Raw genomic sequence first — 72,089 nt, 5'->3', positions numbered from 1 at the left:
GGTCCAGTGGCTAAGACTGTACTCCCAACACAGGGGCACAGGTTTGATCCCTGGTCAGGGAACTACATGGCATAGCCAAAATTTTTTTTTTTTTAATATACAGTTCAATGGACATTTACATATGTATGCATCCAGGTAACACCACCAAGAAGGCAGTATAGTACATCTCCAGTACCCCAGAAGGCTCCTTCTCTTACGCCCCTTCCTTGATGATACCCAACCCCCAGAAGTTACAACCACTCTGACTTCTGCTGCCATAGAGTGTTTCTATCTTGTTTCAAATATAATTGAATCAAACAGTATGTACTCTTTAGCATGCAGTTTCTCTCAACTGTTCAACAAAGGGCAGTGAAATTAGTCCACTGTGGCATGTAATAGCAATTTACTCATATTTTTGTGTGGTATTTATGAACAGATCACACTTTGGTAATCCAGCCCTCTGAAGTTCAGCTAGTATGAGTAAAACTGCTGGAAATGCTCTTGCACTTGTCCTCTGGTGGACTCGTTTTCCTTGGAGACACTATAGAAAGTACTCACACCCACTCACACCCAAGCTGTTTCCCCCTGTTAAAACTAAGAAACCAATATTGGTGTGTTACTGTTAAACTTCAGATTCACATTTTACCAGATTTTTTTCATTAATGAATGACCTTTGTTTCAGTATCTGTCCCAGGATACTATATTGCGTTTAGTTATTAGTTTCTTAGTCTTTCCTTGTTTTTCATGGCCATGATAGTTTTGAAGAGTACTGGTCAAGTATTTTGTAGAAAGTCCCTCGAGTTTGGCTTGTTTTTTTGTTTTTTTCTTATGATTAGAGTGAGATTATGGGTTTTTGAAAAGAATACCACGAGGCAATGTATCCATCTCATCACATCATATCAGGAGTGCACAATATTCACATGACATCTCTGGTGATGTTAACTTTGATTGCCTGGTTCAAGTAACATCTGCAGGGTCTGTATATTGTAAAACTGCTCTTTCCCACTCATACTCAATTTCCTGGAAGCTAGTCACTAAGCCCAGCCCATGCCCCAAAGCAAGGGTAATGGGAGGAGGCTAAGCCTCACCTCCTAGAGTGGGGAGCGTCTACATGCATTATTTGGACTTCTGCATTTGTCTCTTCTCCCTTATTTACTTAACTATTTCTTTATATTAGTGTGGACAGATGCAGAACGAAACAGGGAATGATAAAAAGAATGAAATAATTCCATTTGCAGCAACATGGATGGACCTACAGAGTGTCATACTGAGCGAGATAAGCCAGACAGAGAAGGAGAAATAGTGTGTGACATCCCTTATACGTGGGAAATGATACAAACAAACTTACTTACAAAACAGAAACAGACTCACAGACTTCGAGAATGAGCTTATGGTTGCTGGGGGAAGGTAAGGGGGAAAGGGGTTGTTAGGGAATTTGGGATGGGCACGTACACCTTGCTGTGTTTAAAATGTGTAACCAACAAAGACCTATCTTACAGCACATGGAACGCTGCTCAATGTTATGTGGCAGCCTGGATGGGCAGGAAGTTGGGGAGAATGGATACATGTATTTGTATGACTGAGTCCCTTTGCTGCTTACCTGTAACTATTAGGACATGGTTTGTTAATCGGCTATACCACAATACAATAAAAAAGGTTTTTTTTTTAAATGAAAAAAAAAAAAAAGAATGGATTTTAAAGTAAACAACAGCTGACTGGCCCTAGAGCTCAAGCCAATATTACTTAACTTGATCGCTAGTTTCTCTGAGATTCTGAGGCTCAAAGCCTAAATTGAAGTGGGTTTTTTTTTTAATCAATTAATTAATTTGGCTTCACTGGGCCTTAGCTGTGGCAGGTGGGATCTTTGATCTTTGTTGTGGCATGAGAACTCTTTTGAGGCATATGAGATCTAGTTCCCTGACCAAGGATCAAACCTGGGCCTCCTGCACTGGGAATGTGGAGTCTTAGGCACAGGACCACCCGGGAAGTCCCCTGAAGTGTCTTTGGGGTCACTGGATCTGTGATGGATTGGTGTTCTGTGACACCCAGCTTTGAGATCAAGAATAGAAAGAGCCACTGTGTAGATTTGTACTATGTGACAAATGCTTGGTTGACACAGGAACAGACACTGCTCTCCCAGGAGCACATTAAATTAAGAAAACTGAAGACACAGAAAAGAGCTTCTATTACACATGTGCCGCACTCTTTCATAAATGCCCAAAGGAGCAGGGAGTACCTCAGCCCTATTTTCATCAGAGGAGTTCAGTACTCAGCTTTCCAGTATACTGGAAGTATACTGGAGGCGAGTCAGAAACAGTGGAGAGTCTAGGAATGGAAAAGAAGAAAAGTAATTGCAAGAGAAACCAAGGAGAAGAAAAATAGCTTTATCTGTATTCCTGGGGGCTTCTGGTAAAGAATCTGTCTAGAGACCTACGTTTGATCCCTGGGTCAGGTAGATTTCCTTGGAGAAGGGAATGGCTACCCTCTTCAGCATTCCTGCCTGGAGAATTCCGTGGACAAGAAGCCTGGTGGGCTACAGTCCATGGGCTCGCAAAGAGTTAGACACAACTGACACTTTACAGGGACAAGTAGTGCCCGGTACATGGAAGGGGCTCAGTAAATATTTGCTGAATGAATGAATGTCTTAGGGCTGTGGGCTTGTTCTCTCATCATAGAACACTGGAGGACATGGAACAAAAAGCAAGGTGTTTCTGTGCATTTGGGCTTGAAATAAACCCCAAGCAACCGAGTAAATGTTCTTAAAAGTTAACAAACCTGAAAGGTCTACAATGTTGAAATCATAGGGAAGACACTGAGCTGTAATTTGCTGATTAGGACATCAGATTTGAGGATGTAGGGTTGGGATGATGCAGCTGGTTTTTTTTTTAAGCTCTAGTTGACTGATACCAAGAAACCCGTGGGCAGTTCACCAGCAAAGCACCGCTTGTCATGCTCAGTAACTTCTAACCTTCCCCTTGCCCTGTCCTTCTGTTACTGTCAGTCGGTTTGTGGCAGAGGGGAATTTTAGGGGCATTTCCGGCCCATTTTAGGGGCATTAAGAGGGAGGTTCCTGACTTCCATCCCATAGGTGCATCCTGGGACTCTGATGAAATAGTGGATCTGAAATTCTCCAGTCTCAGAGGGTTACTGACTCAAGAATGGCTATGAGCTGGCTAAAACCTTTGCAGACAACAGACAAAAAAATCCATGTATGTGTTCTCACAAGTCTGGAAGCTCACAGTTATACACAACAGGATCACGGTGATTGATCATCATCTTCGGGCTATCGGCAAGCCAGGCACCTCCATGTTGCTCTGTTTCTTAACAAGGCTGACCCCTCCCCTATTCTTTAGAATTTTATCAATTAATGTTTCATTTATAAATATTTATAATACCTGCCTACTTCACCCAGAATGATGAACAGAAAGCTCCTGAGAATCATGAAATGCTAGATTTGTAAGTCACTGAAGAAATTACCTAGTTCAGCCTCCTTAGTTTGTTGGTGGGGAAGGTGAAATCCAAGAGGGAAATGTGTGCCTTAAGGGTGAGCATCCAGTTAGAAGTCAAGTATAACCTCCCAGTTTAAGGCTCTTTGTTCCTTCAAAGCTGCTCTTCTACCTTGGGCAACCTCAGAGTAGATTCTATAACCAAACCTAAGACTGTCCTACCCTCCTACCTAACAAAGCTCAGGAACTGACAGTGGAAAGATTTATCATCAAACGGTAGTTTAAAAAAAAGAATCTATGCAGAAAAGAGCATTTTGCGATTGGGAAAAAGCAGATGGCCCATGAAAGATAGAAATTGTTAGCCAATGAGGACTCAAAGGAGTAGGACCAGTCAACTGGCAACACTCCCTCATTTGATGCAAGCTTCCAAAAAAAGCTCTACTCAAAGGTGCTGAGCACTGCCATCTGGCACCAGAAATTAAGCAGAATCTCGACTTTAATATTGAAACCAAGTCATATGAGAACCTACTAGTTTCTACTAGCAACTCAAACTTAAATTGTCCTCTGAAAATGAACAAACCTCATGGACATGAAAGTTCAGACATCAGTTAAGTCTTAACAGACAAGGCATGCACCGTCTTGGTTACCATGCAACAGGATCATAACTCCCTGAATGATTCAGTGACTAGAACTACGAACAAAATACAAAACTAAACAGTAAGTTCAACGTTTTGCAAGGGCACAGAGATTTCCATTTGTGAGGCAACGAATCCACGTTGGAAAACTAAGCCCCCCAAAGGAAGTAAAATTTGGTCATGAACTCACAAAAATACATCCAAGAAAAGCACCTGAAAATGAAAGAAATGGAGAAGGATGAGTAGGTGCAAACTGGAGAGAAAAATATTAAATAAATCAGGAAGGGAAGAGATGATAAATTCAGACAACCAGAATTCAATGTCAGCCACCAGAGGCTGAGCTTCTCACATAATTAAACAAGCATCAGTCATAGTCTTCCTTTGAAGCCTGAGAAGCAAATTGTACCTATTTACGAGAACTTAAATGCCAAAAAGGGGAGAGTACTCAAGTTAAGAGCTATCAAACTCTATCAAGCTCTTAAGAGCTCAGTTAAGAGCTATCAAATAAGGGGAAAAAAAACCTACAACTGTTCCAAAAGTTTTCACCAATGGTCTGAATAAACTAAAAAAGTTCAAGGAAAGCTGTTCTGCCTCTGGAAAGAGGGAGAGCTAAAATACCAAGAGAAAATTCAATAGTTGTGGAAACCCCTCTCCAACTAGAAAGCCTCAGTAAAATTACCTGTAGCCTAAAGTAAATAAAGCGCATTTTTAATAGATTTTCATTCTCTTCACAACACAGGATTATATTGCAGAGACTGACTTCGTAAGGGCTAATTTCTTTTTAATAGTATTTTTAAAAATATGTTGATCCAGTTTATTTATTTTTACTCTTTTTTTTTTTTTTTGGCTGTAGGACATGTGGGACCCCAGTTCCTTAACCAGGGATTGACTTCATATTGGAAGCACGGTGTCTTTTTTTTTTTTTTTTAATTATTTATCTATTTAATTATTTGGGGCTATGCTGAATCCTTGTCGCTGCTCTGGCTCTTTTCCAGTTGGGACGAGTCGGGGCTACCCTCTAGTTGCAGTGAGGGCTTCTCGTTAATGTGGCTTCTCCTGTTGCAGAGCATGGGCCCTAGGGCACGTGGACTCAGTATTGTGGCTCCCAGGCTCAACAGTTGTGGCCCACAGGCTTCTGTTGCTTATGTTGCTCCGAGGCATGTGGGATCTCGGATCAGGGATCCAACCCATATCTCTTGCACTGGGAGGTGGATTCTTTACTACTGAGCCATCAGGGAAGCCCAGCACAGTGTCTTAACCACTGGACCACCAGATAAGTCCCCCCAGTTCTTTCTTTGTAAATACATTCTCTATGCAAACAGTTCTTTCATCACAGAATGCAATTGTTTTTACAAATTCAAATATTTTATTCTTCCTCTTTTAATCTTTTTTCTGTAATTAATTTGTTCTATCAACAATATTTCCACTTAACTATCTTATACTTTTGTACATGTTGAATTTTTACTGTTGTAACTAAGCTTTTTTTAATTCCTTTAATATTTACAAAATTGTGATATCTCATTCTTTTTCCATTTTTGGACTCTCTTTTTTTCCTATGTGTAATTTCTTTATTCATTTATCCCCACATACATATTCAAATGGCATTACAACTCATGTGAAACTGGAACTCAGGTAAAGACTCGTGTCTCTTTGCCTTATCTTGGGTAATTAGTTTCTCTAGATTCATTAAACAGATGATTTTCAAAACTACAATAAGGTATTACCTCTCACTGGTCAGAATGGCCATCGTCAGAAAGTTTACAAATAATAAATGCTGGAGAGGGCGTGGAGTAAAGGGAACCATCCTATACTGTTGGTGGGAATGTAAATTGGTACAGCCTCTGTGGAAACCAGTATGGAGATTCCTTAAAAAACTAAAACTAGAATTACCATATGATCCAGCTATCCCTCTCCTTGGAAAATAAATACCTGGACAAAACTATAATTCAAAAAGATACATTCATCTCAGTGTTCAGTGAGGCACTGTCTACAATAGCTTAGACATGAAAACAACCTAAATGTTCCTCGGCAGGTGACTGGATGAAGAAGATGTGTTGTATACACGCAATGGAAAGTTACTCGGCATAGAAAGAGTGAAATAATGCCATCTGCAAGCTCATGGGTGGAGATGATCAAACTGAGTGAAATAAGTCATACAAAGACAAATATCATATGATATCACTTGTATGGATCTAAAAAATTATACAAATGAATTTAATTTACAAAACAGAAACAGACTCACAGACTTAGAAAACAAATTTCTGGTTACCGAAGGGGAAACGTAGAGGGAGAGGGGTAAACTAGGAGGTTGGGATTAACATATGCACACCACTACACACAGCAGATAATCCACAAGGGCTTAGTGTAGAGCACACGGAACTCTACTCGATATTCTGTAAGAACCTGTGCGGGGAAAGAATCTGAAAAAGAATAGACACATGCATACATACAACTGAGTCACTTTGTTGCACACCTGAAACTAACACAATGTTGTAAATCAACTGTCATGCCTCATATGCTGCATTATACTTTCATTTTTATCCAAACCATATTATATTCAATCTCTTTTACACCATGATCACAAACTACAAATTCCCTTGTTATATTTGTACCATCTTCCTATTCACAATGAACACTTGTATTTGTTCTGATGAGTGCTTTAGTAGAATTTGTAACCATTTTTGCAATTAATGATAGTTTTTATTTCAAAACTGAAAAAGGAAAGAAAGCTTAATTCAACCTGTCACAATACTCCTCACTCCCAGCGGAGCCAGCTGACAGAGCTGGGGACATCTCCTTCTGCAAACCTACTGCACTAGTTTGTTACTTAATACATGTGTAAAGTTTTTTCTGTGGGATATGATGCATATCCCAAGAATATTTGATAGTCTTCCATAAAAATTTGCGAAGAAGATAATTCAAATACTGTTGGAACTTCCGGTAAAGAAAAATGAAGTAAGAACACAGTATCTTTAGAAACACAGCTGGATGTAGCAAAAAAAAAAAAAAAAAGAACCTAGGCTGATGCTGGCAACAAAGATGTCTGTGCCTCTTGACTTTGTCTCCACCTGCCAGGTAGTCTATATTTGCCTGCTAAGAAAACTATAGGAAATGGAGTTGGGGATGCAAAACTTACTTTTCTTTCAAGGGGAGAAAGCATAGCCTGTTGGAAAAGTTAGAAAACTGGAGGGAGTTTCCCTTTCTAATCGACTGTTATGATCAAAGTGGAGTTTTTGTTGTTGTTATCTCTCTTTTGAAGGAAGGATGTACTCTGATGCGAAACACAGCAACAGAGGAAGATATTATTGCTAAAGAAATCTAGTTCAAGAAAGTTAGGGTTGGCTTGAAAAGTATGAGAGAAGTTTCTTACGGATTCTCAAAATCTTAGGAGCGGTGACAGATTGCAGTTTGACAACAGTCTTTGCCACAGATCTCCTGAAAATATCATCTAAGAAGAAGGCATGGGGAAGGTACATGCCAAACCAAATTTCAAAGGGGATAAAATTGGCCTTTCGAAGAATAGAAGACAAAAGTTGGCCACTGAAAAGTAAGGCAAGGGTAGGCTATTTAATTAAGTGGTAAGTTATGTGGTGATATAAATAAATATTTACATTGATTATGGTCCTATAAATAGACAAATATGTAAATATATGGCAGCCTGTTGGCACCACCTGTGTGTTTCACCCCAGGGACCAGGACGTTATTTCAGCTAAATCTCATCAAGTATTTCATAGACAGTTAAGAGCTCATAGTAGCAAAATAAATCAGAATCTGATATTTAAATGATTCTTTCCAACCCTGCAAAACTTTGGGATAGAGCCTCACAAATAGAAGGATTTTAAGGGCATTAGGCAAGGGTAAGTACGTTACTTACGCTCTTTTTTGGGGCTCCAAAATCACTGCAGATGGTGATTGCAGCAATGAAATTAAAAGACACTTACACCTTGGAAGGAAAGTTATGACCAACCTAGACAGCATATTAAAAAGCAGAGACATTACTTTGCCAACAAAAGTCCATCTAGTCAAGGCTATAGTTTTTCCAGTAGTTATGTATGAATGTGAGAGTTGGACTATAAAGAAAGCTGAGTGCCAAAGAATTGATGCTTTTGAACTGTGGTGTTGGAGAAGACTCTTGAGAGTCCCTTGGACTGCAAGGAGATCCAACCATTCCATTCTAAAGATCAGTCCTGGGTGTTCATTGGAAGGACTGATGATGAAGCTGAAACTCCAATACTTTGGCCATCTGATGCAAAGAGCTGACTCATTGAAAAAGACCCTGATGCTGGGGAAAATTGAGGGCAGGAGGAGAAGGGGACGACAGAGGACAAGATGGTTGCATGGCATCACCGACTCAATGGACATGAGTTTGGGTGGGCTCCGGGAGTTGGTGATGGACAGGGAGGCCTGGCGTACTGCAGTTCATGGGGTCGCAAAGAGTTGGACACGACTGAGCGAATGAACTGAACTGAACTGAACTGAAGTACGTTACTATGGCAGTATTCTTCTGTACAGATGTCCTTATCCTCCCTTTTAGGATTTCCTTTGTTGTCTACTCTGTTGTTTTTCAAAAATGTCCTTTTTCTGGAGAGAGATTATTTCCTGGATCTGCATTGACTTGAGAAGCAGCTGAGGATGTGACCTGACTGCAACATGTCAAGAAAAAAGTGAGCTGTGTTCCCTCCCAGAGGCTGGCATTCCTGACCGACCCAGAGGAGCTCCCCAGTACCCCCCCGACCCTTCCCCTTTTTCTTTATTTCTTACTTGCATTTTGCCACACTGGTAAGACAACAGGAAGCACTGGGCTTCCTCCCAGGGCATTCAACTGAAGGGATGTGCTCACCACATTGATAACAGTAGCCGGAAAAGAAAGAAACACACCCACCCTCCAGAAAGCATGACCCTCCCCCTCACTCTCTGTTCCCCGCCTCATGTGGCTCCACTTCCCCTCGGAGCCTCACAGGCTCCATCAGGGTTGCACTACGGAGGCCACTCCGGTGTTCAAGCCAATTTTATCCCCATGAAAATGTGGTTTGGCCGTGCACCTGCCCTATCTATGCCCACCTTTCTGGTAGTGTTTTTTGGGAGCTCTGCGGCAAAGACAATCTTCAAACTGGCTTCTGCTAATGCCACTTCTCCAAAGGTTTTGAAACTTCTTCTCTCAGTTTCAGAAACGCGTGTGATACTGTCGTCTAAACTTATTAAGCATGAATCATTGTCGCACTGACTCAACTGGTATCAGTATTGCTATGCATGTTCTTATATGAAAAATTGTTTGTTGTGTTGCCCTTTATAAGCCAACATCCACGAAATAAGAAGGGGGGTGGGTTTTTAGTTACAAACTTGGTGCGTCCAGTGATATGTTACATACACTGAAGTTTGGAGTCTAGTTTCCATATTTTCCATATGAAGGGTTCTGAAGTTAGGGAGAGTGGGAGACTGAGTGCCCGAGGAATGACCACAGGACCAAGAAGACCCAAAAAGATGCTGAGGACGGTCATTGCACTCACATGAAGATGGAGCAATTGAAACAATAGCCGTGGCTAGGATATGAGTGAAAGACACAAGCAGATCTTAGGAGCAGTCCCTGAAGACAGTTTTTAAGGAGTATAATTTGATCAGAGGCTTTATCTGGAATGTGGAGTCTGTGCATTGCAGTCTTTCCTGGGATTTCGCTGGCCCTCGTCTACCACTCCTGGTAACTAACACTAAGACCAAGAATTGCCTGAGCTCTCAGATGTCCCGAGTGAATGGGTCCGTGTCTTAAGAATTCGTAAGTCTCTAACTGAGTACTATGTCCACTGATGTTTCACCTAATCTTTCTTACCAGAGAAAATGCATCTATAGATGTTGGACTCTGCATCTGAAAAACTTGGTTATCCCAGAAACAGTCTCTGCCCTGGACCAGGTAGTTTCCCTGGTCAGTCCCCTCAGCCACCATGAATCCTGAAAATCATGGTGAAAACTAGAATCCTTTTGCATCAGCCTTTTGTCTTGATTGTTGAGTGGGAAGACGCTGCATGAGTGAAAGAGGAAGGAATTGAAAGAGATTCCTTTGCTGTAAGTCACCTCCAAGCTCTCACCAAACCATGCTGCTGCCTTCAGAACACCCTCAGATGGATAGGTGACCTTCAACTACTCTGGACTTTCTCACCTCTGTACCATATGAACCTTTCCACATTTGCCATTTTATCAGCAAACGTGCTATTCAGTAACCACTAGCTGCCTACCGATTGCTATTAGGTTGGCAGTTAAATGTCTCTGTGCTATGCTTTGCTTAGTCGCTCAGTCATGCCCAACTCTTTGCAATCCTATGGACTATAGCCTGCCAGGCTCCTCCGTCCATGGGATTCTTCAGGCAAGAATACTGGAGTGGGTTACCATGCCCTCCTCCAGGAGATCTTTCCAACTCAGGGATTGAACCCAGGTCTCCTGCATTGCAGGCGGAGTCTTTACCAGTTGAGCTACCAGAGAAGTTCAAAGTGTCTCTAAACTTCCCACAGCCTAGGGTTTTCCCAAATTAAATGAAATATTCCTTATAAAGCACTTAGAACAAAATAAAGGCTTGGTACTTGTTGATGAGATGGAGTAGAAGACAAGGCTGGTTAGTGATGAGTATTTTTTTCTTTTCCTTATAATACTTTCCCCCTACCTATTGTCTGTTTCCTTTGGCCTCATGCCATTATATCCTCCACACTGTTTTAGAGAAGGTCTCCAAGGGAGGAATCTTCTCTCCAATTTGGGCTACATTTGAATATGCGTGCTCAGTCGTGTCCTACTTTTTGTGACCCCATGGACTGTAGCCCACCAGGCTCCTCTGTCCATGGGATTTCCCAGCAAGAATACTGGAGTAGGTTGCCATTTCTTCCTCCAGGGGATCTTCCTAACCCAGGGATTGAACTCACATCTCCTGTATCTCCTGCATTGGCAGGTGGATTCTTTACCACTGAACCACCTGGGAATCCCACATTTGAATGTACTATTTGTAATATGATGAAATGTGGCATCTTACTCATGTCCAGCCTCTTGCGATGTCTACTCATGATGAATTAGAGGTACAATCATTGCTGGAGGATTTGCCTTTATACCTCTGACTGCATTCTTAGCTGTCTGTGGTTCCCTGATACACCCGAGGACCAGAATTTCTCAGGCTCAGTATTACTGAATAAACAACCAATGCACTCAGGGTCCCAGAAGGAACCAGATGGGTGAATGTAGGAATTGCATTCAGACAAGGATAACTCTAGAAGGATTTACAAAGGGACTGTTTACAAAGGGGTGGGAAGGGAAAGGCAAACCACAAGAGATAATGCAATTACACAGGCCTGGTAATACCAGAGCTGTCTCCTGTTCCTAGGCCCAGAAAAGAGGAACCCATGACGTGAGTGGCTCCAAGAACCCCAAGGCAGAGGTCTGTGTGGAAAGGACCACCTTGAGAGGAATGTGATCTCTGATTGTGAGTACAGCCAGTTTGAGACAAATCCAGAGGAAGGAGTCAGGAGAATGAACACTCTGACCTCTCTTGCCTCCTTTTCTCTGATCTACCAAGGCTTCTTCTCAGCCAAAGATAATCAGATATGCCCTCCCAGAGGACAAGGGAGCCCACTGAGGTCTTCCTCCTGAGGCAGGATAGAGAAGTGTGGAGGATGATTCTGGAGGGAGCAATGGAAGAAACAGGGCATATTACAGAGATAAAAGTGGGCCATGCATGTATCAACAGTGACCAAAGACGATCAGTGGTATGAACCAAGGATTAGAGTTTATCCAATTTATTTCAACTGGGGTCCTTGAAAAAAATCAGTGGACCCCAAACAACTTGTTTTGGGCTTCTAGAAAAATCTTAAATTTGTTTTGTGAATGGATTTTCAAAATCTGAATTACTGTTACTTATATTAACAGTCCAAATTCTGACATTATTTATCTTTGATTCTGAATATACTTTGTCTGAATATTCCAGCCTGTGGCATCTGGGGGTGGCCTCCCATCTCTACCCACTGAGGAAGCATCACTGGGTGATCCATCTGGCTGTGCAGGAGGCTTTAGGCAGACATCATGCTGGTCTCCCCAGGGAACTCTGGGAACAGGCTCTGTGGATCCCCACCTCTGGCACCCACAGAGAGGACATCAGTATACTCTTCTTCTGCAGGTGGAGGATGGGCAAAGCAGGACAAAGGTACAGAATTAGCTGGAGAAACAGCTCAGGACTGGAGGCAGAAATCCCCCTGCTCTTACCACTCTTCTTCTTTTTTATTATTGGTGTATAATTGCTTTGAAATGTGTTTGTTTTCTGCTGCACAACAAAGTGAATCCGCTATAAGTATATATATCTCCTCCCTCTTGAGTTTCCGTCCCACCCCTACCCTCCCTTACCATTCTTCTTAACATAAGGAAAAATAAATTTGGAAAATAGCCTTTGGACCCTAGTGATGGACTAACAGACTAAGAAAAGTTTACAGCCTTCTGAAGTTCTGCCACAGGCAGAGGTAGGGCTCTGTCCTAATGTCTTCTCAGGTTGCTATTCCACGAGGCTGGCCCCTGAGAACAGGTAGAGGGGGTGCTGAGTGACATGGTGTGACCGGAGGGACTTCAAAAGGCCTGCCTGATCCCAAACTACCTCCCTTGCTGGCATGAGGGTCTGTCTGGAGTTTTCATCATTAGAGTCATTTCTTTATGCAAAGAATTTGCTTCGAGAAGTCCTCTGCTAAAGTGTACACCCTGCTTAAAAGGGTATGGAACACATCTGTCTTTCTCTTTGGTCTTCTCAAGATCTAACTTCCCTTCCTGTTCTGAGAATTTCACCCCTTATGATTGCCAGGGCAGGCGCATGGGAGCTAAGGTCAACCAAGCAGGTCCAGTTGCTCCAGACTATGTATCTGGAACTAGTGACCTGGGATAGCAGAATATGGGAGAGCATTTGTTTTGGCAGTAGGGGGCAGTGGTGGCGGTGAGCCTTGTGCCAGGGGCCCTGTTGCGAGCTGTCAGTGGCAGCAGCACAAACTCTGGTGTCCAGAGGTAGGGAGAGGCTGCAGTCATGTCCTCACAACTAGTTTACAGCATGATTTGGGCTGTGGTCCTCACTGCTGTGTAGCATCCCCTGTTCCTGCCCATTTTAAAGTCTGTTCTGCAGCCTTCCCAGAGTCTAGAGCTTCCCAGGATCCTTTTACTAAATCCTCTTGTGGCTTAAATCACACAGAGCCATCCTTAGTTGCAGGAAAGTAAGAATACTGGCTGGTACAAGGGGTGACACATTAACGCGAGAATCCTTATAGGTACCAGCCCCAGATAGATTCGTGTGTCTCATTAGCTAACTGCCACCTTGCGAAACAGCAGGATGGCAGGAAAGAGTTTTTATTGGTGGGGGAAGAGTCTGGTCTTAGGGGCATCAGCTGATGGGTCTTGCCCAGAAGAACACTTGGGCAGACAGTTCAAGGCAAACTGAGGGACAGCTATCCATGGGGCTAGGCTAGAGCAGTGCAGGATGGAGAGAGGTATGATGACAGGAAGGATGAAGGCACAACGAGGGCAATAGCTAACACAGGCTGACATGAATGCTACCGAGTGTGAAGCTTGCTGAAATGGCCTTGTTTATACTTGTAGAGCATCCAAGGGAAGTTTCAGCTTTGTCAAAGTAAGACCACTGTCTTTTATCGCTTTGATTTTCCTCAACATTTCTGCTGACATTTAGCCTTCACGGTAATAGTAATCAACTTGTGGGATTTCTATCCTCTCCCCACCTCCACACCTTCACCACCCTTTATTTAATAAGCGGGGATAACAAGGCAAGGACAGCTCTCTCTCAACTACTGAAAGGGCTCTGTCTTTATGAACTTTTCCCCAGAGAGGAGCAGAGAAACTGTTCACCGTGGGGAGGAAGGGGGAAAGTAAACTAGGAATGTGGTGAGTCCAGATACCGAACATCTGCTAAGAAGTCTTCGTGGGTTTTGTGGAGAGTACGAGTGTTCACAAGCTGATAGAATTCCCTCCTTTCTGCATTCCTGTCTACTTTCCCTCAGAACAAGGACTGTGCCAGGTATTCAGGTACTACCTGAAGAAACCCAGGGCCCCCCAGTCACTGTTCTCTTAACTTTTCCAGGGAACGGTCATGTTTGCCTGCTGGAGACTCTGGGCATGAATCCAGGGCACCCAGAGAGGACCCTGTTACAGGCCCACTCTGGCTGCAGTGGCAACGCAAATGAAGACAGGAGGTGAGAGGTCCTATCTCAGAGTCCCCAGTTTGGCTCTGAAAGACTCATCCTTGAGGAACTCTCAGCACACTGACTGTCTCCATCCACAGGACAAGATTGGAGCTCTTGGAGGTGTTTTTGCTGCAGGGAAGCAAAGAATCCCTTCCCTTTCTCACCAGCCCCTGGGATGTCACCAAAGGAAGGGCACAAACATAACCTGTGTGAAACTACCAAAAAAAAAAAAATTAAGATAAGAAAAAAACACAAGGTGAATTTGATTTTTAAAATATTTATAAGACACATTTTTTTATTTTCACAGAATATCACTTAATAAATATTTTACCAAGATGGTTGAGGATATACCACAGTGAAGGAAGAAGAACCTGGGACAACCAAGGGATGGAAACACTTTAAACTTTAATTTAAACCTCAGTTAATCAGATTTGTCTTCTCCATCAGATCTTGAAACTCAGCAGAGAAGGTGTCCTTACATGCACAGACCAAAGTTCTAACACGGGCATGTTAGAACAGAGTCGGGGTCAGTATATGGAGGACCAGTGGCAGCGGCTCTTGATGACCTGAAGCAGAGGCTTCTTGAACGTGAGGAAGGTGATGGTGCAGGCCACCAGCAGGGTGAGACAGCTGGGAAGGATCAGCACGAGGTACAGCAGGCCCATGTCTACCCGCTCCCACTTACAAACCTGAGGAACGCCTGCAGGCAGCTCCGTCAGGCGAATGACTTTGGAGGAGAGGTTGCAAGTGACCATGCCCAAGTCAGCGACAATGTGCAGGCGCTGCAGGGCCCCCCAGTCCTCCACCCCACAGCAGTCATATGGGTTCTGACTGAGGTAGACAGTCCGCAGGCTTTCTGCGAGCTGCTCAGACACCGCCCTCTGAGGAAGGGCTGTGAGCAAGTTTCTGCGGAGATCCAGGGTCTGCAGGGCCAGGCTGCCCCCGAACCTTGGGAACCTGGTCAAGGCATTTCCTGACAGGTCCAAGCTCCTCAGATTCTCAAACACAGAGAAGTCCAACTCTGTGAAGCTGGAAGTGAGGCCCACGTTCCTGAGAGACAGGACCTGTAATGTGGGGGCAACATCCCAGAGAGGGGCAATGCTTCCATTCAGAACCCCCCAGTTTCCAGACAGGTCTAAGTGGGTGAGAGCAGTGCCCTGAAACGAGCAGTCTTGTAGTGCCTCCAGCCCACAGTCCTCCAGGGACAGGCTCTGCAAAGATGCCACATTTCTGAAATCCACACAGCCAGGGGTGCCCCCGGGGTCCAAGCCTGTGGGCAAGGGACAAAGTGAGATCTGATTATGGCTCATGTCAACTGTAGCGAGGTTCCTGGCATTGGCAAAAAGGCCAGTGGGGACACCCAGGAGCTGGTTGGAGCTCAGGTTGAAGGACCGGAGGCTCCTCAGGCAGTCAGGGAGCCCCGGAGCCAAGTGCAGCTCTGACAGCTGGTTCTGACTCAGGTCCAGCTCCACGAGTGCCCCTGGCGGCTCATGCTCCCGGATGTGGAGCGTCACCAGGCAGTTCTGCTTGAGGTTCAAGTGGGAGAGGGAAGGCATTTTCTTAAGGAAGCCATCTGGCAGGTACTGGAACTGGTTCTGGCTCATATCCAGGAAGCGGAGACCAGAGAGGTCGCTGGACGCGAACTCCTCCCAGAGGTTGACGGTGGTGATGTTGGTCACGTTGCCATCCACCAGGAGGAATTGGGCCACCATCTCCTGTGGTGAGGAGGTGTTGTACAGGTCCCTGTAGAAGCCCATGTTGTTGTCCCGCAGCAGTAGCGTGTGCAACTTGCTGCACTGGGGCAGGAGAGGGAAGAACAGCAGCTGATTGTGAGAGAGGTCCAGGGTCTCCAGTTCAAAGGCGGCCTCTCCCCCAGACGCTAGGAACCACTCCAGGACGTTGTAGCTGACATTGAGGGACCGCAGCTGGGTGAGGCCGAAATCCACAAGGCATGGGAGGTTGTTATAGGCCAGGTTGAGCTGCCTCAGCTCTGTCAGGCCATCGAAAGCACCACCCTCAATCTCAAAAATGTAGTTCCTCTGCAAGTCCAGCTCCCTGAGGCGGCCCAGGCCCTCAAAGACGGACTCATCAAGCCTCATGATGATGTTCCTCGCCAGGGACACGGACTCCAGTGAAGACAGGTTCTGGAGCATAAGAGCCGCCATGTCTTCCGTCAGGGAGTTCCCGGAGAGGTCCAGCATGCGCAGACCGCGCAGGCCGTGGAGGGCGGCCGCCGTCTCCTTGTAGCTCTCGGAGAGGGCGTTGTCAGGCAGTGCCAGGCTGCGCAGGCGGGCCTGCTCCTGAAAGGCGACGTGGCAGATGCGCTCCAGGTAGCAGTCGTGCAGACTGAGGCTCTCCAAGAAAGGGTAACGCTGCAGCGAGTTGTTCCCCAGGGTCCTGAGAGGGTTGGCATCCAGGAGGAGCGTCCGGGAGGAGGGCGGGAGATCGCTGGGCACTGAAGCGAGGTTCCGCCCTCGACAGTCGGCCACTCCATCCAGCTAGGTCCAGAAACACACTGGTCAGGGGGGCAGGGGGCCTCTGAGGTGGGGGCGTATGTACAGAAATAGAGTTCACTCATCTGGCTCACTTAATGCTCCAGGCCTCACTCAGAACACACAGTGTTTGAGAAGATTGGAGCTCCTGTCCTCAAGTGCTGAGGGCTGACATTTGCTCTTATAGTTTGGTTTTAACTACAGAAAGGGACGGAGGATCAGGTCTCTACCTGAGTTTGAATCCCTCCTCTGCCCTTTGTTCCCTATGTGACCTTGAGCAAGTAATTTAGCCTAAATCTGGTATGTCTTCGGGAAAATGGAGATAAAGTTATTTAGCTCCGTTGGTAAAGAATCTAACTGCAATGCAGGAGACCAGGGTTTGATCCCTGGATCGGGAAGATCCCCTGGAGATGGAGATGGCAACCCACTCCAGTATTCTTGTCTGGAGAATCCCATGGGCAGAGGAGCCTGGTGGGCTACAGTCCATGGGGTCGCAAGAATAGGACATGACTCAGCGACGAAACCACAGTACCTACTTCAGAGGACTGTAGTGAGATTAGGCAAAGGTTACACAGAGCCTGGCACTCAGTGGAGCTATTAACGCAAACAGTGCCTATTGCATTATTAATGCTATGATCTTAAGATCTGTGTGTTTGACAGGGACGCTGCTCAAGAACTAGCAGTGCTGTGGCACCCTGATTTCACCCAAGGAAATTTTGCCCAGGAGGCTCCTCTACATTCCTAGCTGATAAATATTACAGCTCAAGAGGACTTGAGAGCTCATCACCCTGAATCCTACAGAGAAGTAAAGGGGTTTCTGGAAAGGACAAGTGAAGAGCCAATGGCAGCACTGAGACTGGAGCCCGGTGCTCTCACTGCCAGATTCAGTGCTTTTCCTGAGTGCAGTGGCATTCCTTTCCATAGACTGGTCAGTAGGACAAGGTTTGCGATTGTCTACAATTGTGGACCCAGTCCCAGGGGGGAAGAATCTGAGAGAGAGGGAAAAGCACCACTTTGAAGAGATGACAGACTCAGGTCTGAATCTTGGCTGTGCTACTTACTAGCTTTGGACTCTGGGCAAGGAATTAACCTCTTGGAGCCCCAAGTTCTTTATCTGATTATTAAAGCAAACCTTCTCATAATTAAAAGTGGATACACTATAGAAATGTACAAAATTATTCAGTAACCTCAGTCTCTCCTTCAAAGAAATGCTGTTATCCTTCTGTTACATCTCCTCTGGACTCTTTCCAAAGATATTATCTAACTTAAAAAAAAATTTTTTTTTTGGCAACATGGATGGACCTAGATATTATCATACTAAGTGAAGTAAGTCAGAAAGAGAAAAACAAATATCACATGATATTGCTTTTATGTGGAATCTTTAAAAAAGAAAAGGATACAAATGAACTTATATACAAAACAGAAATAGACCTGCAGACATAGAAAACAAACTTACAGTTATCAAGGAAAGGTGTAGGGACAGATAAATTTAAAGTTTTGGATTAACATAAGCACACTGCTGTATGCAAAATAAATAACCAACAAGGACTTACTATAGTCAACATTTTATAATAATCTACAAGAGAAAAGAATCTGAAAAAGAATATATATATACGAATCATTTTCTGTACACCTAAAACTAACACAACATTGTAAATCAGCTATACTTCAATTTAAAAAATAAATTAAAAAATAAATTAAAAAAAATTTCAATGAGACTGCATTCTACAAACTATTAAGTAATTAACTTCCCCTGCCCCCATTAATAAAATGTGATAGACATATTGCCTTGGCAATAAAAACAAATTTGATCACATTCTTTTTGGCAACTGTATGTTACTTCATTGCATGAAGAGCACAGTAGTTGAGAGCCAGATCGCTAGGATCAGCCCACTGATTCTGCTTTTTATCAAACGTGTGACCTTAGCCTGGTTAACCAGTCAAGACCTTCATTACATCACCTGTAAAACGGAAATTATACTTGTAATTTTCTCATAGGTTTGTTTTGAGGATTCAGTGTGATTGTCAATGTAAATCACTTAACACAGAACCTGTCACATAAATGCTTAATAAATGTTAGCTAGACCGATTATTAGCATGCTCTAATTAATTAACCTCTGGTTGTTGAGCATTTATTTGTAATTTCCAAATGAACATTAGGATGAATTTGTCTAGTTCCCTCTATATCTCACACCCCAAAAAGTTTCCGGAGTTTTGATTGGGACTGCATTATAATAACAGAGTAATCTGGGAGGAAACTGACATTTTTACAAAATTGAATCTCCCCATGCAAAAACAAGATGTATTTCTTTATTTGAGTAAGTGTTGGTTTTTCCCCCTGTGGGGACTAAAGAATACTGTGATTAGGGGCTTTCCTCAAGCTCTGAGACCCTGTTTTACCAGAGTTGCTGCAGTTGTGGGGGACCCATCTCTGCAATTCCTGCAGCCCCACTGACGTGTTGCAAAAAGACCACGTGGCCATCAGAGCCCAAGAAAGCTTTCTATGTCAACTTCGCGATAATGTCACATAGCTAATGCAAAGAGGGGCTTTGGAGGGTGCCTGCACTTTCAAACCCTCAACCTTCAATTCAAAAGAGCATAGGAAATCCACTCTTTGATCTCACTGGTAACTGAGTCCCTACCAGGCTGCAGGGGGTCAGGGAGGGAGTCTCCTGCTTTATTCCCTCCTCCTATGCCTGGTAACTCCTGAATTCGCTATTGTGATGTTGACCTTTCATTGCTTCTGTAAGAGAATAATGGAAGTCTGTATAGCAGAGACTAACAACAACAATAACAGCAGATAAAACACATAGCACTTAGCCCATACGAGGCACAGTTCTGAGTGCTTTACATACAGTAACTAATTTAGTCATCACTGAAGTCCAGTGTTATGGTATTACTGGTTGGTACTATTATTACCTACATGTCTTACAGATGAGGAAACTGAAGCACAGATTGGCTCGATGTCACCAGCTAGTAGTGGTGGGGCTGGGGTTTAAACCTCTTCTGACTCATAACCCCTACCCTCTGCGTGCGTGCGTACTAAGTCGCTTCAGTCGTGTCTGACTCTTTGCAACCCTATGGACTGTAGCCTGCCAGGTTTCTGTGTCTATGGGCTTCTCCAGGCAAGAATACTGGAGTGGGTTGCCATGTCCTCCTCCAGGGGATCTTCCAGACTCAGGGATCGAACCCTCACCTCTTACATCTCCTGCATTGGCAGGCGAGTTCTTTTAGCGCAAGAGCCACCTGGGAAGCCCAGGTTTAAACCTGATCTGGCTCATAAGCCCTACCCTCTACTGAAGTCTCTTTCAGCGTAGTGGTTAGAGGTTACTAAAAGTGGTTAAGAATCATGACCAGCTAGGTTTTTAAGATTCATCAGCTTGAAGAACACATTTTTGAATGTATTAACTCTGACAACTTCCCAGGTGGCGCTAGCAGTAAAAGAACTTGCCTGCTAAGGCAGGAGACATAAGAGATGCAGGTTCCATCCCTGGGTTGGGAAGATCCCCTGGAGGAGGCCACAGCAACCCACTCCAGTATTCTAGCCTAGAGAATCCCAAGGACAGAGGAGCCTGGAGGACCACGGTCCATAGTGTTGCAAAGAGTTGGACACAACTAAAGCAATTTAGCATGCCGGCACACATTAATCCTGGAATCCAATTTGTCTTCCCAGTGCCTAGTACATAACGTGTGTGTGTGTGTGTGTGTGTGTGTGTTAGTTGCATAGTCGTGTCTGACTCTTTGCAACCCCATAGACTGCAGCCCACCAGGCCCCTGGCTCAAGGAACATTCATTAACTGTATGTTTCTCAAGCAAACTTTTGACACCACTGAGTTATAGGCAAAGGAGAAACTTTCTAGAGTGTGCTCAGTTGTTAGGATTCAAGTCTGCTTCCATATATAGGCTGAAAGCCCAGGAAAGGGTGAACCACAGAAGCTCAGGTATCTCTCCCCGGACTGTCTTAAGCCTGAGCGTGGTGGGGATGTTGCTGTGCAGGGCAGCGTGGGCAGCATGCTCTTCAGTACAGCTGATTAAGAATTCACTACTGGCTCACACACAGGCTCTGAGGTAGGGCTTCTCCAAATTTAATATGCCCCACCCAGAGACTCTGATACCATTAGTGAAGCTCTATCATCCAAATTGCTAACAAGGTGTTTTTAAAGTTTCAGGTGGCTGCCCTTGGTGTGCCTCTGAGATCACCTGTCCTCAGTAGGTATGAGAAAAGTAGGGCAGGGCCTTTCCCAGGCATCATATTTTCCTTTTATTAAAGAGAAACTTGCACATGGCATCATGGTAAGAAGGTACAGAGTGATTCAGGCTCATTCATCCCCTCCCCTCCTTGACTGACAATCCATCAGCTTTCGAACTAGACCCAACCTCGCCAGGACAGGGGTAACAGACAACTCAGAGTACCCAGGAAAACTCACCAGCTCACAGCCCCCTTGTGAAGCTGCTGTGACCATTCCACTTTGGTGCCTCCATTCCACTGTCAAGAAGTGAAAACCCAGGCAGAGCCAGAGGGGCAGTAACTCCATCTCAAGTGCAGCACTGTGGACAGAGGGCAGGGAAGGAGCTGGTAAGAGAAGGACATCCCAGAGGGCTGCTGCGCCCTCCTTGTAGAAGAAGCCAGTTCCCACTGTGTCCGCTTTCGGAGCCCCACAGCTATGGGGAGGTGGAAACCCACAGATTATTCAAATACCTCAAGTTAGCCAGCACATTTAACCTTTCACTGCAACTCTCAACAAGAACTTATTTTCATTTTGCCTCTACCATTTGGTGGGCAGGTGGCCAAACCTGAAACTCCCAAGAGTCCAGAAAAAGAAGAGAGAAGCAAATGTTTTGAGGAACCAGGTCTCAGGTCACCTAGAGTTTGCCATATCTTGTAGTTCTGTTGAAATATTCCTCTCAAAGCTCAAATCTGCCTCATGCATCGCCTGAACTCAATAAATATTTGCTGAATAAATGAATGAAAGAATAGTGAACTGGGATTGAAATATTAACTGTAGCCTCTGGTCTCATAGAGTTACTAATTGTTGTGTTGACATGAGGCTTTTAGAAAGAGTAGATTTCACTGATTAACTCATTTGAATACAGACCTTTGAAAACAGATTTTGGTGTTTTGCCTGCATAAGGGAAATGCCTGAGGGAAAAATGAAAAAAGCAGTCTTCAAATATAACAAGGACTATGATGAAGTGTGGTTACTGGCTCTCTTACCCAGCCAGTGAGCACACAGCAGAAGTCATGAGGAAGCATAAAATTATACACATACCAATAGAATTTAGATATGCAGATGACACTAACCCTTATGGCAGAAGTGAAGAACTAAAGAGCCTCTTGATGGAAGTGAAAGAGGAGAGTGAAAAAGTTGGCTTAAAGCTCAACATTCAGAAAACGAAGATCATGGCATCCGGTCCCATCACTTCATGGCAAATAGAAGGGGAAACAGTGGAAACAGTGTCAGACTTTATTTTGGGGGGCTCCAAAATCACTGCAGATGGTGACTGCAGCCATGAAATTAAAAGACACTTACTCCTTGGAAGGAAAGTTATGACCAACCTAGACAGCATATTAAAAAGCAGAGACATTACTTTGCCAACAAAGGTCCGTCTAGCCAAGGCTATGGTTTTTCCAGTGGTCATGTATGGATGTGAGAGTTGGACTATAAAGAAAGCTGAGCACAGAAGAATCGATGCTTTTGAACTGTGGTGTTGGAGAAGACTCTTGAGAGTCCCTTGGACTGCAAAGAGATCCAACCAGTCCATCCTAAAGGAAATCAGTCCTGGGTGTTCATTGGAAGGACTGATGATGAAGCTGAAATGCCAATATTTTGGCCACCTGATGTGAAGAGTTGACTCATTTAAAGATTGAAGGCAGGATGAGAAGGGAACAACAGAGGATGAGATGGTTGGATGGCATCACCGACTCAACAGGCATGAGTTTGGGTAAACTCCAGGAGTTGGTGATGGACAGGGAGGCCTGGCATGCTTCGGTTCATGGGGTTACAAAGAGTCGGACACGACTGAGCGACTGAACTGAACTGAACTGAATAGACTTTAGAAACAAAGAGAAACCTTAATGGAAATGTAATATACCCTCCACCGTTGCATTTTTACATGGCCAAAGATGAAAAGGCCAAAGACAGTAATAGGTTATTCAAGATCAAGTTAGTTGCCAGGCTGGAAGTAGCCTGCAGACTCCCCTCCCTGAGTTCCAGGATGAGTAACCAGGGTAATTTCTTACCCAGGAGGTGCTGTTGAGTTGACTGTCCTCTTGTTGGGAGAGTTTACAGCCGGGTGGCATCTCCTCCCAGCTCTGCATTCCTCAGAATCCGAGGTAATTCCCTGGCCCCCATTTCACCTGCCCCATCCTTTCCTTGACGTCTACCCGGGAAGGCCCACAGGATCTGTTCTTGAGTCTCCTGGACCAGCAGTTCCAGGGCTACCATGAATCTCCTCCCCTATTCCACGGGACCCACAGACCTTTCTGCCTGACACTTCTAGCCATCTTGGGCCCCTTCCTCTTTCCCTTTCTTCGAATAAGTTTACACATCTCTATGGCTAATTTTAACGTTTTGGTCAGATTTGAATACTCATCGGTGAAAACAGACGGACAGAAAAGCTAAGTGAAACCAGGTAAGTCAGCTTTAACCTTCGCTTCAGGTCAGGCCAGCTCCCCTTACCACAGAGGGAACCTCCAATTCAGAATTCATCCATATTTGCCTGACGCTGGGAATCCCCTTCCCAGGCTTACCTTCTGCTTCTGCACTTGTGCAGGAATTAGTACCTCATGGCATATGCAGGGCACAGATGGCAAAACAGAGCCATGTGGCCTGCTCTCCTCAGTAAACTTCTAATACTCACACACACATGCACACAAGGTGGGATCACTGCCTACCTTGAGAGAAGGTTGCCAAATTTAGCAAATTACAAGATGCCATTTGAATATCAGACACACAACAAAACCCTTTTTAAAAAAATTTGCCAGCTTTAAAGTTTCTTTTCTTTCTTTCTTTCTTTTTTTGGCTGTGCTGCATGGCTTGTGGGATCTTAGTTCTTTGACCTAGGGATCAAACCCAGGCCTCAACAGTGAAAAGTGCTAAATCCTAACCACTGGACTGCCAGGGAATTCCCCAAACAACTTTTTAGCGTAAATATGTCCCGTGCAATATTTGGGACATACTTATACTAAAAAAAAAAAAAAAAAAAAAAATCACTGACACTCAAATGTCACTGTATCCTCTATTTTACTGAGGAGAGGGAGATGGGAACCACGGACTTCCTTCCTTCCTCTCTCATCCTCTTTGTCAGGCTTGGGATGGTACATGCTGCTGTGACCTTCTAGAACTGTCAACCCTGTATACTGATATTGAGTTCAGATGTGTTCAGGGCAAGAGTACAGGAGTATAACTCTGCAGACTGGAATGCCAAATAGGCCTGGTGTCAGTTATGCCCAGACTGTAACTTTAATTTCTGGATCAACAAGAAAACTTTAGCAAATTTAAAGCATATTTTCTCCTAAACTCAGCCAACCAGCCCAGAAATCCTCTTGCTGTACCCTCTGGGCACTCTGTCTTTCATGAGGCAGCACAGGAAGATTATAGGATTTGGAACCAGACAGACCAGGGTTTGAATTCTGGTTCCAGTATTTGTTATTTGTCCCTGAGCCATTCATATGAAGTCTCCGAAACTCAGCTAATCCTTCTATAACACAGAGATAATAATAACTACTCAGAATTTTTATGAGAATCAAATAGTATATATGAAAGTACTTCAACTATGAAGGTACTTAATAACATAATTATTATTTATGAGTTCTTAACACCTATGGGCTGGTTGAGTAGCTATTACTCCTATGTGTAATCTCCAAGGTAATTTAACAGCTACAGAAAAAGGGGAAAGAATGAATAATTTGGTTGGAAGAATGAATAAATCATTATATCAACTAAAAGTGTAAAAGTTATGTGCGAAGGTTGGATTACAAATTCTGCATTAATAAATTCCAGAACAAATTTATTTGAACAGAAACAAAAAAGGCTAATCCCAGTAACAGATGAGAGCTATTTGTCCTTGAAGCTATGGTTTATCCTCCCCCACTCAGCTCTGGTTCGCTGGGGGCTGACTTCTGAGGGCTCTGGATGTCAGCTGGTCTCCAGCTGGCCTGGTTACTGGGAGGTTAGTTAGAAGGTAGAAGGAAGAGAAAATCCATGGTATTTCTCTCCCACCCTCTCTGCCTGGGACTGAGAAGTTCTTAAGCTTTTTCTGGTGACTTACAGGCTCTGGTAACTTCCTTCCTCTATCCTCCCCCTACCTAGGGAAGGTGGCAGCTTCCTGAGGTTGCTAATCTCTGGATTAACTGTCTGTTCTCTAGTTGGCGTCTCAGCCTCTTCCATCATGTGTACCCAATTTCCTGCATTAAATTTCCTCTGTTTTTAAATAATCTGTGTGTTTCTGTTTCCTGGTTGGAGCCTGGCTAATACAGTGATGTAAGTGAGGATGGGCTTGGAACAATACTAAAAAAAAGGTATGCAATGACTCTGAAAAGCAATAAAAGGCTTTCAAAATAATAATCATTTAGGTTGAAAAACACTCTTCCTGGAGCATGTAGCTGCAGAAGCCTTCCTCAGAGCCATGGCACAGTGAATTGTGTGTGCTCAATTATGTCTGACTCCTTGTGACCCCATGAGCTGCAGTCAGACTCCTCTGTCTATGGGATTTCCCAGGCAAGAATACTGGAGCAGTTGCCATTTCCTACTGTTGCGATCATCCCTACTCAGGGATCAAAACTGCATTGCAGATTCTTTACCACTGAACTACCTGGAAACCCCAAGGCACAGTGAAGGATACAAGATAAACAACTGGAATGCCAAATTTTCATTGGAAAATTTGGTGAACCTTCTTCTGTGTGCACAGGACTGCTTCCCTCCGCCCACACTTAAGTGAGGACCATTCAACAGCGTCTCCAACTGGATGAGAGTGTCTATGCATGCTGCTGCTGCTGCTAAGTCGCTTCAGTCGTGTCCGACTCTGTGCGACCCCAGAGACGGCAGCCCACCAGGCTCCCCCGTCCCTGGGATTCTCTAGGCAAGAACACTGGAGTGGGTTGCCATTTCCTTCTCCAATGCATGAAGGTGAAAAGTCAAAGTGAAGTCGCTCAGTCAACCATCCCACTTTTTTCCTATCTGCCTGATAACTTCTGAAAAATATATCCATTTTAAAATCAAATGTTACTCATCTTAGATACATTTTTGGTGGAGAAAAAAGAAGTGAACGAAGAACAATTATGATGGAGGGTACACATGACATATGATGTTAATAATTTAAATGAGATAACCTGGAACCTCCCCTCATTATATTAAAGGGGCTTGGATCAAGGGTGCCTATTTCATGGGCTTGAACCACAGTGGGAGCCATAGAGTAATACAAAAGAACTGCAAATCAACCCATGTTCCAAGTAGAGCCTGATAAGCACCATGTTTCCTCCTGGTCTGGGTGACCATTCGGAAAGTATCCAGTATAAGACCTGAGATCCTGACATGAGAAGCAGCTGGCATTAACAGAATCTACTTGCACCTGTTTTTGTTAAACCAGATAATGAAGTTGAAGAGTTTTTTCCAAGTGTGGAAGCAGAAAATGCTAAATCCATTTTTTTTATATAGTGGTGGTTCAGTCAGTAAAGAATCTCCCTGCAGGGTGGTTTCGATCCGTGGGTTGGGAAGACCCCCTGGAGGAGGGCATGGCAACCCATTCCAGTATTCTTGCCTGGAGAATCGCTATGGACAGAGGAGTCTGGTAAGCTGCAGTCCATGGGGTCACAGAGTTGGACATGACTGAGCAACTAGACACACATGGAAGATTGCCAGGAGAAATAACAATAACCTCAGATATGCAGATGACACCACCTTTACGGCAGAAAGCGGAGAGGAACTAAAGAGCCGCTTGATGAAGGTGAAAGAGAGTGAAAAGGCTGGCTTAAACTCAACATTCAAAAAACAAAGATCATGGCATCTGGTCCCATCACCTCACGGCGAATAGATGGTGAAACAATGGAAACGGTGACAGATTTTATTTTCTTGGGCTCCAAAATCACTGTAGATGGTGACTGTAGCCATGAAATGAAAAGACGCTTGCTCCTTGGAAGAAAAGTTATGACCAACCTAGACAGCATATTAAAAAGCAGAGACATTACTTCGTCAACAAAGCTATGGTTTTTCCAGTAGTCATATATGGATGTAAGTGTTGAACCATAAAGAAAGCTGAGTGCCAGAGAGTTGATGCTTTTGAACTGTGGTGTTGGAGAAGACTCTTGAGAGTCCTTGAACTGCAAGGAGATCCAACCAGTCCATCCTAAAAGAAATCAACCCTGAATAGTCATTGGAAGGACTGATGCTGAAGCTCCAATACTTTGGCCACCTGATACATTGGAAACAGCTGATTCATTGGAAACGACTCTGATGCTGGGAAAGACTGAAGGCAGGAGAAGGGGATGACAGAGGATGAGACGGTTAGATGGCATCACTGACTCAATGGACATGAGTTTGACCAAGCTCCGGGAGATGGTGAAGGACAGAGAAGCCCGGTGTGCTGCAGTCCATGGGGCCACAAAGAGTCAGACATGACTGAGCATCTGAACAACAAATAAGTCCTATATTCATTTATTCAACTAATGATTTTTATAATGTCTCTATTATCTTTTATCCTGTCATAGTAATCATGGATATTACTTAAGTCAGAGACTGTGAATTTCTTATTAGTGAAAAGTTTTGAAGGGACAAGATGCCATCGACCTAGATGTGGGCAGGAGACAAGATTCTATACTGTCTGTAACACATCTGACTTGGAGATATTAAGGTTATAAATCCCCCCTCATGTGTGAGGCCCTCTTAGTGTTGCATTTATATTTTTTCTCTATCTTCTATCTATTCTGTTTGTGTCATCACAAACTGTCCTTCCTGGTTCCTCTTTAAGAAGTCCTTGAAATATTAGGACCTCAAATGCTTAGTGGCATCCCTTATATAACCATTCACCTTGATACTATGTTTTCTAATCAGATATCATAAAAACCTGTGATTCAACCCCACATTCATCCCTTGTCTATAAAGAATATTCCTTTTTTTAGACAGAAAGACAATTGGCTTTCTGTCTGGTTTTTCTCTTTCCAGATCTGGTCATCATAAATACGTGGTGAAAATAAATGTATTTCATAAAACAACATGCACCAAGACTATATTCTGAAACAGGAGGACACTAACAGTGAGGAGGAAGAATGTGTATCAGCTGCAAAAACTCCTGTTTTAGAAATTATGCTTGTTTTTCTGTTTCTACAAAACAATAGGGAGAAGCTTCTGCTTCATTGAGCCAAGTGAAGTGAAAGGAGAATGACTGGATGGCCCCACGGGCTGGGTGGAATGAGGGGAAGGGATTGGAACATTTACTCCTTTTGGAAGGAGCATCCTGATCCTGCCAGGAGTGGCTGAGCTGTAAGCTGGGGCAATGCTTCCTTATCCATCGTCATGACTACATTGGTCTCTTCTTCTTGAAGTCCTGAAATTTCTATCTCTATCATCAAAAGAATCAAAATACAGGATGGCAGCAGGGTCCCTGTTTTTGTCAGGTCCTCTGACAAACACTGCAGAAGGAAATGGCAGTCCACTCCGGTATTCATGCTAGAAATCCCATGGACAAAGGAACCTGGTGGGCTACAGTCCACAGGATTGCAAAGAGTCAGACATAACTTAGCGACTAAACAGCTGACAAACACAAATGTACACTATTTTTTTCTTCAAACAGATGTAGGTTTTCCTGTATTAATAAAATACAAGGTCTTTTAAGGGTTATTAATTCCAACTAGCTTTCTGTTGCTATGTAATGTCTTAATCAGCAGATAGTAAAACACAGCCATCAGGTAAGGGCTGATCTATAGGTATTTTTGTGCATACAAAGGGCTCCTCATACTCAAAGTTTGGGAATACTGAGGAATAACTCTGGGCTTCCCTGGTGGCTCAAACAGCAAAGAATCTGCCTGCCAATGCAAAAAATGCAGGTTCAGTCCCTGGGCTGGAAAGATCCCCTGGAGAAGGGAATGGCTACCCACTCCAATATTCTCGCCTGGAGAATCCCATGGACAGAGGAGCCGGGTGGGCTACAGTCCATGAGGTCACAAAGAATCAGACAGGACTGGGAACTCACACACACACACACACACACACACACACACACACACACACACACACGGAGTAATTCTGACCCAAGCTTTGGGTTTGCTTTGTTGGTGTTTTCTGCTTCATTTTCACAAAGGATGCTGGATTTCTAGTACTCAGAGGCACCCTGAACATCACCTCCTCACTCCCTCACCTTCCCACCCTCTCCAGCTGCTGCTACTACTATTAGCAGCTGCCACCAGAGCTGGGGCTGCAATCTCTTTGCTAAGGGCACTATTAGCAAGTGCTAAAAGTGTTATCCATACATTAGCACGTAATTGAGAATTTTCTCTGCAAAATAATCAGATAAGCTAAAAAAGGCTTTAAAGAAAGAGGTTTGTAGGTGAAAGTGGAGAACTCTCAGAGGTACTTGGTGTTAGAAGCAAATATTTATAGACTGGTTGGGGGTGGGGGATGAGGAGCAGAATCTCTAGAAGCAGAGTTGGCACAAGTGTGGGGTGTAAACGTATGACAGTGACATGCCAGAACACAAGTCACAGGTGTTAGGGAGAGGACTCCACAGCAAAGGAGTCTGCCCTTGTTTAAAAATAAAAGAGCAAATCCCACTTGGGATCCTGGGAGAAAGGGAAGGGCAGCTGGTCACAGACCACAGAGAATAGATAATGAAGAACAGAAATCCCAGTCTATGACCACTTCAAATAATTCCTACTACCAAGAAGTATTTGAATGCCTCAGGCAAGGAGCTCTAGTCTCTGAGTCTCAGCAAAAAAAAAAAAAAAACAAAAACAAAACTCAACTGTCTCCAGATGGTCATATTTAGCATCTCCCCTGATGAAACCACCTGCATCCTGAGTCTCCAGGTGTCCTGCCTTCGGAAACAAAGTCCCACCTCGGTAGTACCCTTGCCAAAAATTGTTTGCCCTGAGCCCAGTCAAAATGAAACAATTAGAAAGATACAGACTCTAAGATGTTTCACAAGACAACTGGCTTTGACTCTTTAAAAAAAGTCAATTTTAAAAAACAAAGAAAGACAGGGGAGGGAAGAGGTCTGATTACAAGTGACTAAGAAACATAATACAGTCAAATCTAATGCATGTAACTTGAGTGGATTTTTAAAAAATCTCTAAAAGAAAAATTTGAGACAATTGGGGACATTTATGTGTGTACTAAATGATGTCTTTTTAGATAGTATTATGTACAGATGATATTACCAGATTATTGCTAACTTTCTCAGGTATGATAATGATGCTGTGGTTATGTACAAAAATGTCTTATTCTTAGGAAATGCGTGCTGTAATATTTGGGGGTGAAATTTCACAATGTCTAGTTTATACAATTTTCCTTCAAATGGCTCAACAGAGAGAATTAAAGCAAATTACTACCAACTAGCAAATTTAGCATTATACTTTCTTTTAACTTTCCTGTAAATTTCATATGTTTCAAACTTTTTTTTTAAAGAGGAAAATGAAATAAAGGTGGGAGTTCCTAAAGGGAGTGCGATAGTGGTACTCTTTTGTCCCCAAATTTCCAGGAATGTACATTTTTTTCAAAAGTTCTTCTCAGGTACTCAGGAAACATTTGTCAAGCTTAAAATGCATTACACATAAACCTTTAAAATATCCTGAAAATTCTAACGTTTGACATTTGAATCAGGGCTTCCAGACAGCACCTCTCTCTCATACCTGAAAGGGGTAGAGGTCTGACTGTGGTTCAAGAGACATGGTTGATGTACTAATGTAACTTCCACTGTCCAGGTACATATCTCTGTCCACCACAACCACAGTCCCTCTGGAGGGGCAGTCCTCAGAAGGTGTGAGCTCACCACTATCTGTACCTCCACCAAGCTGACAGGAAGTACCTGACCCACAGAGGTCAATCCTTACATGTGGCCGGCAACCATGAGTGATTTCAGTGCAGAGAGACGAGGGAGAGAATTAGGTACTTGGCAGTGAAATTGGAGCCAAGAGGCACAGAGAGAGAAGGTGGAATTGAATCTTGAGGGATTTGCCATGAGGAAGCAGTTAGAAGCTAGATGCCAAGGCATAGAAAAACAGAACAGGATAGAAAAGAATGAGACAGTCAACGGGGAGCAGAGATCAGAGAAGATACTAGGGAGAATGACAAGAAGATGAACTGCACAGGCTGGGAGGGAGGGTGGAGAGAATGGCGCAAGGCTGCCTCTCTGGTTCCTGGTGTTTCTTGGAAATTGCTGGGTTCCTTTCCAAGTTCCATGGTGTTCCACGGTAGTACTTCACCACCATCACCACCTGCATAGGCTGGCCCACGTATTGCCTCATGGCAATGAAAAGAACCTAACTAAAACAGGACTTGTGCTCTTTGGTAAGCTTAAACAAAAGAATGTAATATTTCAGAAAAGCACAGTCAAGTGACTGAAATCTGAATGCAAGAATGTATTTTTCAAAGTGCGTCCTACAGGCAAGAATCACAAGGGATGATAAAACTAAACGTGAAATTTTGTTGGGAAACAAGATATTAATATAGTCTTAAAGTATCTTCTTATTTCATTACTTGTTAATGCAAAAGTAACAGCTTTATAGTGGAAAAACTGGCAAATGCCTCCTTAACCAAGTGATCGAAATACTATACGGGCTTTACGGGGTACTTGGTAAAATTTGAATACAGACAACATTTGAAATAATAGAATTATATCAATGTTAATTTACTGGGCTCCGCCTGTGGCTCAGCAGTAAAGAATCCACCCACCAGTGCAGGAGACGTGGGTTTGATCTCTGGGTCAGGAAGATCCCCTGGAGAACGGAAATGGCAACCCACTCCAGTATTTTTGCCTAGGAAATCCCATGGACAGAGGAATCTGGCCGTCTACCTGGGGTTGCACAAGCGCTGGACACAACTAAGCGACTACACAACAATGTCAATTTACCAAATTTTGATCGCTGTCCTCTGGTTATGTAAGTCTATCCTTGTCCTTAGAAAATATATAATGAATTATTTAGAAGTAAAGAGCATGATGTCTGCAACATTACTAATGCTCCAGTTTCTCCTCCAGTTTCTCCTGGTGTGCTGCGATTCTCACCAACACTGGTCATTTTCTGTCATTTTTATTACAGACATCCCAGCATGTGAAGTGTATCACTTTGTTGCCTTGATTTGTATTTCCCTGATGACGAATAATGTTGAGCATTTGCCATGTGATTACTGACCATTTTTATGTCTTCTTTGGAGAAATATCCAAAATGTGGACCTTTACATCCAAAGATTTTTAAGTTTTGATCATGTAAAAGAAAATGCAGAATAGTTATGAAAGCAAAGGCCCAGTTGTATCTTTGATCAAATTAATTCATTCCCATATTTTGCAAAGAATATTGACTCATTAAAAAAGAACATGCAAATTGAGGATTGGAGCAAAAGAGCCTTTAGAATTGAGACCTCATGATTTGTTTCCTCTGGCTTCCTCTCTTAGTAATGAATTTGTTAACAGAAAATAAACTTATGGCTACCATTAGGGGACAGATGGAACAGGTTCAAAGCCTGGCTCTCATCTTGGGTACATCACTCAATTTCTTGGCCTCAATATTCTTCCAGTAAAATGGGAATGGCTGAGCTGCAAGGTTATTACTGTATTAAGACAACTTTTATAACAAAGTTGAAAAAATACTTTTTGTCATCCCTAAGTATCCTCATTCCCGGGAAGCTGTCCACCTGCCTGGGTTTAAACACAACAGCTCCCTGTTTTGCGAGCAGCTGGTTGTATTGTTGGGGCCCCTTTGCACTTGCTTCTGGGACCTGGATCCCACTCTGAGCCTGGACAAATAAGTGAGGAGTTGCATCATTTGAATTTAGTCACTGACCACACTTTTGAGGAGAACTGTAGCTTTCTGAAAGGGCTACCCACCAGTGTGCAGGAGGTGAGAACGCTAGACCAGAAAGATGAAATGATCCGGGAGTTGGTGATGGACAGGGAGGCCTGGTGTGCTGCGATTCATGGGGTCGCAAAGAGTCGGACACGACTGAGAACTGAATTGAACTGAACTGAACTCATGGACAAGGTGCCACAGGGAACACAAAGCAGTGGTTTCCAAGCACTGGTTTAAAATTCGGATCTCTTTTTCCTACTCAAAGCCTAGCACCCCTGGTCAGCCAGCCTCCACAGAGGCTCCTGTGAGAAGAATCTTCGTCTAGGATGGGCTCCCTCCACCTGGAGAAAGGCTGGAGGCCACAGAGGCTCTTCTTCCTTTGGGCTCTTCCTATGGCAATTCCAGGCAGCCAGGGTGTGGAGAGGACTTCCATCTCCTCGGGGCTACAAAAGAGTCAACCAGCTTCCCTGTGTGGTCAGGGTCAGCCTTTGGAACCAACAGAAGTCAGAGTCCTCCATCCCGTCCCATAGCCACAGGCTGCATCTGGCCACAGGTCTTAAAAAATGCAAGTCTGCTCCTACTGGGGTGATAGTACCTTGCTGACACATGGCTGGTGGTATCACCTTTGTGTAGAGAGGCCCACACTCTCTCTCTGATAGGCATCTAACCAATAATGTATTTGTTTCAAACTTGTCACTTCCGTTCAGAATCACAGGTTTGTTTTCTCTGATCACCTCATTCTTGCAGTGGCTCTGGTTGACAGTAATAGCTGCCTTGCTGACCTCACAGGGTTTTGTCAAGACTGAATGAGAGAATGTGTGTGTGGTGTGTGTGTGTGTGTGTGTGAGACAAGGCTTTGTCAATAAAGAAATGTTGTGGACTTCACTAACAAGATAGTGTCAGGTTAGAGGGAAGGCAGAGTTCCTCTGTACAAACAGGGAGCTGGTGTTAAATAACACAGAGGGGCTGCAACACCTTCTCCCTTCCCTGTGAGCTGTAGGGTATGGGCCTTGGGACATTCAGGGGAGACATCACCCAGAGTCTGTGAGCGATTAGGCACGGAAAGGGTTACAGGTGATAACTGAGGCTTACTGCTCAGAGTGGAAATATATCACTCCCACTCAACCACTGACCTTAGTTCCCTTGAGAAAGAGCACACCTCAGGAATGAAATGATATGGATTCCTGATAACTGACCAGCTCAGTGGGATAGTATTCAAGCTCCTAGAGCGCCTTCTGGGCTATTAGCTGTAATAACTAATGCTTGTGGAGTGCTCACCTTAGAATAAATGCTCTACATAAAATAATCTTCAGAAAATCCTAGCAAGTAAATATTCTCTTCCTCACTGTAGACTTGGTAAATTGAGGCTCTCATAGGTTTGGGACAGCCACAGAATGTCAGAGCTGCAATTCAAACTTAGTCTGTGAGTCCAGCAAAACTCAGTGTCAATGTCACAAGCCCCAGCCATCCTGGAATACCCTTGACTAACTTACACCCTTCCTCTGTGGGAAAGGCCCCTTTACAGGCCTTCTCCAACTGCTGAACTCCTATTCATTCTTCAGGGACCAATATAGGTGTCACCTCCTCATTATATCCTAACAGTTCAGATGCATAATGATCTAATAATTCAAATAATATGATACTATATTATAGATAGTTTTAACTCCTATGGAAGTTTTAAATTACTTGGTTTTTATATTTATGACAAGGAATGTGGGCAGTTATTAAATATTATTAGTAATTTCTCCAAATTTTTATTATGAAAATTTTTAACATAGAGCAAAGTTGAAAAAACTTTAATAGGGACCACTGGAATACCCACCACCTATATTCTAATACTAACATTTTACTATACTTGCTTTTCCCCTGGAGGAGGAAATGACAGCCCACTCCAATATTTCTGCCTGGAGAATCCCATGGACAGAGGAGCCTGACAGAGTCAGACACAACTGAGCAGCTGAGCACACATGCTTGTTTTTAATCATATATCCATCCATCTACCCATCCTTCTATCCATCCTGCAAGCCATCTTGTTTTTTGATTCATTTCAAAATAGATTGCAGTCATCAGCACACCTCTCCCTAAATACTTCAGAATGCATAACAAGTGATTTAACCTTTAAAAAACATTCCTACTTTTTCAATCTTCTGGGTCAATTTAATTACTTTAATCTCAATTTAATTGAGATTGCAAAGTCAGCTGTTTTATTTGGGAAAAAAGTTTCTGTCTTGTAAGAAGGAAAAAAAGATTTGATAATCATAGCCTCAGTGTTCTCAGCCAGAATTAGGAGGAAAGCAGCTCATCCTAAACAGTGAATGACTGATGTCCTCTTTAATGCACTGCTGTTTAATAGATATTTATATCAGTTTTCATTACATTATAAAATGTAATGTTCATGGTGTAGTTTCAGGACAGTATGGGAGATAATTTTGCCCTTTTTAAAATCCCCCAAATTATACTAGCAAGGTGGGCCTCCTGCTCTAAGGCTAATTTTTTTTTCTCTCTTAACATTTATTTGAATTCCCAGAGAAATGAAAGTAATGTGATTTTTTAGCCCTTTCATCAAAAAAATAATGATTTTAGGGAATTTTTGGATAAAGCAAAACAACTGGATTACGACTTGTTGCATGTATGCGTGCTCAATCATGTACAACTCTTTGTGACCCATAGACTGTAGCCCGCCAGGCTCCTCTGTCCATGGAATTTTCCAGGCAAGAGTACTGGAGTGGGTAGTCATTTCCTACTGCAGGATAACTTAATGTTACTGGTTAATAATAATAGCACTTGAGGTTGCAAAGGCTTCTTATAGATATTTGTTCTCATTTAATAGTTGAAACAGTTCTACACAGTAGGAATTATCATCTCTATTTTTATTGTGGTAAAATATACATACAATTCACCATTTTAACCTTTTTGAGTGTACATTCAGTAGAATTAAATGCATTTACACTGCTGTGCAATCTCACCATTGTCCCTCTCCAGAGGTTTTTCATCATCCCAAAGTTAAATTCTGTTCCATCAAACAAAAGCTCCCCCTTCTTCCCTCTCCTCAGCCCATGGTTACCACTATTCTTTCTCTATACATTTGTCTATTCCAGGTACGTTATATAAGTGGAATCATATATTATTAATGTTTGTCCTTTTCTGCCTGAATTATTTCATTTAGGATAATAGTTTCAAGGTCCCTTCATGTTATAGCCTGCATCAGAAAGTCATTCCTTTTTGTGACTGAATAATACATAGATCGCATTTTGTTCCCCCCATTAATCCATCAGTGGACATTTGGGTTGTTTCTACATTTTGGCAATTGTGAATAATGCTGCTGTGAACATTAGTGCACAAGTATCTATAGTAGAGTCATTGTTTATTATTCCCATTTTACAAATAAGAAATCTAAGGTTCAAAAGGGCTTCCCTGGTGGCTCAGCTGGTGAAGAATTCGCCTGCAATGCAGGAGACCTGGGTTTGATCCCTGGGTTGGGAAGATCCCCTGGAGAAGGGAACAGCTGCCCAGTCCAGTATTCTGGCCTGGAGAATTCCATAGACTGTATAGTCCATGGGGGTCGCAAAAAATCAGACACTGAGTGACTTTCACTCTCAAGATTCAAAAAGACCAAAGTGAATTGCTTAAGTCTCATAGCTTGTAGACAGTGAAGCCAAAACTAGAGGTGAGTACTTCCCTGGCAGCCCAGTGGTTAAGCCTCTGAGCTCCCAATGTAGGGGACACAGGTTCGATCCCTGGTAGGGCAACTGAGATCCCACAAGCTGCTTGGCACAGCCAAAAAACAAAACCAAATCAGAGCTGAGTTCTGGCCCAGATAGGAGGTGCTGGACGTGCACCTGTTTGGGAAGAATATATATTGGGGGAATGTTCAGCTGGGTTGTACAGGTAAGTATTTATTGGTAAATAGATATCCCATGAGCCCCCACCCCAGCTTCCTGGCTGCCCTCTTGGAACTCCCAGCCCCCTTTCCCGCATGATCCAGCAACCAAGGAGGTACGTAACATCTGACCTGGGGTTGGGGAAGTCCCAGGATCCTGCCTCTAAGGACATGTCCATTCCAATTGGTTAGTACCTATACCTATGGTGTTTGATATTATGAATAGTACTCTTGAGTGTTCATGTAGTCAAGGTCTTCTCGGCGGGTGAGGTGCCTTGTCAATGCCATGGTGTGTACCTATGACAAAGAGGAGAGCCTCTGTAGGTTCTGCAAAAAGAGCTATAGAAAACCTAGAAGAAACTGAGGATTTAGAAGGAAATAAGAAGACACTAATATTAGCAAAAATTTGGTCAGTTTAGGGACCCAAGGATGGAGAAGGAAATGGCACCCCCCTCCAGTATTCTTGCCTAGAGAATCCCAGGGACAGAGGAGCTTGGTGGGCTGCTGTCTGTGGGATCACACAGAGTTGAACACAACTGAAGTGACTTAGCAGCAGCAGCAGGGACCCAAGGAAGGGCACAAGAACCTAGAAAAAAAGAAAGGTCATAAAGAAAGCCCCATGAGGAAGACTCAGGGTGTCAAGCCGAGCAGTGATGGGGAGACCATCAACATGCTGGAAGGTGAAGGAGGTGGCCCGGGGCCAGGAATGGAAAGACTCACTTTCCCTGACCCTGCAGGCTGAGGGAGGGAACTCAGCCTTGGCCACTGAGGGAAGACACCAGAAAGGCGAAAGAGACCTGAGGGATCGTGGCCAGCCAAACAAAGGGTGAAATAGGGACAACCAAGAGGAGCCAGTGCCCAGCCTGGCTAAAAGAGAAAAACACGAGGTTGTGGGAGAGTGTAACATGCACCCAAGGTGATCCCCTGCAGGGCACTGTGGGTGCTGGGCTGCCTCAGGCACTTAGGTGCTGCTTGAGAGAGCCAGGGTGGGAAAACAGAGCCCCAAGGGTTACCTTGTGAAGAAAAATCCCCTCCCTGTTCTTTTCTTTCTTGGAAGGGACAACAGAAAGTTATTGGGGTACAGAGCACAGCATCTGACCATAGTGACCTTGTGGGTTAAGGCTGGAGATGGGGAGTCCCTGGGTCTTCAGAGGGTTTTGTGGCCATGTTTAGCCATCACTGGCACCAATCCTGGTCTTCATGCCCACCTTGCTGGTGAGACGCACTCCAAGGTTCCACTTCCTTCTTTACGCCCTTTGCTCAGTCTAAAATCACTCACACATTAAAATGAGAAGACACGTGTGGTTTGGTCTCAGCTCCTGACTCCATTCACTCTGGAAACCAGTTGGTTTTGTCTACCCACATTCATTTCTCGTTCTGGTAACAGCTCCTCAATTTCCCTTTGAGGAAATCACCTCTTGTTTTCTTTTTTTTTTTTTTTCTTGCTTTTATTTTTAAAAATGTTTTATTTATGGTAAAATACACTCACATAAAATTTACCACCTGAACCATTTTTAAGTGCAGAAATTTTTAGTGTTAAGTACATTTACATTGTTGTGCAACCAACCCCCTTCCTTTCTTAAAAATCTGTGTTCTTTTGGGTGTGGCCTCAACTCAAGGCTCCAAAGTGAGGACTATGAACAAAGCTGGGCCCATCAGAGCTGCCTAATTCCTTAATCACAGTGATTGGTTTATAAAAGGTACAACGCAGATGCCAAGCCCAAGAGAATCAATCCAAAGATTTGTGCTAGTACTACTAGAAAAGAGGCTTTCTCTTCCTACTTCACATGCCAAACTGATAGGAATTAAGCTTAAAGCTTCAGGCAGCCATCTTTGCCAACAACTTTAGGATCTGCCTAATAATGAAGCAAAGCTGAGGAATGAAGATAGATGGGTTCCTGGCAATGTTTGAGCACCCAGATCCAGCCATGCTCGAAGCTATTCCCCATAGACTTTTTCATTATTGGAAACAATAAATCTTCTTCTTCTTTTTTTTTTTTGCTGAAACCAAGCTCAGTTGGGTTTTTGTCAATTGCAAGTAAACAACCCCTAAACTCAAGTTGACATTTGCTCATGAGGCTTAATAAAATCAATGTCCTTTTCCCCTCTTCTCACCTCTCTGAGCTTTCAGAGATCATCACCTAACCTAGCCTAGAATCTCCCACATATTAAACATATGACATTTATTACATTTATTTGATGACGAGGTTGAGAAGAAGAAGAATGCGGGAGGGAGAATGAGTGTAACAAGGAAAAATATTTGTCACTAATGTGCAGATACATCAGTGAGCATCCCTGAACATATAAGCCTGTTTCAAGAAAGATAATGTTTTTTTAATCTTGGGTGAAAGCCCACCCTCCTCTAATGTATGTGGTTACAGTGTGGATCTGAGCATGATGTGAGGTACACCTAGTGTTCCATCCAAGAGTTTAGCTCACACTTGGTGATGTGGATGCACACTACAGCCAGAACATAAATTACGATCAATACCGGCATCACTTTTTCGAAAGAATCCCAAAGACTAGAGACAGACAGGTCAACATATTCCTAACACAGGCCCAAAGACGATTACCAGGAGCATTCTGCTTTTGGATGATGAGTTTAAGGACTCTATGGGATCAGGTTCACATGGGTTTTCATGAAGTTCCCATGAGGGCACCCATTAGATAAGATCACCTTCTTTGTGAAAGAGATTTTGGGTTTTGTTAAACCCAAACACAAGAGTTGAGGTCCCCCACCCCATGATTCCATAATCCCCTCTAGGAACTCTCAGACATACATGTACAAACCTATGTGGTATGTGAGGAAAATAAATAAGCCTCAGGGCTATATAACCCAGTAAACCTTCAACAACCACAGAAAGAGTCGGTACAGCCAGTAGGTGAAGGGGGCACAGGAGGCCCCAGTTCAAGGCCAACTCTATGAACTGGATGATTCTCCCATCCAGATTGCTAATAGGTTGTACCCAGCATGGAAGAAACCTCCACTGGAGTCCCTTCACCCTCCACGAACCCCTTGGGAATTGCACCACCCTAAACCAGCCCTATCCAGGGGGTCCATCCCTGGAACCCTGCCTCAGCCGTCTGCAATCCCAGCCACCCTTGATCACGTGGTCACCTCCCCTCAGGGGTAAAGTGAACTGGCAGCTGATTCTCAGGGCAGCCTGCAGCCCACTCGGTGGCTCCGAACTTCTGTCAGTTCCTAAGGGCTGCGGGATATATGCTGACCCTTCCAGAATCCAGGCCACCTGGAGACGGCCTGAGGGCTACAGAAGAGCACTGGACACCAGGGTCAGAGAGGCCTGGAGTCAAGCCTCGGGGCTGTGGGAATCTCCCATGGACACACACACTCGGTGGGGAAAGGGTTTTGCCTGTCTTCTCAGCTCTATCCCCACCCAACACCTTGAACTTGAACTAGCTGGCACATGGAAGATATCCTTAAGTATGTCGTTGTTCATCAGTCTCCCGTTCTTCATCTATGAAATCGTGGTTCTCAGTCCACGTTGTGGGGCAGGAAAGGCAGGGTCAGTGTTTCAGCGGAGGCTCATTACATCCAGTCACCCAGCCCCAGGAGGGAGCATTATCGTTTCCATTTGGCAGATGCAGACACTGAGGCTCAGGATTCTCCCCATAGAGCCCGGAATCAAACCCGGGTCTGACTCCGAAGCCCTCGCTGTTTCCACCACACCATGCCACCCCTAAGTCTCCCAGAGAAGGTATTTCCACCTCCACCCAGAGTCGCAGCACCCAAACAGAACTGGTAGAGCTTGGATGCAGCAAGCCACAACTTCCCTGTCAGCCCCCCACTGCGGGCCACGGACGCTTGACCTCCTACCTCCCAACCTGGTCCAGCCTCCCGCCTCCGGAGGGGCCGCGGCCGCCCGCCGGGTGGGGAAACCGCCCCGCAGGAAATACTCACGGCTCCCGCAGGCCCAGGCGGCTCCGCGGGGCGCATCCTCTCCCGGGACTCCGGCCTCCTCCTCGACAGCAGCCGAACGCGGAGCTGAGCTGCCTCCTCTCTCTGGGGCATCAGATTATTTTAGCACTTGCGGAAGGAACTGACGGAAACTGAAGTCACATGGAGAACAAGCCGCTCAGCAACTCAGCACGCGCAGAGAGCAGGCATCTTAGACGGAACTGCCGCCGCAGGGGAGGCGAGGGGAGGGTGGCGAGGGGGATAGGAGAACGCGAGGGCGGGCAGGAGGGCGGGAGGCAGTGGCCCTCGGACTACCTGCGGGATTAGTCGAGAAGGTAAGGTATTTGAATGGTCTCCCAATCGTGCTAACCGAGGCTCCTCGGGCTTTCTTACCTTCGAGATTTTGAGGGAGTGGGAGCTGGGGGCCCCTGCCTACAAGCTCTGCGGACCCAGAAACTCTTCTTCAAGGTTGGGTCAAGCTAGGTCAAGCTAGGGCAGATTTTGAGAATGGGTAGGATACACTTTTCCCAAGTGGGAGAGAATCATTCACCCAGGGCGTCCTTATTTGACTCCAGCATATCAAAAGAAAAAGAAAAGAAAAGGAAATGAAAATTGCTTTGTGGAAGACTGTCAGGGTGCCCTAAACTTCTTGGACCAATTTTTTTGTGCCCGATGTGTACAAAATTGCCAAGAATTCAAAAGAATAATTGAATTCATAACAGTCACCATCAAAGGGGTGTGCCAGGCACTATGCTAAGAGCTTCCTGTGCATTATCTCCTGTTCTCCAAAACTTACTATCTAGTGGAGAAGGCAAAATATTTACAGTGTCTGTTGCACGCGGAATGAGTAATGCAAAGAAGCACACTTGGGGAGTTTTAGAGCCAGGATCTCCGTTCTACTCTTTGCTGTCAGATCTGGAGTGCAGAATCATCCTTGAGGGCTGGCTCCCATCTCTTGTAGCCGGCCGACTTGTGATTCTGTATTGCAGTTGTCAGCATGCCCATCCTTAGAGAACAGAAGCAAGTCCTTCCTGCCCCAAACATCCAGTAAGTAAATTGTCTCTGCTCCCTTAAACGTTCATTTGTGATAATAAACGATAACACCAGTGAAAAAAACTGAATAAATGTCGAATTGTCACTAAGGTTGTCTTTTAGGCATTTTTCTTCTCATGGCATACACATTTTCTACTCCTATATCTTTGGTGTCTACCAATCTGTTGATTATTCCCAAATTGTAATTTCTAGCTCCTGGGAGAGAAGCAGCATGGTTCTCTCAAATATGTTCTCAGACATATATTTTAACTGTCTATTGGTCAATGTCCCAGAGTGGCTGAAACACAATGTGCCCTAAAGTGAACTCATCCTTTGGCCTAGCTGGTTTCTCTCCCTATTTGGCTGTCACTATTTATGGCAAGCCTCCAGCCCTAGCAGGCTCCACCCCCTCATATTCAATTGGTCACTCATCCCCACTGAGTCTAACTCAAAAATGTTTCTTGAATCCAAACCTACTGGTAATCCTTGATAACAGTGCCCTGGGTCTAGACCTTTTAACTCATGTTTGCATCATTTCAGTAGCTTCTTAAACTGGGATCCCTGCCTCCAAAGCAGATTCCACCCAGAAGCTATGGGCATCCTTCTAAAATATTTATTGGGTCATCACACTCCCTGCTTACAGCCCTTTCATGGCTTGCCATTGCCTCTTACCTGGATCAGCAGCTTAAAACCAGGTTCAGTATGTTCAGGGTTCCTAAGGACTGTCTGGTAGGATTCTGGGCACTCCATCCCCTCCCCATCTGCAGCGATTCCACTTTTAAATGTTTTATACATTGAGGTTCTCTAGAGAATTTCTTTTGAGAGAGGCAGCTGCTACCCTTCAAAAGGACTTAGAAAACCAACGATCCTGATGAATGTGTGGAGACTAGCCAGTTTGCTGCCAGATCACACCATAGCTCTCCCTCTAATTTAGCCACAAGCTGGCTCAGCACGAAGTCCTATAAGACTTCCAACCAAAAACAATGCTGATGTGCAGCTGGAAACGAACATTTTTCATACCAGCAAGGCTGTAACCCTGACTGTGCATCTCAGGATTCGCCAACGTGAATGGGTGCTCTGGGCCCCTCCCAACCATGCTGCTTCCTCCAGAACACAACCCATGCTGCATCCAGCACTGGCCTGGCCAAGCACATCTCTCCATGGGATGATGAGAGTCTTGGGGACCATGTACCTTTTTCTTTGAACCTGCTCCTTGTGTCATGGCATTCGTACCCACTGCCCACCCAACCATAACAAAGACAGGTCCAGTGTCAAGCAGTACACAGCTTCTCCAAGGAGATCTAGGTAAAAGCAAGGAGCTGGGCAGTTCCCAGCTGGAGGAGAAAGTCCAGATGCCTCTTTCAGTCCGATCTTGTCTCCAGATTCTTTTCGCTGTTACCTCCCACACTTCAACACATGATCCACAGTGGGTTTCAACCCTAAACACAGAGCAAATGCTTCCCACTCTGTACTCCCTTCATCGGAGGGTTCTCTTGCTTGGAACGACCTCCCAGACACACCCCCTCCAACTTTTCCCATCTCAAAAGCACAATTTGAAGCCTCCACCTCTTCCTCTGAACACACAGTCCCAAGTGTTATATGTGTCTACAATATCCATTGGCTTCATGATGCTTCTTTATTGTGAATTTAGGATTTCTGTCTTGTTTCTCCGACTTCAAACTCCTTGAGACAGGGATCATAGGTTATTCCAAAAAGTATATGCCCAATGCATAGAAAGGGGCTCAGTAAATATTTGCTTAAGGAAGGAAGGAAGAGAAGGAAAGAAGAAAGGAAAGCAATAAACCTACCATGTTGGTGATTCTCTAGGCACTGCCTTCTGAGGGTTTCTTGTTTCCCCCTTCTTTGTTTAAACTAAGCTTTATAATAATGTTCCTGGTAGAACTTTGTAGTCTCTCAGAGATTAAAGGTACCCTGGCTTCTTCTCTCCCTTCCCACTGCTTTTTCAGATTCTACCCAGGTACTATTCAAGACTGAGGGGCAGGGGGCAGCGGGAGAGACCTACAGCAGAGACCGAAGGAAGACACATCTGAGTTGGGGCCAGGTGTTCAAGGATTCAGTGGGAGAAATGGGGCCAGCTTCCCTCCTGCAGATGTGTCTGTGGGAGCAGCCAACAATCCAGTGCGCCCAGCAGTGGAGTGGCTGGGTCCTCCCTGAAACTGGCAGCTCACCCGAGGCCCAGGTCTTAGCCACCTCACTCTCACGTGTGGCGTTTCCCGTTCGGCCTTGGGTTCTCCACTCCTGGCCACAGACAGCACAGCCACTCCATCCTGGCCCTTCACCTTGGTGACTGGGCCTGGCCAAGCAGTGAGCTAGCGCTTCCCCCACTTCTCCTGGCCTCAGCACATGACAGGGAGGGGATTTCCTTTGGGGCCTTAACTGGGAATTATTCTCTTGCCCCATGTCAGCTGGCTGCTGGGGGAGAGTCTTCAGTAGTTTCATTTCCCTCATTTGGAATGTAGTTTTTAAGAACTAAAAATCAAAAACAGAAAGAGGAGAGGCCACCACCCACACTTGTACCACTCAAGCCCTCATGATGCCAGTCCTGGAAGAGGTTAGGGGTCAAAGCAAAGACTGAAGGCAAGTGAGGCTGACTTGGCTGAGGGTCCTTCTGGGCACGTTTTATTGCTATTCTCTAACCTTCTGGGCAAGAGGGTGGGTCTCTGGTCCTGAGGCCAGTTCCTCATGCTTCCTGTTGCCCAGGAAGGTAGAAACTTAATCAGTTCACAGGACTCTCCCAGGATAACGAGCTTATGGCCTCCCCCAGTCACTAATTTCAGTGGCTGGTGTCTGGGGGCACACTGCCTCTTCCTTTTCTGGAAAAACTGACCTTATCAACATATGATGAAGATTTCATATTGTACAAAGACAACAAGATGCTTACAGAAGTATAATGTCAGTGCCAGGGCGGGTCCAGCAGTAAGACACTGAGAGAGATGGGGGAACACACATCTAACTATGGTCCAGTTCAGGGAAGAATGGAGGAGAATCATGGAAAAACAGGAACAAGGTGCTGGGAGAGTCATGGGAGGAAGAGATTTCAAGAAAGAGGGGGGCCTCTGAAACTGAATCCCTGAGAGACAGGACGGAGCATGAAGTCACAGAGCGAAGAGATAAGGAAGCCGGTGATTAGATGATGAGACAAGGCCAGGTCAAGGAGAGGCTGTAGGAGTGATGATGATATCTCCTGTGTCGTCACAGGACTTTGCTCATGGTTCTGTCAAGTGCTGTGCAGGGGGCTTCATCATTTACACACCACAGTCTGCCCTCGCCCCAGGGCAGTGAGCCCTGGCAGACTGGGACTAGGTTTGTTCACATTTTTATGTTTCCCAGGAATACCTAGTCTAGTATCTAGTAGGTAGGTGCTCAGTGAAGGTTTCTTGAGTGAATTCAGCTTAGAGCAGTTGGAGAAGTTGAGGACTTGGGAAACACGTTGCTGCTGCTCCTGCTAAGTCACTTCAGTCGTGTCCGACTCTGTGCGACCCCATAGATGGCAGCCCACCAGGCTCCCCCATCCCTGGGATTCTCCAGGTAAGAACACTGGAGTGGGTTGCCATTTCCTTCTCCAGTGCGTGAAAGTGAAGTCGCTCAGTCGTGTCCAAGTTCTAGCGACCCCATGGACTGCAGCCTACCAGGCTCCTCCGTCTATGGGATTTTCCAGGCAAGAGTACTGGAGTGGGGTGACATACCTTCTCCAGGGAAACATGTTGCTCACTGAGAAATCATTTTTTCTTAATTGACAAATCTAAATCCCCGTCCTTACCATGGGCTCTTGGCCCTGCATGATCTGGTCATGTCTCTGCTCCCATGTATTTCATATCACTTTCCTCATCATTTACTCTACTCAAAGCACAAGGTCATCCTTGCAGCCCATTTAAACCAAGCGGGCTTCTGTCTTTGCCATTTTTCTCTTTTCTAGGTCCAGAATGCTCTTCCCCTCCCCTAGATATCCAAATAGTTCACTCCTTAACTTTCTTGTGACCTCTGATCAAATGTCACCTCCCTCAAAGAGGCCTTCCTTGATCACACCATCTAAAATGGTGGACACACCCTCCATCAGTTTCCCCTTACTTAATATTTTTTTCAGAACATTTTTTTATTCATGTCACTCCCTGATATTTTATTATATATTTACTTGCCAATTATCTGCCTCCCTAACTGGACTGTATGCTTCTAAGGAAAAGAAACTTGTTTCTTAGCTATTGTATTCCAATGCCTAGAACAGAGCCTGGTACACTGGGTGCTTACAAATTTATGTTGACTATATGAATGAGTGAAAGAACATTCTTTTTTTTTTTTTTTTTTTTAAGAACATTCTTTAAAAGAGCAGTTGTGGCAGAGTCATGGGGTCAGAAGCCAGGTTGCCACATGTTGGTTAATTAGTGACAAGGTATGTGAAGTCACTCAGTAAGTGTCTGACTCTTCGTGACCCCATGGACTACAGCCTACCAAGCTCCTCCGTCCATGGGATTTTTCCAGGCAAGAGTACTGGAGTGGGGTGCCATCGCCTTGTCTGAAAATAAGCCCAGGGAGAGACAAATGTTCTTTCAAGAATTAAAGGTCACACATAGAAAATAAACTTATTGTTACCAAAGGGGAAAGAATGGAGGAGGGATAAATTAGGAGTTTGGAATTAACATATATACACTGCTGCTGCTGCTGCTAAGTCGCTTCAGTCGTGTCCGACTCTGTGCAACCCCAGAGATGGCAGACCACCAGGCTCCCCCGTCCCTGGGATTCTCCAGGCAACAACACTGGACTGTATATAAAATAGATAAACAACAGGGACATACTCATTCAGGGAACTACATTCAATATGTTGTAATAATCTATGGTGGAAAAGAATCTGAAAAAGAATATATATCAGTTCAGTTCAGTCACTCAGTCGTGTCCGACTCTTTGCGACCCCATGAATCGCAGCATGCCAGGCCAACCTGTCCATCACCAACTCCCGGAGTTCACTCAGACTCAACGTCCATCGAGTCAGTGATGCCATCCAGCCATCTCATCCTCTGTCATCCCCTTCTCCTCCTGCCCTCAATCCCTCCCAGCATCAAAGTCTTTTCCAGTGAGTCAACTCTTCGCATGAGGTGGCCAAAGTACTGGAGTTTCAGCTTTAGCATCATTCCTTCCAAAGAAATCCCAGGGCTGATCTCCTTCAGAATGGACTGGTTGGATCTCCTTGCAGTCCAAGGGACTCTCAAGAGTCTTCTCCAACACCACAGTTCAAAAGCATCAATTCTTTGGCGCTCAGCCTTCTTCACAGTCCAACTCTCACATCCATACATGACCACGGGAAAAACCATAGCCTTGACTAGACGGACCTTAGTCAGCAAAGTAATGTTTCTGCTTTTGAATATACTATCTAGGTTGGTCATAACTTTTCTTCCAAGGAGTAAGCGTCTTTTAATTTCATGGCTGCAGTCACCATCTGCAGTGATTTTGGAGCCCAGAAAAATAAAGTCTGACACTGTTTCCACTGTTTTCCCATCTATTTCCCATGAAGGGATGGGACCGGATGCCATGATCTTCGTTTTCTGAATGTTGAGCTTTAAGCCAACTTTTTCACTCTCCTCTTTTACTTTCATCAAGAGGCGTTTTAGTTCCTCTTCACTTTCTGCCATAAGGGTGGTGTCATCTGCATATCTGAGTTACTGACGTTTCTCTCAGCAATCTTGATTCCAGCTTGTGTTTCTCCAGCCCAGCATTTCTCATGATGTACTCTGCATAGAAGTTAAATAAGCAGGGTGACAATCTACAGCCTTGACGTACTCCTCTTCCTATTTGGAACCAGTCTGTTGTTTCATGTCCAGTTCTAACTGTTGCTTCCTGACCTGCATATAGATTTCTCAAGAGGCAGGTCAGGTGGTCTGGTATTCCCATCTCTTTCAGAATTTTCCACAGTTTATTGTGATCCACAAGTCAAAGGCTTTGGCATAGTCAATAAATAGGGAGAGATGAGTGGAGATGGGATCAAGTCTCTAAGAGGGGTTGACCTTGGTAAAGTGGTGAACCCTCTGCATGTGGTAGGTATTAAGGCAATGTGGCAGGGAGAGGGAGAGACAGACCCAAAAGGACTGTTGACCGTCCTTGCTCGTAAGAACCCACTTGTGAAACAGTGGGCAACGTGTGGGGAACTCAGTCTGCACTACAGCACAATGGCGGTGGGTAACCCTACCCAGGTGGAGGAGAAAGGCACCTTGACACAAAGCCCACAGTCATAGCTACCTTCCACCCAGGTACCTACGCTGTCCCTCAGCGACTCCATTAAGTAGGTACTAATGGTCTCAATTTACCAAAAAGAAAATTGGGCTCAGATTGATCAAACAGTAGAAAATGTCAGTACCAACTTGTTTTTAGTAACAGCTACGGTTTTGGTTTGTTTTAAATTTCTGATTATAAAAGTATTACATAGATGCTGAAAAGGCTAAAAAGAAGAAAATCAACCACAGAGACAGCTCACTGTTAACATGGTGTATTGCAGGTCAAGCATTTTTTCATGAATGTGCTATATGCTTTTTAAAAAAACAATGTTGAGGGCTTCCCTGGTGCCTCAGTGGTAAAGAATCCTCCTGCCAAGGCAGGAGACATGAGTTGGATCCCTGATCCCACATGCCGTGGAGCAACATAAGCATCTTGGCCACAACTATTGATCCTGTGCTCTAGAGCCCAGGAACCACAACTACTGAAACATGTGTGCCTAGAGGCTGTGCTCTGCAACAAGAGAAGCCACCACAACGAGAAGCTCTCATTTGCTGCAACTAGACAAAAGCCTGAGCAGCAGCAAAAATCCAGCACAGCCAAAAATAAATAAATAATTTTTTTAAAGTTGAAATCACATTCCACATGCTCTTTTGTAAGTTTACATACATAATCTATAACAATACATTGGAATTGCTTTCCTGTGTCCCTAAATTTTCATGGACATGATTTTGATTGGCTGTATATTATTGTCACTTGGATTATTCAATTCTATTCAGTTAATTATCCGGTTCTGTTTTGTATGGCATTACAGTACGTAAAATTTGGGGACCAAAGGTGTTTCAAAAATCCCAGTTTTTCATGGTTACATGGTATATATACCATATATTGCATAATTCCACCAATGGGATCTAGAACCACATCCTCAAATCAACACTAACATTTTGGCCACAAACCTAAGTATTCACAGTTCAGTCGCTCAGTCATGTCCAACTCTTTGCAACCCCATGAATCACAGCACGCCAGGCCTCCCTGTTCATCACCAACTCCCAGAGTTCACTCAGACTCACGTCCATCGAGTCAGTGATGCCATCCAGCCATCTCATCCTCTGTCATCCCCTTCTCCTCCTGCCCCTAATCCCTCCCAGTATCAGAGTCTTTTCCAATGAGTCAACTCTTTGCATGAGGTGGTGAAAGTACTGGAGTTTCAGCTTTAGCATCATTCCTTCCAAAGAACACCCAGGACTGATCTCCTTTATAATGGACTGGTTGGATCTCCTTGCAGTCTAAGGGACTCTCAAGAATTTTGTCCAACACCACAGTTCAAAAGCATCAGTTCTTCAGCGCTCAGCTTTCCTCACAGTCCAACTCTCATATCCATACATGACCACGGGAAAAACCACAGCCTTGACTAGACGGACCTTTGTTGGCAAAGTAATGTCTCTGCTTTTGAATATGCTATCTAGGTTGGTCATAACTTTCCTTCCAAGGAGCAAGCGTCTTTTAATTTCATGGCTGCAGTCACCATCTGCAGTGATTTTGGAGCCCAGAAAAATAAAGTCTGACACTGTTTCCACTGTTTCGCCATCTATTTCCCATGAAGTGATGGGACCAGATGCCATGATCTTAGTTTTCTGAATTGTTGAGCTTTAAGCCAACTTTTTCACTCTCCTCTTTCACTTTCATCAAGAGGCTTTTTAGTTCCTCTTCACTTTCTGCCATAAGGGTGGTGTCATCTGCATATCTGAGTTATTGACGTTTCTCTCAGCAATCTTGATTCCAGCTTGTGTTTCTTCCAGCCCAGTGTTTCTCATGATGTACTCTGCATTAAGTGGACAAAAGATAAAGTGAACAAAATAAGCTTTTTTCAGTTCAGGCCAGGTTTTGCAACCAAATGAGTTTGTCTTAAATTCACCAAAAAGCCTCTAATTTTCAGAGCTTTTTGGATTTCAGAATTGTGCACCTGTATCAGAATTGAAGCTGGCTAGTCCCCCAGCATGGCCATGTTTTCCAACAGCTGTGACATTCTAGAATGGCAGCAGGATGAAAGACATAGCCATAAGGCAAGGTTCTGGAGGCAAAAGAAGCAAAAAGGTGGTGGTAGGTTTCCTGGATCAGGGAGGGCTGCAGGCCTGGAGGTAGAAGGAGGGTCCTGAGGATCCTGTAGAGGAGTGCCTGGGGGAAAAGGAGGCCTGGGTGACTGACATGAGAGAGGCCTTGGCACTGAGGCAAGGTGCAAGCTGTCACAGAGTGCAGGTCCCCTCAATACATTTCTCATCCACCTACCCCAAAAGCTCTACATGTCAGTGATGAAGACCACAAAGGAGCCCCCTGGGTCTCCTGAGACTCTGGGAGGGAGGGAAGAAGGGTGGAAGGCTCAGAAGCAGCGGCTGTGGGAGAAGCAGAACTAGCTTGTTGATTTGATAGAGACCGAGGGCAGCGGGCCCCGTTCTTCCTGTGCTGGTGTCAAGTGTGGTTTGCTGTCAAGTGGTAGCAGGTTTAGCCACAGTCAAGGCAGGCAGTGGGGCGAGGCCCTCTGAGAGTGAGAGCAAGAGGCCCCAAATCTGACAGGTTATTTGCTAGAGCTGCTTTCAGCAGGGGAGCAGAATGAATGGTGGGGACTGGGGTTCTGGGTGGTGCAAGGCATGCTGGGAAATGTGGGTTTTAATTGGCAGTTGGGCAGTTTAGCCACAAGCAGGGGGCAGGGCAGGGTCAACAGAGTCGGGTGGGGGAGCGCAGGGAGGCTGGTAAGATGGAAACAGGGTGGAGTGATCTTTTTTTTTTTCCTCAACCCATCAAACCAGAGGAAGCCTGACCTATCTGATCAACTGTTATCAGGCTGGCAATGAGTTCTGGAGTTGAGTATAGAGCCTTCACCACTCTGAAGGAGTCTCTTCCTCTCCATTGCTTCTTGCCATAGTTACCAATGTCAGTCGCACCAGTGAGGCAATTTCCACACAAATCTTGCAAATTCCCTCCTACAGGACTCTACTCTCCTCTGCCAGGTTATCATCACTACCTTATTGGGGAGCAAGAATGCTGGAGTGGGTTGTCATTTCCTTCTCCATTTCGCTAACGATCACCTCCTCAAAACCTGTCCCAGTTAATCCTCCCCTATCCAGTGTACTATCTCTACTTATGTAAAATGCCTCTAATTCCTCTGGAAGTCAGATTCCCAGGTAACAGAATTACCCAAACAGCAGAAAGCTGTCTCCCACCTCATTCATGGGAGAAGCTGAGTACTCTGGGCCTCTGCCTAGAGTAATCAATCATAAAAATTTGCAGCTCTGTGAACAGAGGTGATAGCAGAGAGAGTAAGAAAAAAAGATATACATGAATATATAAGGACATGCTCTTCTAAGTGCCTTTTAGTTCTCTCTGATGGCATCACCCTGCCTTTTCAAAAATATTTACTTAATTATTTTTGCCTGTGCTGGGTCTTCATTGCTTCATTTCTCTAGTTGCAGTGAATGGGGGTTACCCTCTAGTTGTGGGGTGAGGGCTTCTCTTGTGGATCACGGCCTCTAGGGCCTGCAGGCTTCAGTGGTTGCAGTGAGTACACTCGGCAGTCATGGCTCTCAGGCTCTAGATCACAGGATCAATACAACAGGCTTAGCTGCTCCACGGCATGTGGGATATTCCCAGACCAGGAACTGAACTTGTGTCTCCTGCATTGGCAGGCGGATTCTTTACCACTGAGCCACCAGGGAAGCCCTCGCCTTGCCTTTTAATATAGATCAGACAGCTCGCGTGGGTCTATAAACGTGTGAAAGCTCCTCTGTAACACAGTGAACCTCAGTTGTTGATGCCCATAAGAAGGCTCTAAGTTAGCAAGAACAGAGTAACACATAAAGGAAGTGAAGCGAAGTCGTTCAGTCATGTCTGCCTCTTTGCAACCCCATGGACTATAGCCTACAAGGCTCCTCTGTCCATGGAATTTTCCAGGCAAGAGTACTGGAGTGGGTTGCCATTTCCTTCTCCAGGGGATCTTCCAGCTCAGTAATTAAAAGACAAAAATCCAATTATAAAATGGGCAAAGGATATGAACATACATTTCTCCAGAAGATAAAGAAATGTGTGATAAGCACGAGAAGACACTCAACATCATTTGTCATCGGGGAAATGTAACTCATAACCACAATCAGATACCACTTCACACCCACAAAGATGTATAAAATGAAAAAAGACAAATAACAAGTACTGGCAAAGATGGAGAGAAATCAGGGCCCTTACACACCACTGATGGGAATGCAAACTGATGCAGAAACTTTGGAAAACAGTTTGACAGCTCCTTATGGAGTTAGCATAAGTAAGTAAGTAAAAGTTGCTCAGTCGTGTCCGACTCTTTGCAACCCCATGGGCTATACAGTCAATGGAATTCTCTAGGCCAGAATACTGGAGTAGGTAGCCTTTCCCTTCTCCAGGGGATCTTCCCAACCCAGGGATCGAACCCAGGTCTCCCACAATGCAGGCAGATTCTTTACCAACTGAGCTATCAAGGAAATCAGCTATTTCATGCCTAGGGACTCCCCCAGAATGCAAACATATGTCCACAATAAAACCTTCATACAAATACTCATCACAGCATTGTTCATGATAGCCAATAAGTGGGAACGACCCAAATATCCACTGAGGGATAAACGAATAAACAAAATACAATATATCCACACAATGAAATGCTTTGTTCTGTGTTCACTCAGTCACATCTGATTCTTTGTGACTCCATGGACTCTAGCCGGTCAGACTCCTCTGCCCATGGAAATGCCAAGCAAGAATACTGGAGTGGGGTGCCATTTCCTGCTCCACAGGACTTTCCCAACCCAGGGGTCAAACACAAGTCTCTTGTGTCACCTGCACTGGAGTCATGCTAACTCCATTAGCAGGCAGATTCTTTACCACTAGAGCCACCTGGGAAGCCCACAATGCAATGCTGCTGCTGCTGCTGCTGCTGCTGCTGAGTCGCTTCAGTCGTGTCCGACTCTGTGTGACCCCAGAGATGGCAGCCCACCAGGCTCCCCCGTCCCTGGGATTCTTAGAACGCTGGAGTGGGTTGCCATTTCCTTCTCCAGTGCATGAAAGTGAAAAGTGAAAGTGAAGTCGCTTAGTCGTGTCTGACTCTTCAAGACCCCATGGACTGCAGCCCACCAGGCTCCTCCATCCATGGGATTTTCCAGGCAAGCATACTGGAGTGGGGTGCCATTGCTTTCTCCAATGCAATACTACTCAGCCATAAAAAAGAGTGAAGTACTAATTCATGCTACAACATGAATGAACCTTGAAAACTTTATACAAAGTGAAAGAAGTCACTCGTGAAAGACCACATATTATGATTCTTTTTATATGAAATGACCAGAATAGGCAAATCTATAGAAACAGAAAGATTACCTAAGTCTGGGGATTTGGGGAAAGTTGAGGAGAGACTGCTAATGGGTATGGAGTTTCCTTTTGAAATGATGACAGTGTCCTAAAATGGTTTGTGGTAATGGTTGCACAACTCTGTTAATACGCTTTTAAAAAGACATTGAATCATATATTTAATATGTGTTTAGTATATGAGTGATGCTGGGCATCCCCAGTGGCTCATTGGTAAAGAGTCTGCTTGCCAATGCAGCAGACACAGGTTCGATCCCTGGGTCAGAAAGATCCCCTGGAGAAGGAAATGGCAACCCAATCCAGTATTCTTGAGTGGGAAACCCCATGGAGAGAAGAGGCTGGCGGGCTACAGTCAATGGGGTCACAAAAGAGTCAGACATGACGTAGTGACTAAACAACAAAAATATGAGTCATAGCTCAACCGATCTTTTATATAAAATAAATAAAACTAGAAAAAAACAGAATCTATAGTCTCCATTTCTTGTATAAGAATCTCATATGACTTAAGAATTTTTTAGGAAATTCCCTGGTAGTCCCATAGTCAGGATTCAGTGTTTTCACTGCCGGGCCCAGGTTCAGTCCCTGGTTAGGGAACTAAGATCCCGCAAGCTGCACAAAGGGGAAAAAAAAATTAGCCTGGATCTTGTGTGTACAGATGGCATCACCTGGGACTTGAGAAGCTACAAGAGGGTATCGGAGGCCTGACAATGGCCAAGAGAAAACTAGGAGGGCAGAAGTCCAGGAACGTATTCCATATAGCCAGCCAGAAACCTTTAAGGTTAAAAATAAAGCAAAACCAGTTACCACTAACTTTAAGAAGATAAACATTGTAAATGATGAAAAAGTTAACAGAGTGAATATATCTTTTGTAAACATACAAAAGGAACTTGCAAACTTCTCAGAAGGCCTTTCCCTTGAACCTCTGCAGAAACAGCTGATTTCTCAACAGTGTCATGAAAACATACTAGTTAATGTTGATGAAGCCACAAGATTAATGCCTCAGTTGTAATACACTGGTAATGCATCAAAAAGATGAATAAATTAAATGTTTTATACAGAAAATCAGAATTTTAAAAATTAATGCTTAAATCGATACTTTCCAGTTATCTGGAAAATACATTTATGTAAAACACCATGTTTCTTGACTGCTGCACTCTAAAGCAGATGGGATATAAGAGCAAATATCAACATCTTATGTCTTGAAAAGATTATACTAAGTGACAGAGTGACATAAACTTTTAACCATACTCTCTTGAATTTGAGCAGAGCTTCCCTTGGTAGCTTTTGAGTGTTTCATATTTATATATATATGATCTATATTTAGCTTTTCGAAGTAAAAAGATTTCAATATTATTGAACTCTCCCTTTCAGTTCAGTTCAGTTCAGTCGCTCAGTCGTGTCTGACTCTTTGCGACCCCATGAATCGCAACATGCCAGGCCAACCTGTCCATCACCAACTCCAGCAGTTCATTTAGATTCACGTCCATCGAGTCAGTAATACCATCCAGCCATCTCATCCTCTGTCGTCCCCTTCTCCTCCTGCCCTCAATCCCTCCCAGCATCAAAGTCTTTTCCAATGAGTCAACTCTTCGCATGAAGTGGCCAAAGTACTGGAGTTTCAGCTTTAGCATCATTCCCTCCAAAGAAATCCCAGGGCTGATCTCCTTCAGAATGGACTGGTTGGATCTCCTTGCAGTCCAAAGGACTCTCAAGAGTCTCCTCCAACACCACAGTTCAAAAGCATCAATTCTTCGGCACTCAGCTTTCCTCACAGTCCAGCTCTCACATCCATACATGACCACTGGGAAAACCATAGCCTTAACACCTGCTTATTTTATTTATTTTATAAATTTTTGTATCTTTGTCTGTAATGGGTCTTCGATGCTGCATGGGCTTTTTCTAGTTGTGACGAGCAGGAGCTACTCTTCCGGCTGCTTGTTGCATGGCCTCTGTTGTTGCAGTCACAGGCTCTAAGGTTCTCAGGCTGAGTAGTTATGGCTCCCAGGCTCTAGAGCATAGGCTGAGTGGTTGTGGTGCATGGGCTTATTGCTTCACAACATATGGGGTCTTCCCGACCAGGGATCAAACCTACATTGGAAGGCTGATTCTTTACTACTGAGTCACCAAGGAAGCCCTGCTGCTGCTGCTGCTGCTGAGTTGCTTCAGTCGCTCCCGACTCCGTGCGACCCCGTAGACAGCAGCCCACCAGGCTCCCCCGTCCCTGGGATTCTCCAGGCAAGAACACTGGAGTGGGTTTCCGTTTCCTTCTCCAATGCATGAAAGTGAAAACTGAAAGTGAAGTCACTGAGTCGTGTCCAACTCCCAGCGACGCCGTGGACTGCAGCCCACCGGGCTCCTCCGTCCATGGGATTTTCCAGGCCAGAGTACTGGAGTGGGGTGCCATTGCCTTCTCCGAAGGAAGCCCTAACACCTGTTCAAATGTTTTAAAGATCTTGAAGTTATAGATTTCTTACTTAAAATACAATTATTTGGGAATTCCCTGGAGGCCCAGTGATCAGGACTCTGTGCTTCTAATGCTGAGGCGCAGGTTTAATTCCTAGTCAGGGAACTAGGATCCCACAAGAAGATCATGAATATATATTAATGATATTATTATTGTGTGTTAATTATTACATTGTAAGTATAATGTAAAGACAAATATAAGTATGCAAATACATATATGTTTACATAACTTAAATATGTAAATTAAATTAATTGTATATTTCAGAACACTTTGACCAGCTGGTATTCTTTGTGAAAGAGAAAGGGGCCCTCATCCTTTTGAGAACAGAAATAATTCCCTTCTTCTATTTGGGAAAAAGAAGATTCTATACCTAGAAATTGGTTCTGTAATAGTCAATATTTGCTGGGCTATTTTTGAGGAGTGCTTAGTATCCAAACTCCCTTTCTATTTAGGGGAACCTTTTCTTGCACAGTCTTGGTAGGAAACAGACCCATATCCCTTGGAAATTAGAACACAACTGCACAGTCCAGCCTCAACCATCTGAATCTGCCCCAAGAACCATGGGTCTGGAGCAAGTGATGTAAAGGAGCTGACTCTTCCAGGGTGGCAGCTGCAGCTCATGGTATCTGGAGCAGTTAGTGGCCACAGCGCCAGGGACAGGGTTCTGCAGCTGCAGTGATGCAGCCTTCCAACCAGATTGTCCCCGTGGCATGACCGTGGCTGTGGTTACAGCTGTCCACCTCTCTCTGGTGCTGACCATTTGCTCTTCTGGATGGCCAGCCTTCACATTCGCATCCACCTTCAATCCTTCCAAGAACTTCGTTCCTCCTCCAGAATCAGTTTTTATTGTCTGCAGTCAGGAACTCTAACTCATTTTCCAAATGGGAAAAGAAAATACAGAAAAACTCTTAGAGTTGGAAAAGGTGATGGGCATAAAGGAGACATTGGGGCTTCAGTGATAGCTCAGTTGGTAACGAATATGCCTGCAATGCAGGAGATCCCGGTTTGATTCCTGGGTCAGGAAGATCCACTGGAGAAGGGATAGGCTACCCACTCCAGTTTCTTGGGCTTCCCTTGTGGCTCAGCTGGTAAAGAATCCCCCTGCAATGTGGGAGACCTGGGTTCGATCACTGAGTTGGGAAGATACCCTGGAGAAGGGAATGGCAATCCACTACAGTATTCTTTCCTGGAAAATTCCATGAACAGAGGAGCCTGGTGGGCTATAGTTCATGGGTTTGCAAAGAGCCAGACACAACTGAGTGACTAACAACCAACAAGGAGATATTGGGATTTGGAAAAGTAAAATAGGCTTTTTTCTGGAATTAGCATAAAGCAGTGACAGCAACAAGTCTTGTTAGAGTAAGACATTACCTGTAGCTGTGAGCAAAGCTGCTGAATTCCCAGGGAAACCAGGACTGCAATTCAGTTGGCACAAGTAAAAAATTACAACCCAGCATCCTAGAAGGATGTCACTCCAGTGCTGTGCTGCGTTGCTCAGTCATGTCTAATTCTTTGCGACCCCATGGACTGTAGTCTGCTAGTCTCCTCTGTCCATGGGAATGCTCTAGGCAAGAATACTGGAGTGGGTAGCCATGCCCTCTTCCAGGGGATCTTCCCAACCCAGGAATTTAACCACAGTCTCCTGCATTGCAGGTGGATTCTTTACCAGCTGAGCTACCGAGGAAGCCCCACTCAAGGAACAGAGTGATAGAATTATTTTCAGAGACAGTAGTGTCTTTTATTCTGAGATCATGTTTTTTGGTGGGTATACTTTAGGATAAGTTAGACCTGGAAACACATAAAAGAATAGGAGTAAAATGTAGGCCCGAAACTTGATAATAATACAGGAAAAACTGAAATATTTGAAACATGTGAAAAATATTGGTGAAGAAATTAATAACCAATACATTTTTATAGGTGAAATAATGTGAAACCAAATTTTAACAATAAGAATTGAGGGAGCTAGTTTATGATTATGTGATAGAAATGTTTATAGTTTGGATTATAACTACTACTTAAGCTATCCTGAAACTAAAATTCTATATAAGTTTAATAACAAATATTATAACTGGAATTCTTAACAGAAAAATAATACTCTCTAACACACTCTCTATAGTGGTTTATAGGTTAAATTTGGTAACACTGAATTTAAGGCCATTTCAATGAAATGATACTTTTTTCATCTTAGGATCCCTTCAATCATACAGATTGGCTGAACATAATTAACAGAAGTTTGTGAAAGAAACAGATCCATATAGGCTTTGTTCCATGTTAGGTTTCAGTAGAAATGAGCCACACTGTAGTTGCATGGCTTCTTTGCGCCTCTGTTTCCTCATTTGTTGATTATAATGGTAGCTACTTAATAGAACTGTTCTGAGAAAGCTAAATAAGTTAATACTGTAAGCCCTCAGAACAAAGCCTGATGTATTTTAAGGACTCAATAAGTGTTAGTTGTTTTTATTATGATTATTAGGTTTTTACTTGAGGTTAAAGTCAGATATACTTTCAATGGCTATGGAAAGGAAAGCAGGCTTGGGCAGCAGTTTAACTGGAACAAGATAACTTTAAAAACCCCAAAGGTGAGGCATTCTCAAAGGTGACCTAAATTTAGAAAAAATAAAAAGAGCAGAAATGTTTAAAGAAGCGTGTGCGTGTATGTGCTCAGTTTCGTCTGACTCTGCGACCTCATGGACTATAGCCCACCAGGCTCCTCTGTCCAGGGACTTTTCCAGGCAAGAGTACTGGAATAGGTGACCATTTCTCTCTCCAGGGGTTAAAAGGAGGATCCGCAGGAGATAACCTTTCCTCTTAGAAACCCATCACCAACTGCGGATGGCCCCCAGGGACATGCCACCACTATCCTTCTGGCAGCAAAGTCTGTAATGAGTGCAAAATGGTCCACAGGCAGAGGGAAAAAATGAGAAAAGCCTCTCTGAGTGACTTGTGAGTGGAGAGGATGCGGACATCCTGGGAGGAAACCAAGGAACCCTGTTCGGTAACCCTGGTAAGGGCTTTACTAAGGAAAACTCAACAACCAAGAGGGTATTGGGTTGTAGGTCACAAGGAGCGAAAGCTGAGGGTGGAAGGAGGGGAGAGATCCAGAAAGGATGTTGCGGTGGGAATTACCACAGCTCCCACAACAGATGCAGGAAATGGAGCAAAGCCTCTCCACGTCACAAAAGCGGCGTGGAGGCGGGGAGATGCTGACAGGGGCTCTTGCTTGGGCTGGCTGGAAGTCCATACAGCTCAAACTAGACCGGGCAATATGCACTTTTAATCTGGGACAGAACGTGGGCTCTGGAGTCAAACTCTGGCACCTGTCAGGTGGATGAACCTGAGCAAGGTATTTAGTTTCTCTGGGCCTCAGTTTCCTCCTAGGAAAGGTGTCTTGCACACATCAAGAGCTCAGTAGACCTTAGCTGATATTATTGCTTGCTGACAATTTCATCTTCCAAAGAGCAGAGGAAGTAATAAGGGGAACTGCCACTCTGAACCTAAATTTGGCCAAAAGGAGGAATTGGTTGGCAGAGTGGAAGTGACAGGAACCTTGGGAAAGAGCAACTTGTGTCTTCTTAAAGTTTGTGATAGAGAAATGCTAGGACACTGTTAAATGTGTTCCCCAGATTTTAACAATTAAAAGAATTGTTTTTCCATTTCCATGGCTTGAAACTTGAGAAAGATGCTCAAGAATTTGGTATCTTCTTAAGAACATCTCCTTTTACCTGTGAAATCTCAAATCAGTGAAAAAGGAGAAGGGACTCAGAGATCACACAGTTATATATATGTTTGGTTATTTGATTGTGAGAGAAAGTAAGCCTAAGATGGACAGAGCAGAGCAGGAGCAATGATGAGCACAAGAAGGTGGAACAACTGCCTAACGTGCTTTTGAGAAAGTGAAAGCCTCTCGTGAATTGAGGCCTGTAAAGTGCTTCATAAAGTCATATTCGAAGCAAAAAAGGGATACGATATTTGTGGTCAATGTTGTCATGTTGGTGGGTGACAGAGAGAAAGAGGAACTTAATTTGTATTTTGCTTCTGTTTTCTGTGTCACAGGGAATGTTCTTAGAACAGAAAGGCCCAGAGGAGAAGTTTATCCGAGGTGAAAGGGAAAATTGTAAAAGACACTCCCAGTGTTTCTCTATGAATTCCAAGAATCTAACCAGACAAATTACTTTCCAGAGTATCAGGAGACTTCCAGTTGAATTATCCTTGAGGCATTGTCTAAATGACAAACCTCTGGAGACAGACACTTATTACAATTTTCAAAAGAGTGAGCAAATTCACTTCCACACATCACAGCCATTGAATTTATTGCCAGTCCCAGAACCAAAATGGAATATTGCACCTCAAAAAGGCAGTTGTCACTAGGAGGCTAAAGAATGTTTCTGTCCCTGCCATTTTGTGCCCAAGTAGGTTTTTCATACTAGCAATTCAAATAAATAATACCAACATTGGTTGATTTTCATCAGGAATGTGTTTTCTGGAACAAACACCACCAAATCAATTCAATTTCTTGATCAAGATGATCAAGTGTCAAGTGATAATGACTGTCTTTCTATGACACTCATTTGCAACATCTCCATTTTTATCTATTTTTATTTTATTTTAAAATAAAATGTGCTTTATTCAACTGAAATATTTTTCACTAGAGTCAATTCTTTTATCTGACTGCCAGTGCAGGGGACATGGGTTCCATCCCTGGTCTGGGAGGCTCCCACGTGCGGTGGAGCAGCTAAGCTCATGCGCCACAGCTCCTGAAGTCCGCACGCCAAGAGCCTGTACTCTGCTGCAAGAGAAGCTACCGCAGTGAGAAGCCTGAAGACAGCAATGACGAGTAGCCCCCACTCACCGCAACTGGAGTGAAGCCTGCGCAGCAACAGAGACCCAGTGCAGCCAAATAAGCAAATAAATACTTTTTAAAGGCTCGATTATCTTTCATTTATATTTTAAAATTTAGTTTTGTCTCATTTCTTGATTTATCTGTATCAGATCTATATAAAATTTTAATAAAATATCTGCCACGTTCAGTGACATTGTGATTGTCCCCCTACCCCCCGTCCATTTCCTAATTCCTGGTGAGTACCTCAACTTTTGTCTGGGAACCATATATCCACCAGCCAGTGCAGGAGATGTGAGGAAAACTAACCCCATCCATCCCTGGCTTAAGAAAGGACCATGGCTCAAGTCAGGGGTCATCAGCAAAATCTCAACTCCAGTGAACAGTTATTGCAGGGGGTAGGATGTGACTTGATTCGGGTCAGTTGGAAAAAGACTTTTGGTGGGGTGTTTGGGGAAAGCAGTTCTCTTCTCTTCCATTGACTGGTATGATAGGAAGATGTGAAGCTGGGAAGCACTGCAGCCATTTTGTTGCCACGAGGTAGAATCCTGGCAGAAGGCTAAGCCACCACATACAGGAGGACAGGACCTATAGGCCTCCATGGAAACTGAATGGAAGCCCTGATTAAATTACATCTGAATGAGCTAGGTATGGATTTTACTATTATACAAGCCATTAAATCCCCTTCCACTGCCCCATTTTAGCCAGTTCAGTTGAACTTTCTGTTCCTTGCTACTGAAAATGCTCTAACTGATACACCCACTGTGGATTTTCCTTTATGGCCATTGTTTCGATCAACTCCAGATTTTCTTACTCAAATTTGACAGGCCTTAATTTTATCTAGAAGATTTTTATTTTTTAATTTTTAGGTAAAAATAAAATTTTAAATGTTTCAGTATAAGCAGTTGTGTGTTTCGTTTTCTGTTGATTGTGTCTGAGATATTCATAATAGATTAGATAAAAAGTTAAAGATAATTTATATGTTCAGTTCAGTTCAGTCACTCAGTCATATCCGACTCTTTGAGACCCCATGAACCAGCACACCAGGCCTCCCTGTCCATCACCAACCCCCGGAATCCACCCAAACCCATGTCCATTGAGTCGGTGATGCCATCCAACCATCTCATCGTCTGTCGTCCCCTTCTCCTCCTGCCCTCAATCTTTCCCAGAATCAGGGTCTTTTCCAATGAGTCAGCTCTTCTCATCATGTGGCCTAAATATTGGACTTTCAGCTTCAACATTGGTCCTTCCAATGAACAACCAGGACAGATCTCCTTTAGGATGGACTGGTTGGATCTCCTTGCAGTCCAAACAAAGGTCTTCTCCAACACCACAGTTCAAAAGCATCAATTCTTCTGCACTCAGCTTTCTTTACAGTCCAACTCTCACATCCATACATGACTACTGGAAAAACCACAGCCTTGACTAGACGGCAAAGTAATGTCTCTGCTTTTTAATATACTGTCTAGTTGGTCATAGCTTTTCTTCCAAGGAGCAAGTGTCTTTTAATTTCATGGCTACAATCACCGTCTACAGTAATTTTGGAGCCCAGAAAAATACAGTCTGACACCGTTTCCCCATCTATTTCCCATGAAGTGATGGGACTGGATGCCATGATCTTTGTTTTCTGAATGTTGAGCTTTAAGCCAACTTTTTCACTCTCCTCTTTCACTTTCATCAAGAGGCTCTTTAGTTCTTCTTCACAATCTGCCATAAGGGTGTGGTTAGCAAAGGTGAAAGAAATGGGAGTGTAAAGTAGGACTTTGGGATTAACAAATGTATGTTGTAGTTTACTCACTACTTAGTGCCTTCCAGGCTCCTCTATCCATAGGGTTTCCCAGGCAAGAATACTTGCCTGGGAGAATACTTGCCTGGAAAGTGGATTGCCATTTCCTTCTCCAGGGGAGCTTCCCCAAGCATGGATTGAAGCCACAGCTCCTGTGTCTTCTGCGCTGTAGGTGGGTTCTTTACTGCTGAGCCACCTGGGAAGCCCTAACAGATGTACACTACTATATATTCATATGTATATTACTATAGACAACCAACAAGGAACAACGGTATAGCACAGAGAACTAAACTCAATATTTTGTAACAATCAATAAGGGAAAAGAACCTGAAAAGGAATAGATATATTATATACATGCAACTTAATCACTCTGTTGTACACCTGAAACTAACAGAACATTGTAAATCAACTATTTACTTCAATTTTTAAAATTTATTAAAAATAAAATAAAGTTATTGTTCCACTGTTTTTAAAAAAAGATGCATACTGAAGTACTTAAGGGCAGAATGTAATGATGTCTTAAAATACACTTTTAAATATTTTAGCAAAAATTAATAAAGTGAACTGAATGGGAAAAAATTCTTGCAGAAGACACTGAGCACACAGAGGGGAGCAAAAACAGTAGGTAAAGGTCACAGTAAACATCAGGTCTCCTAGGCAAGGAAGGGGACCACCAACGGCATTGTTCTCAGTATTTCCTTCCTGCTTAGGTTCCAGCTTGGATGCCCTTTGGGACTGTAAGTTTCTGAAAAACTGATGTCTTTATCAGGACGTCCCCTGGGGTGTCAGATTGGAGGGTAAGGTAACTGAAGGGCTCTCCCATGGAGGAAGGAGAGAGGTTCTGGCAGGCCCGGGAAGATGCTGGAGGAGGCAGATTTCAACTGGATGAAAGGTAAAAATAGAGCTGATTCCTTGGGGAAGCAGCAAAATTCCCCTCTCTTGAAGCATCAAACACAGGCTGGAAGGCTTGGGAGTGCTAGCCTGGATGTTTTCTACAGTCTCTTTCAGCCTCACATGCCAGGGCCCAGGGAAAGGAGAGAAGGGTCTGGAAGTGGTAAGGGCGGGATAGGGCTGCAGGGAAAGGGGCCTGGACCAGGCACTAACTGGGTTTGGCCTCGAGCTCATTCTCTGGCTTCCCTCCTGGGACACTGTTTCTCAGTGCTGCTTCCTGTCTCTCACAATCTGGAGAAACTAATTTCCTTCAGTGGCTGATCTCATTTGATAAGTTAAGGGAGGGGAGCCCAAGCCAAGCCATCACAAGGCATTTCTTGAGCAGAAACAGGGAGCTCAGTCTTGACAGCTTCTACCCCCATACTGGTCAGTCTCCAGAGGAGGGAGGACTAGGAGAGAAGCTGCAGGTCAAATTACTGCAATATTTGTTTTGAGCTTTGCAAATGCTCCATGCAAAACTGGCAAAGAACAGTGACCAGAATATTTCCTAGTTCTGGTGAGGACAGAACAGTACCGTTCAGCCCAACACACTGCACCCCAGGGTCACTCTGTACTGGGCTTAGATGGGATGCAAAGATGAATGTATGCTTTCCCTTCCCTTGAAGTATTCAAAACCTTCAATGGCAGAAAAAAAAAGGCTAAATAAATAAATAAATACAAGTAAGAACTCACTGCAAAATATACTTGATTCTGAATTGCCAGGAGAGTATATGGAAATATGGAATCTCCTCAGAAATACTTAACCAACAGATTGTATGCCGTATTCATTCTTATCTATCTGGAGTAGTTTAGATGCAACCTCAGGTGAGGGATAAGGAAATGGCCTAAGACAATTGACCCTTTGGTGATCCTGTCCAGACCCAGAATTCAAGAGGCAGATCTTCCTATTAGTTTCCCTCAGTTCAGTTCAGTTCAGTTCAGTCGCTCAGTCGTGTCCGACTCTTTGCGACCCCATGCATTGCAGCACGCCAGGCCTCCCTGTCCATCACCAACTCCCAGAGTTCACTCAGACTCACATCCATCGAGTCAATGATGGCACCCAGCCATCTCATTCTCTGTCATCCCCTTCTCCTCCTGCCCCCAATCCCTCCCAGCATCAAAGTCTTTTCCAATGAGTCAACTCTACATGAGGTGGCCAAAGTACTGGAGTTTCAGCTTCAGCATCATTCCCTCCAAAGAAATCCCAAGGCTGATCTCCTTCAGAACGGACTGGTTGGATCTCCTTGCAGTCCAAGGGACTCTCAAGAGTCTTCTCCAACACCACAGTTCAAAAGCATCAATTCTTCTGCGCTCAGCTTTCTTCACAGTCCAACTCTCACATCCATACATGACCACAGGAAAAACCATAGCCTTGACTAGACGGACCTTTGTTGGCAAAGTTTCCCTAGGCCCAAGATAAAAAAGACACCCTTCCTCTCACAGAGGGCTAAAAGCCAAGAAATCACCAGAAGTAATCCCACTGGGTTCTGTCCTGATTTGTCTCTCAATAGCCCTGGAACCCTCAAGAATACCTGTGTCCCAATACCAGATTCTGTGCCCATGAAACAGAAACCAAAGTGCTCTCAGAACAAATGATGCTTTGGAAGCATTCTATTGTTTATAAAACCTTTCCATATCATTATCTTACTTGACTATCTCAACTCTGTAAGGTAGTTATAGAGAGTACTATCAATATCCATTTGCAGATGAGAAAGCTGAGGCTTGAAGGTAAGTGACTTGCCCCAAACCACACAAGCAGTGCAATCAAGCATATGGCTTGTGTCCTGGTCCCATGTGCTTCCTACTGCACCACACCACCTCCACTGTGAGAAGCCAGGGTGGCCATGCTGTGTAAAGGCATTGACACTGTGGATCTGGGGGAAACATGGAGACGGTATTAGGATCATGGTCTTTGGGGACCTTTGCAAAACTGTCCCCCATCACTGTGCCTTGATCCCTAACTCCACAAGTTCTGCCCCCAGGTATTCTTTCCCCCCGTGGCATGCAGGTGTAGGCCGCTACAGGCCAGATCGCAAGGGCGGTGCCTCTGTTCTCATCCTTTCGGGGCAGAGGATCACAAGTGAATGGGACAGGACGATGTGTGAGAGAGCGCCAGAAGCCTTTGCACAGAGGTAATTGGAGTCTCTAATCTAATCTGAAAATGATGCCCCTGGAGAGGCAAGGAGCTCAGGAAGCCAGCCAGCTTGCTCCTCCCTCATGCTGCATCTCTTCTTGCCAGAGCGACCCGGTATCAAGGTGAGTATCTAAATGGACCCATAAAGCACGGTGGTGGGAAACTGAAGGAAAGAATGGAAAAGGGAAGCTGGAGGAACTAGAACTTTCATTAGCAAAAGCAGAGGACAAAGAATTAGGAGAAAGAGATTAAAAAACAAACAAAAAAAAGGTCCTCAAAAGTATTGAGAGCATCCTCCTCCCTCCAGAAGAAAAGATTTTGTTAGCTTTACAGAAAAGACTGTTTGTGGTTCAACCCACGGCAGGCTGTGGGTTTAGCTCTGAAATGGGACGAGGAACTAGTTAACTTTTTCCACTTTTTATGGGTTTCCTTCTGTGAGCTCCTCCCCGAAGGGCACCCCACACCACCCCACCCTTCCCTGAGAAGCTGAAGTGTGGCGCTGCTGCCCCCTGGTGGGAGAATGTTACAAACCCAGGGAGCCAGGTGCCTTTGGGGAATGGCCCCTTTCCACCACCAGGGTGGAAGAGGAACCTCTAAGGAGCAGGCAACAAAACGGAGTATTTTAATGCAGACTGACACTAAAAATCAATCTTTGCCAGAAATATCTGAAACATCTGACTTAGAATCAGCATAAAGGTCAGCTGCTGCTGCTGCTAAGTCGCTTCAATCGTGTCAGACTCTGTGCGACCCCATAGACGGTAGCCCACCAGGCTCCCCCGTCCCTGGGATTCTCCAGGCAAGAACACTGGAGTGGGTTGCCATTTCCTTCTCCAATGCATGAAAGTGAAAAGTGAAAGTGAAGTCGCTCAGTCGTGTCTGACTGTTTACGACCCCATGGACTGCAGCCTTCCAGGCTCCTCCATCCATGGGATTTTCCAGGCAAGAGTACTGGAGTGGGGTGCCATTGCCTTCTCCGAAATAGGCCTGCTAAAAGAGGTTAAAAGAAAACTAACAACTATGTAGATCATTGCTTTCATAATTAAATCAATAAATGACTTTTAAAAAAATAAATAAGGAGATCAAGGTAGAACAAGGGGGAGAGTATTGAGTTGAGACAGAAAGCTTTTGATGAGCCTAGACTACCAATCTTCTCCCTTTGGGCTATTTGAAATATATTAACTTTCCTAGACCACAGTGTAGTACTTCCTAGAGCACAAAGTAGGGTTAAAACTCAACATTCAGAAAACTAAGAAAAAAAAGAAAAAAGAAAACTAAGATTATGGCATCCGGTCCCATCATTTCATGGCAAATAGATGGGGAAACAATGGAAACAGTGACAGACTTTATTTTTCTGGGCTCCAAAATCACTGCAGATGGTGACTGAACCCATGAAATTAAAAGACATTTACTCCTTGGAAGGAAAGTTATGATCAATCTAGACAGCATATTCAAAAGCAGAGACATTACTTTGCCATCTAGTCAAGGCTACGGTTTTTCCAGTAGTCATGTATGGATGTGAGAGTTGGACTATAAAGAAAGCTGAGCGCAGAAGAATTGATGCTTTTGAACTGTGGTGTTGGAGAAGACTCTTGAGAGACCCTTGGACTGCAAGGAGATCCAACCAGTCCATCCTAAAGGAAATCAGTCCTGAATATTCATTGGAAGGACTGATGCTGAAGCTAAAACTCCAATACTTTGGCCATCTGATGCAAAGAACTGACTCATTTGAAAAGACCCTGATGCTGGGAAAGATTGAAGACAAGAGGAGAAGGGGACGGTAGAGGATGAGGTGGTTGGATGGCATCACTGACTCAATGGATATGAGTTTAAGCAAGCTCTGCGAGTTGGTAATGGATAGGGAAGCCTGGCGTGCTGCAGTCCATGGGGTCACAAAGAGTCGGACACGACTGAGCGACTGAACTGACTGACTGATGGAGAGTACAGTGTTCATTTTGGTTTTTGCCGATAAACATCTTCAAAGACTACATTGCTAAGAGAGTAATGTTCAAAATCTTCAGCTTACCTTCTCTCATGTTTTATTCCAAAGTCCACAGATGGTCCCCAACCCACCTTTCCAGCCTTGCCTCCCAGTAGACTTCAAAGCACAGGTTGTGCTCCCTTCAAACTGAACTCTTCACTGCTCCCAAACCCTCCCTCTTTCCTTCCCATTGTCATTTCACTGTCAGGGCTTCTCTCCTATCCTTCCCACTACTCATCTAGCTCTGTGAATAACGCGCATTACACAGGTACAAAACTAAGAAATAAAAACTGGCAAAAATAAAACAAGAACAGATGTGTTTCTAAAAAGCCAATAACTTCTTCATTATGTTTTATGTCTTTTGAATTTTGTACAATGTGCCTATACTGCATATTCAATACAAATTAATTAAATGGCTTTTTTCTTAATAAGAAAAAAATAGATTAGAAATACTGGAAATATACTCTTTATTCAATGACTTTACAAATTTAGCAAACAGGAGCACAAAAAGAAGGTTTGTTAATTAAAATATGACAGAGTAGACACTACAAAAAACACTTTTTAAGTGAAAAAAAAAGGAACAGCAGCCAAGTGACATAGAAAATAGTTTGAGTCTCTAATCCAATCTCTTTTAAAAATCTCATAAGAAAATAGTTGGGAGAATTTTGAAGAAGAAATTTTGAAAATTAATTCATGTGTATATCTTCATGAGAAAAAATGAAGTTGGGCCCCTACCTTATACCCTAAACAAAACTTATCTCCAAATGACCATAGACCTAAATGTAAAACCTAAAACTAAGACTCTGAGAAAAAAAAAAGGAATAATCTTTATGATCTCGGATTAGGCAATGGTTTCTCAAATATGACACCAAAACTTCAACCGATAAATAAGAAATAAATAAATTTGACTTCATCAAGTTAAAAAATGTTGTACTTCAATAGTGAATAGTGAAGTCATGCGGTCGTGTCCGACTCTTTGCAACCCCATGGACTGTAGCCTACCACCCTGCGGACTGTAGCCTACCAGGCTTCTCCAGGCACGAATACTGGAGTGGGTTACCATTTCCTTCTCCAGGGGATTCTCCGGGGGATCTTCCCAACCCAGGGATCGAAGCCGGGTCTCCACATTGGAGGCAGACACTTTAACCTCTGAGCCACCAGGGAAGCCCCTGTACTAGGGCACCATTATTCCAGGGTATATAAAGAACCTCTACATTTCAACAATTAAAAGACAAATTTTCTTATTGAAAAATGGGCAAATAATTTGAATAGATGTTCCTCTAAAGATCTTGTATGAATGCACATAAATACATAAAAAGATACTCAACATTATTCAAAAACCACAAATTACTACTTCATACCCACTAGGATAGCTATAATTTTTAAAACAAAAAGAAAAAAAAAAGAAGCATTTGTGAGGATTTGGAGAAACTGTAACCCTCATACTCTACTCTAGTAGGAATGTTAAAATGGTGTGGTCACTGTGGAAAACATTTTGGCCTTTCCTCGAAATTTTAAACATAGAATTACTGTATTATCCAGCAATTCTATTCCTAGGGAATGCCACTGAAGGAAATTGAAAGCATATTTTCATGCACAGGTTTGTCTAAAAATATGGATACAAATGTTCATAACAGCATTAGTAGTAATAGCCAAAAAGTAAAGACCAAAATGTCCTTCGACTGAGGAATGGACAAACAAATGCAGTATAGATATATGGAATATTATACAGCCATAAAAAAGGAATGAAATTTGGCACATGCTACAACATGGATGAACCTTGAAAAAATTATGCTAAGTGAAAGAGGCAAGACAGAAAAAGTCACATATCACATAATTTAATTTACTTGTAATGTCCAGAATAGGCAAATATATCAAGATAGAAAGTAGGTTACTGGTTGCTAGGGAACTGGGGAAGGGAAGAATGGGGAAGGACTGCTAATGGGTATGAGATTTCTTTTTGCTGTGTTGAAAATATTCTGTGCTTAGATAGTAGTGATGATTATATAGCTTTGTGAATAAACTAAAAACCACAGAATTGCATACTTTGGTGAATTTAATGGTATGTGAATTATAAAGCTATAAAAATAGTTGAAAGTTTTTTAGAATTGAAGAAAAATATGAGTCTCCATATGAAATGTACATGGTATCAAGCAAGATAAGTAAAAATAAATTCATATCTGGTTACATTGAAGTGAAATTGTACAATAATAAGTATAAAGAAAAAAGATTTACTAGCCATAATGGAAGAAAAGATTAGCTATAGAGAAGAGACAATTAAACTGACAGCAAATTTCTTATCATGCCAGAAAACAGTGCTATTTTCAAAGAGCTAAGGAAAAGGAATTGCTAACTTAGAATTTCTTTCACTAGTCAAACTCATTCAAGCATTAGGGCAAAATGAAGACATTTTCTAGACATTCAAAGATAAAGAGAGTCTCAGGAAAAGATACCTGTTGAGCACCCAGATACTGGTTTCTAAATGTCATTCCCCGCTAAAAGAACCAGGCTTCTTGATAAAACAATTGATTTCAGGTCTGGAAGTACCAGAGGAGCCTAGGACATTTTGTCATGCTAGAAATTTATTTCATGTAAAAAAGATGACAAATGGCGATTTCTCTGGTGGTCCAGTGGCTAAGACTCCATGCTCCCAATGCAGAGGGCCGGGTTCGATCTCTCGTCCTGGAAGTAGATCCCACATGCCGCAATGAAAACTGAGGACCTGGCGTGATGCAACTAAGACGGAGAGCAGACAAATAAGTTTTGTTTTTTTTTTAAGTTGACACATGTATAAGGTTACCCATTGCAGTGTATCTGTAATAAGGAAAGACTGGAAATAAACTAAATGTTCATCAGTAAAGATTGGAAAAATAAATGATGGGTCTGTCATACAATGGCTACCACAAATTCGTGTGAAAGAAGTCTGCGTGGCGATGCTGAGTGATAACTCTGGAACTAGACTGCCTAGACCAGAGCCAGACTCTGCCGTATCCCAGATCTGTGACCTTGACAAGTTATTTAAACTCTGTTGCCTCAATTTCTTTATCTGAAAGAGGGATACTAACATCACTTATCTCATAAGATGGTTCTAAGCTTGCTGAAAATGAGTTTATCATAGATAAATCAAAAGAATTCCTATATCCCCATAACTGATGAAAAAATGTAATGAGGAACTAATTTCATTCTCAATTTTAAAAGACAAACACCTTATATAAGGTATATAATATAAAGAAAGAATATTTCTTTCCTACTAGTAAGATTTCCATCCATTTGAAAGGAGCTCTACCGGTTAACAAACACTCCTAATTTCTCTGCCTCTTTCCTTCTTTTGCCTCTTGGAGTACTAAGTGTTATTAAGTAGTAGATTTAGGAAGAATAATCTGGACATGCTAGGTTCAGCTCTATTTTTCTTCTTCTTGGGGAGCAAATTGCTGACAGTGTCCTGTACATAGCTATATCTATGAGATCTTTTGTATAAATCTTTTAAATGCCTACTAATATTTAGTACCAAGAACTTGACTATCTGACCTAACACTATATTCTCTAACCTGGTCTCCATCAATGAAACATAGTATTTTTTGTCTCCTAAGTACTACTCCTTTATTTCTCAGTTTTTCCAAATCCAAGTGGAAAGCCCTATTAATTATCATACCCTCAAAGATAATACTGAAGGTCATAAAAGATGACAAGATATACCATGATCATGGATGAAAATACACTTTATCATAAAGTTGTTTTTTAATATCAGTTCTTCCCTAATCTGTTAATTAAACATGTATATTGATTTATATTTTCTAACATCACAATAGAACTTTCAGATAACTTGACAGGTTAGATATAACATTTACACAGAAGAACAAAAGCCCAAGAAAAACCAAAACAATTGTTAAAAATCACAAGGTTAAGGAACTTACTCTTTCAACAATGAAGATTGACAATAAAGTAAGAATACGACTATATGGTATTAGCCTATTGTAGAGATATAAACCAAAGGCATAGAAGAGGGAGCCCTCAAACTCATTATGTATGTATGAAAACTTGGTAAGTGATGAAGGGGATATTATTGCAAATCAGTGGGAGAAAGCATAAGCTATTTAATAAATAGGACTAGGATAATAAGTTAATCATATTTTAAAATAATAATATTTCTACTTTCTCCAAAACAAAAAGTTCTCAATAAAGACCTATATTAAAAATGTTAAAACGCCCTTTCTTCCTTTGAATCACAGATGTGGACAAGAAGTCTGAAATATCTTTTCTGTCTTTCACAGCCTTTGATGCGCATTTGTCACAGTGCTGTCAACCGATACCTTCCCTGTGTCAGGAGTCCTGTGTTTAACAAGCCTTTGAGGCCAGAAGTGTAACATAGAGAGAGAAACCAACAGTCTACTGGATGACTGCTGTGAGCCTCTTTCAGGCAGCCTACCAATGAGCAGGCTCTCAGGGAGAACCACATAGCCCGGTCTACAAATTTTCTGAATTATTGGACTGTTTTTGATGCATTACTCATGCCAGCAAGGCTAAAATCTTAATTATAAAGACAGCTTGTTCAGATGATTCTGATTCCTCCATGCTGCTGCTGCTGCTGCTGCTGCTAAGTCACTTCAGTCATGTCCGACTCTGTGCGACCCCATACTCCCCTGTAAATGCGTGAGGTCACAGGAAGTGTGTAGTCCCTTTCCTGTACACAATGCATAGTGTGTCCAGCTGTGCCTGGCCTGAGCACACTTCCTCAGGGAATGGTCAGCGTCTGTGGTACCACATGCATGACCTGCATTCCCTTATAACTGCAGGGTGATAC

The 72,089-nt window shown here is 43.7% G+C and overlaps 1 protein-coding gene and 1 pseudogene across 1 annotated transcript; one reads left to right on the top strand and one right to left on the bottom strand.

Moving 5' to 3' along the window:
- Positions 1-14,514: 14,514 nt before the first annotated feature.
- Positions 14,515-40,775, bottom strand: NRROS (negative regulator of reactive oxygen species). The gene is made up of 3 exons (XM_069556681.1): positions 40,539-40,775; positions 21,173-21,293; positions 14,515-16,751 (listed from the first exon to the last, which is right to left on the bottom strand). Exons 2-3 carry the CDS (start codon positions 21,278-21,280, stop codon positions 14,781-14,783), a joined length of 2,079 nt encoding a protein of 692 aa, XP_069412782.1. The 5' UTR covers positions 21,281-21,293; positions 40,539-40,775; the 3' UTR covers positions 14,515-14,780.
- Positions 40,776-53,866: 13,091 nt separating this feature from the next.
- On the top strand, positions 53,867-54,168 carry LOC138430900 (ribosomal biogenesis factor-like; annotated as a pseudogene).
- Positions 54,169-72,089: the final 17,921 nt, after the last annotated feature.

This window comes from Ovis canadensis, chromosome 1 (assembly GCF_042477335.2).
Source record: "Ovis canadensis isolate MfBH-ARS-UI-01 breed Bighorn chromosome 1, ARS-UI_OviCan_v2, whole genome shotgun sequence".
Classification (NCBI taxonomy): Eukaryota; Metazoa; Chordata; class Mammalia; order Artiodactyla; family Bovidae; genus Ovis; species Ovis canadensis.
Note: the sequence above shows the minus strand (reverse complement) of the source record. Positions and strands in the feature narration are given on the sequence as shown.

Coding starts and splice junctions, on each gene's coding strand:
- NRROS (XM_069556681.1), bottom strand. CDS start 21,280: ATGGAGTTACTGCCCCTCTGGCTCTGCCTGGGTTTTCACTTCTTGACA. Junction 16,752..21,172: donor CACAAGGGGGCTGTGAGCTG/GTGAGTTTTCCT, acceptor TTCTGGACCTAG/CTGGATGGAGTGGCCGACTG.